This window comes from Lucilia sericata, unplaced genomic scaffold (assembly GCF_015586225.1).
Source record: "Lucilia sericata isolate MDLA Ls3-8-SP2 unplaced genomic scaffold, ASM1558622v1 Contig000474F_arrow, whole genome shotgun sequence".
In the NCBI taxonomy this organism is placed as follows: Eukaryota; Metazoa; Arthropoda; class Insecta; order Diptera; family Calliphoridae; genus Lucilia; species Lucilia sericata.
The window spans coordinates 15-72,103 of record NW_023994489.1 but is presented as its reverse complement, the minus strand read 5'-3'; the positions used below and the strand labels follow the sequence as shown (position 1 = coordinate 72,103).

At 29.7% G+C, this 72,089-nt stretch overlaps 1 protein-coding gene across 1 annotated transcript; it reads left to right on the top strand.

Annotated features, from left to right (window-relative positions):
- Positions 1-17,227: 17,227 nt before the first annotated feature.
- On the top strand, positions 17,228-66,777 carry LOC119605320. The gene is made up of 5 exons (XM_037958347.1): positions 17,228-17,659; positions 34,797-36,000; positions 59,375-60,360; positions 61,673-61,808; positions 66,383-66,777. The coding sequence occupies exons 2-5, from the start codon at positions 35,940-35,942 to the stop codon at positions 66,637-66,639; spliced, it is 1,440 nt and encodes a 479-aa protein (XP_037814275.1). The 5' UTR covers positions 17,228-17,659; positions 34,797-35,939; the 3' UTR covers positions 66,640-66,777.
- Positions 66,778-72,089: the final 5,312 nt, after the last annotated feature.

Genomic DNA, 72,089 nt, shown 5'->3' with positions numbered 1-72,089 from the left:
AGACGAAGACTGTTGAAAATTTTGAAATCGGTCTATTTTTACACCTCGCCCCCATACAAACGGACCCGAAAATATCACTTTTTAGCCCATAATTCTGTTAATTATAATACTATCCCTTCAAAAATCGGCAGATCTAAAATGTTTATAAGCCTAAACCATTATGCCGATTTTCATAACGATTGGACCTCATTTGAGCCTAGTTCCATTCAATGTTTAATTTCAGAAAAACACTTAAACGTTCGTAACTCACCTCTAATCACTAGTATTATGACAGAATTTAGCACAAATAAGTTTTATATGAATTAAAATCACATTTTATGAAGATCGGTCCATATTTGGCCCTAGTCGCCATATAACTCCAGTTTTTTATTTGTATCTTTAAATTGCTTAAACATGTATATAGGTCGGCCATGTCCGACTGCACTTTCCTACTCCTTTTGATTTGTTGAAGTGTGTGCATGCATATATTTCCAAAATATATATTTTATAACCTAAAAAAAAATCGGGGGAAAAATCTGTCACATACGATATTTAAAAATGTTCATTATAAAATTATATTAATTTTTTTTTATTTAAAAATTATGGATTACTAAAGAAAAATATGTCCCATAGTGTAAGAACTTAAAACAAAAAAGATACACCTACAGAATTCGCAGATTTTCGTAAATATTTACATGTACTTTAAAAGCACTTCCGTTTTTTGTCACGTATGTTATCGCCATATTTTAATCCATATTTTGGAAAACAAGGTTTCGAATGGGATGATTCCTTTTGCAAATATAGTATTCTTTAAATGAAACAGAATGACACAATTGTTTTTCAAGTACTCCTAATTTTACAAAATCTATACCACTCTGAAGGCGTACGAATGTCACATACAATCGTATGGAATTGCCCATATGAAAAATATAGAAGAAAAAATAAAAATGATAATTTTGCAAAAGACTGCCAACCCTGGTTTGGATATCAGTTTAATTTGGTTTTTAAATCTGTATCAAACTTTGAAAGTTGTTAATTAACTAAAGGATGTAGTCTTTTTTAAAAAATATGTTTCATTTCATAAGCAAATAAAAATATTTAATTTGTAAACTAGTGTCATGGTCAAACATTTTGCTATAAACACATTAAAAGTGAAATAACTTAATTGTAAATTTTTAAGTATATTCTCTATTTACAATTTGAACTCGTATTACAAAAGAAATAAAATTAAGTCTTAAATGCTTTATAATTCTTTTCAAATAACTAATTTCTCAAGTTGTAGGTCCTGCTGTGGTATACATATTTTGTTTAAATATTTTTCTACTTGAGTTGGTGTTTAAACGCCTTCACACTGGCTTATAATGATTAACTAATTAGTAGCATGCCATACAATTATGGCCCTTATTTATTTAAATTTACCAAGTTAGCCAATTTAGGCAAAACCAGCGACGTAAATAATTGCTAAATACATATTTCTACATACCTCTATTTATTCAGCTTAAAACAGAAGCAATTATTGCTAGTTTCCTGATATAAATTAATGTTAAGATGTTAGCTAAATTTAGTACGAAACTTATTGTTAAAAAAATACAAATTTCTATTACTTTTATTTTTAATAATAAGGAAATTAGAAAGAAAATAAAAAAATATAACAAGTTTGCTTTAAAAAATATTAAGTGATGTACCATAATTAGATTTTGTTCAAGTAAATGCACACGAATTAATTGCTTTTACTGAATAATTATTGTATCCTTTACTATCACGAGAAGTCATTCTGTTTGTTATTCTGTGTGTAATTTACACAATATAAATTTCTTTTAGATAGCGGACTCAATTAAGCCATGTTCGTCTGTCTTTCTGCCCGCTTGTTTGTCTGTTAAAATCAATTTTCAATCTTCCTCAAGAAATTTCATAAAAATGAGTTTTTTTACACTCTTTGACAAAAATACAACAACAACATTGCTTATTGTAAAAAAAACGTATGTTTGGATGTGTATTGGCTTTATTGCTTTGCGTATTTTATGTTTTTGTTTCGATTGATGTAAATTGTTGTTGTTTTGTGTTTGCTAAAGAAACGGTAGATTTGCAAACAATTAAATTGTATAAAAGTAAACTATTTTTAAACACGCTATGGAGAAGGGTATATAAGATTCGGCCAAGGCGAATATATAACTCTTACTTGTTTTTTAATAAAAACTAAAAGTCTGCTAAAATGTGATAATTGTCAGACCGCAGGCTGTGGTTTCGATTCTCACCGGAAGCACTGGTAAAGGAGCGCAAAACTAAAAATCAATTTTCATATTTTCTAAAAAATTAAAAAAAAAAAATTATTTAAAAACAAAATAAAAAAGCTTTAAAAAATTTTTAAAAAATTGTTTTGGAAACATTAAAAAAATACATAGCTATGTAAAGTCCTTTGAACAATTTTTGCTTGGACCAAGGTGAAAAGTTACACTCATTTGAAAAAAATCCTAAAAGTCTACTAAAGTGTGATAATTGTATGCCTCCGTCACAGACTATAATACTAACTACTTATAGTCTGTCATACCGGAGGTCCCATTCCTCCTTAGAGAAAATCAATTTTTATAATATCTAAAAATTAAAAAAAATTTATTAAAAAAATTTTTATATAAAAAAAAATAAAAAAAAAATAGTTTTGGAGACATTCAAGAAAAAGCTTTGGACAATTTTTGCTTAGACCAATAGGTGAAAAGTTATACTCATTTGAAAAAAACCCAAAATTTCTAACTAACTCCGCCAGTTTTTGACCGATTTGTGATTATCTAATAGTACTAACCTTGGTGCAAATTTCATCCAAATCGATTTTTTTTAAGTTGGGTCATTTGACACGAAATTGTCCTTTTATGTATTTGATATTATTATATTTACAACATTTAAAGTTGTAAATCTGCAAAAATTCAAGACCAAGTGTGGCTTTACCTCGAAATTCTATTTCTAACCAGATCTCGATACAAGCTATCAAATTATGCACTAAAATTTAAATGAAAAAAATATTTGTTTGCAGATCAGTTTTATTCGTTATCGCATGCCTTCATTAAAAAGTTTGAAAGTTCGACATTCTCATGTTCGACAAGGACATCGCACTTACGATAATGTGACTATTATCAACAATATCCTTGAAGTTATTCCTTAAAGTCCTAAAATTTGGAGCATTATATTTGGAAATCTATGATCTTGATTAGATTAAATCTCTGATCTAATTCCCAAATAATTAGTTTTGGTTTTCTTTATTTTTGATTTTTTTATAATATTAGATTGCAGGATCGCCAATTGTAGTCGTTATATTTAAATAAATAAATTTTAATGTTTTAAAAATCGTATATTATATTTTATGAAAATTCTTGAATATAATAATTGACAATCTATAATTTTAAAATCAATGAATATAAAATTAAAATTTACAGTTATAAAAAGGGATGTACCCCTACAATTGATATTATGTTTTATTCTTATCCAGTATTTAAAATATTGGCTAAAAATGTTTTCATTTTATACTAATTTAACCACCTATCCAAAGCTTGGCTTCAATATTCAATAAAATGTTTATTCTTTCCCTGTGAAAATTTAATATTTCTTTTAACTACAACCACATCATAATAACAGGTTACATTTAAAGATTAATTAATAACAAAATAACATTTAAACAGTTTCAAGCAATACATTTCTCCATTACAATGGAGCCACAACACTGATGTAAAATTAATATTCAATAATCTCAAAGGCAATATATGTATGTTAACAAGGTCAATATTTAAAACTTTTCCTTATTTGTTAAAAAAATATTGTAAAATTTGTAATATTGTAGTAAAAAAACTCATAGTCGTACTTCCTATCTACTATTTTTGGTTTTCATTTGCCAATACAATTAAGGTACATACATACATTGATATCGAAGACATGAATCTCAAAATCATGGGTCATCAGTGATAAAGTTTTTGACATACATTGACATATGTACATACATACATACATACATACATACATACATACATACATTTACACATACATATATCGCTCATTTACTACAAGATTGGTATAATTCAAAAAGAAAAGAAAAATAATTTACAAAAATCAGAGGTTTAGCTGGGTTTCTGCATATGGAGTATTTCGTGTCAAGTGACCCAACTTTTAAAACCGATGTCTTCCGATTTGGAAGGTTAGTACTATGGAATAGTAGGCCGGATACACATTTTCAGCTGTCCATTTTAAAAAATTGGGGAAAATTAAGTGCCAAATATTGAAAAAGTTAAAAATAATTTTTTTTTTCATAGATATCCCACTCGCATCCCATTATGTGACTATAAAGCTCTTCAAGGAAATTGTATAAGCTTTCTTTTAGGCAAAAAACAAAAATGGGCCCATTTTGAAAAAAACTTAAAAAAAAATTGGAAAGAATAAATAAATAGTTGTTTGAACTCCTTTGGAAGATTTTGGCTAGGACCAATAGGTGAAAAGTTACACTGATTTGAATAAAACCTTGTATGACCAAAATATAAATAATATAAATAACTTTGACCCCCTCTAAGTTCGGCAGTTCTTGACCGATAGAGCTGAAAATTTGTGTCTGACCTACTATCTAATAGTTCTAACCTTAGTGCATATTTCGTCAAAATCGATTTTTTGAGTTGGGTCACTCGCCATGAAATTCTCCATATGTATATCGCGATTGCCACCGTGATAATAAACTGAAACTAATATAAACAAGTAAGAAAGTATAGTCGGGCGTGGCCGACCATATGATACCCTACACCAGTTATGAATATTAAATGTGATTTATTTATCATAATAAAGCATTTATCTTCAATATTCCCTTGTTCCGATACATTTAAGCAATTTATGGATGAAAAACTAATTTTCTGAAAGATGCTTTATATGGGGGCTAGGGGCAAATATGGACCAAGCCCGATAAAATTTTGTGAATATATTTATATTTACATAATATTTTATTGTGCTGAATTTCATCACGATATTTGTGTTTATAAGTTAATTTGGGACATTCAAGTAATTTTCTGAAGAGGACTTTGTATGGGAGCTAGGGTCAAATGGGGCCCGATCTTTATGAAATTTGGCAGGGTCATCAAGACTTCTATAAAACTTAGTTGTGCTGTATTTTATCGATATATCTACATATTTAACATAATTATGAGCTCAGAAGCCCTTTTCGGGGGGTTCTGTTCTATGGGGGCTTGGTGAAATAATGGACCGATTTTAGCCATTTTCAATAGGCTTCGTCCTTGGGTCAAATAAAACGTGCGTGCCAAATTTCATCCAATTATCTTGAAAATTGCGACCTGTACCTTGCGCACAAGGTTTACATGGACAGCCAGCCAGCCAGCCAGCCAGACGGACGGACGGACGGACGGACATAGCTTAATCGACTCAGAAAACGATTCTAAGCCGATTGGTATACTTTAAGGTGGGTCTAGGACGAATATTTTTGTATGTTACAAACATCAGCACAAATCCAATATACCCTCCCCACTAAAGTGGTGTAGGGTATAAACATCGGGGTACGTCGCAGTATCGTTTCAGAATGGCTTTCGTTTCAGTTGGTAGTGGTATGACATAAAACATAAACTGAGAAGAAAATTAGTTTTTTATCGTTTTAGTTCCCTTTAATTTAATTTTGAATTCAAAAAATAAACTTAAGTAATACATCATCGAAAACTACCAATATGAAGTTGTTTTCCTTCCGGCCTTAAATGAAAAAGTATGTATTTCGTTGCTGATTAATATTAATTTTCTTTATGATTTTTAAAAATAGGTAGAACTATGGAACTATATAAAATTTTATTGTAAACCTTGTATTGCTCAGTATAAAAGCACTGAATTTGAGTTATGTTACTCTTGTAGTAAATGAGCAATATCTAAAGATATAGTATGTATTTCAATATAGCTTCGAGAATGTCTTTAGAATATATATTTTTTTTTAAGACGATCGGTAAACTCTAACGATGGAAAATATGGGAATATGGAGGAAAATATGAAAACTGGACAGTTATCATGAACGAATAAAATAAATCTACTAAACTTTACAAAGGGGTTTTCTACGAGTTAAACCCTCGTACTTTTCATTATTATGTGTCGATGTTACTGCAAATATTTAAAACAACATTCATATAAACTTGTTTAAAAAAATGAAGAGTTTTCTAAGTGAATATGAGTACTTGTTAATAGCATGTAGTATGTGTATCTATGTATGTGAGTTGAAAAAAAAACACAAACATACATTATACTCGTGCACATTCATTTGCACATATTTAAAAAAAACATGCATATTTACATACTACAATGGATGCACGTCTATTTATTAGGATGGTGTCTTTTGTAAAATCAAAAAGAAATTGTTGATGTTTCAAAACCAAAATTAAAATCTTAAATCTAAGATATAATTAAAGTTAAGTAGGATCAGAAGATATAACACTTTGGTGTGTTCATCGATTTTTTTTATATAACATAATTTAGTTTTTTAAATATTAAAAAATAAATTCAATTTTGGAACCAACTTAATGTCCATGTTATAGATTACTAGTGTATATGTATCATTTAGCCTCGTTTATATGTATGAGTTTACGAAAGATACAATGTTAACAAAAACAAAAAAATGGTAAAATCATAGAGGTTATACTTGTACATACACAAGTACTTACATAGACATTTTTACGTTTGAATATACCAAAACATTTAAAGATTACAAATCTTGATATAAATTTTTACTAGACAGTTGGCAATTTAAAGAAGTGTCTTTTATTCGTTCTCAACAGCAGTGTTTTTTTATCATTTTGTATAAAAAAAATGTTAAATGTTTGTGTAAAAATAATTTCATTCGCTTAAATGTTTCACACACGGACTTATGTTATATTAGGGTCATTCGAAAAATTTGTGTCAAAAATGTTTGTCCTAATGGTAATATTTAGTGAACTAGAGCAAAGGATAGAAATCAAATTATTAGGAGGTTTTCATGATAATTATACCCTACACTACTCTAGTGGGGAGGGTATATTGGATTTTTGCTGATGTATCATTTAATTTCATGTGCTGATGTATCATTTCATTATTTTCTGAGTCGATTAAGACATATCTGTCTGTCTGTCAGTCTGTCTGTCTGCTTGTCTGTCTGTCCGTCTGTCTGTCTATCTGTCTATCTGTCTATCTTGTAATGAAACTACAGGTCGTAATTTTTAAAATAATTGGATGAAATTTGATACACGCATTACTTTTGACCCAAGGACGAACACTATTGATTTTGGTTGATATCGGTCCATTAGCCCCCATATAACCCGACGACCTAAATTGGGATTTAGGTCGTCAGGTTATACTAAAAAAGTAACCACAACTAGTTTTTACTATTTTTGAAAAAGGAAAAACCTTAAAAATATTTTTTTTCTTTTAATCCAGCACACGAAATAGTTGTTCATGAATCCCACTGACAACATCAGTGCCTCTATACAAACGGGGCCCCCCTAATGTAGATGAAAATATCACGAACACACATAGTATATCTAGTCAGCCAAAAACCTTTAGTTATATTTGTTTTTGCTGTTACTGTATAATTGTCTGCGAGGTCCTCTTTAAATACCCTACATTAAAGTGAATCATTTGTGTGGAATCATCGTGGAGAGGTGTTAACAAACTTTTCCGTTTTTAAAGTAAAATATCAAAATATTTGTTTCGTCTTTTGTATATTTCTACCCTATACAGTGTACGGGTATCCCTCTTTTCACTATTGCTATGTAGTGGGTGGGACTCTTATTAAAATATTTTTACAGTGCATAGTGTTATACTCAGTATTTATAATTTGCAGCTTCTAAATGGATCATAATTCGTAGTATTTTTTATGTTTTTTAATAATTTTCATGAAAAAATAATATTAGAGTAAAATGTAAAATTATTATTGAGAAAAAAGAGTTCAAATGAATTTCAATTTCAATGAAAGCTTTATAAAAATTCTGCAGAAGCTGCAGGAGACTTTGTTTTCATTGATAAGGAATTTTTCGAAAATATTTCATAGTTTTGATTTAAATGTTTTAAGGATTTACGTTGATAAAAAGTAGCACCTTATTCTGTTTACTTTACCTGCAGGCTGTAGCAAATCATTTGTTCCTTATTTTAAATGAAATGATATTTTTCCATGATATTTCCACTTTTTTGTTTTTTGCTTTTAGTTTAAACAGAAAAACAAAACGATGTATATTTTTTCTTCTTGTAAAACAGTCACGATCCCATTGAAATCCATACGCTTGGTTAAATTCTCATAAATATTATCTAAAATTAAATCTAAAACTCATTTTATGTCTACAGCATTTTAAATAAGAAAAATGGCAAAAGACACAAAAGCAATTGACCAGGTTTTAACACAAGTTTAAGCTAAAACACACAGAAAAAAAAACTCAGGGCACAAATAAAATAACAGCCAAACACACACACACATACACACGAAGTAAAACTAAAATGAAATGTAACGAAATGAATACAATTTAAAAGATAATGTTGGATGTTGTGTCTTTCAAAAATAAATAATTTGAAGTATTTTGAAATTATCTAAAATTATCTTTTAATATTAATCATAATAATAAGAAAGAGGAGAGCAACAGTAATAATAATAATAATAATGGTTAAACTATGAAGTTTGTTTCAGGGTCTATTTCATTTTCTATAATATGAGAAAATAATTTTTTTTTCTTTGGTAATTTTATATTAAATAGTTGAGACATGAAATTGATATTTATGTATTTTTGAACATGGTAGTGGAATAAATGTTACATTCATATTACATTGGTTTAAAATTTAACAATTTGTAAATACAAATAAATTAAGTAATATTTGGCTGTGGCGAATCTTATATACCCTTCACTTTATTTTATTCAAAAAATAAATTTTTTAATTGCAATTAAAATTGATTTTTTTGTAATTTTTCCAAAAAATTCGGGCTTTCATTTATAAATTGTGTCCATCCTGATTTGTTTATTATGATGGTTTGTTTAAATTAAAATTAAATTGCATTAAATATAATATCGCTAGTATACAAATTAATACTTTTTGTTTGCTCATAAAAAAAAAACATATATTTTTAAAAAGGGCTTATAGTTTGGTCGTTGGTTAATTAACAAAGAGATAAAGAGGTTTTAATTTTCATTAACTACGCCTATGTTAAATTTTGTCAAAATAATTAAAAACAAGTAAGTGTTCTATATTCGGCTGTGCCGAATCTTATATACCCTTCATCATGATATGTTAAAAAACAGTCAGTACGAATTTTATAACAAAAAATCAAAATATACCAATTGTAAAACGGTAAGGTACCAAAAAGTTTATTTTTATGGGTTCTCACTTAATCCGAGCTCTACATGTATAATTATAGGTTCTCACATAATCCAGGATCTACATGCAATTTTATGTTTCTGGGTTCCATATTATAGAAATTTCAAAAAGTACCTTTTGAAGAACAGAAAAAGTACCAAAAAGTGCTCTTTTATAGGTTTTCACATAATCAGGGCTCTTCATACTTAATTACATGTTTCTAGGTTCAATATTATAGAAAATTCAAAAAGTGCCTTTTAAAGACTGAAAAAGTGCCAAAAAGTCCCATTTTATACGTTCTAACTTAATCTGGGCTCTACATGCTTAATTTCATATTTCTAGGTTCAATATTATAGAAATTTCAAAAAGTACTTTTTGAAGAACGAAAAAGTACCAAAAAGTCCCCTTTTATAGGTTCTCACTTAAACTAGACCATACATACTTAATTTCATGTTTCTAAGTTCAATATTATACAAATTTCAAAAAGTACCTTTTGAAGAACGAAAAAGTGCGAAAAAGTCCCCTTTTATGGATTCTCACTTAATTCTGACTCTACATACTTGATTTAACGTTTCTAGGTTCAATATTATAGAAATTACCTATAGAAGTACCTTTTGTAGAACGAAAAAGTAGCAAAAAGTCCCCTTTTATGTGTTCTCGCCTAATCGGGGCTCTACAAACATAATTTCATGTTTCTAGGTTTAATATTATAGAAAATTCAAAAATTACCTTTTGTAGAACCAAAAAGTACCAAAACGTCCCCTTTTATAGGTTCTTACCTAATCAAGGCCCTTCAAGCTAAATTCCATGTTTCTAGGTTCAATTTTATAGAAAATTCAAAAAGTACCTTCTGTAGAACGAAAAAGTTCCAAAAAGTCCCCATATTTCCGTTATTTATGGTCCGATTGGGCTGATTTTAAATAGCGTTCTATTCGATCGTATTTCCAATAGAATTATTGAAAATTCGGATCTCGCAGATATCTGGGGTCTTCTGAAAACTGATTTCAACATACACACAGACAGACAGACGGACATGGCTAAATCGACTCCGCTATCTATAAGGATCCAGAATATATATATACTTTATAGGGTCGGAAAATTATATTATAGAAATTACAAACGGAATGACAAACTTATATATATTTTAAAAATTTGTTTATGCCCTACTGTGCATAATGAAGAACATTTTATACATAATGCTCTGAGAAACAACATGAAAATGTGATATTATACTTGAGGTTAACATATCAACAGCATAAGATTTTAGTTTGGCATGTCGGAAAGGTTACTTTGTATATTTTTTAGGTTTTATAATGACATACGTAAACACAAATAGGAAAACATTCAATTTATTTTGATACATATCCCACTCGCATAACACTAAGCGACCAAAAAGCTCTTAAAGGAAAAGATGTAAGCTTTCTTTTGAGTCAAAGAGAATGAAAAAACAGAGCCCTAATCGAAAAAATAAACAATAGGTAAAAAGTTACTTAGATAAGATAAAAGGCATGTTTTGCAAAAATGTAAAACTTTGACTCACTATTACTCAGAGGATTCTTGGCCGATTTTGTTGAGAAATTGTGTCTAAACTACTATCCAATAGGACTAATATTTCCGGATCGAAAGTTTCAAAAGTCTGAATCCGCTGTGCCCGTAATCCTGTGTGTATTAGTAACATCGTACTAACCTAAGACTTGCTCATTTTGAATAGACTTCTCGTTCTGCTCTCATTAGGGTCACCCCATATAATCTTTGTGGTTTTACGCACCGTGTCATTATTCCAAGAGGTTTTATAGGATTCTCTCACCCATTTAATTTATGAAAAATTTTAGCTCTAATAGTTTCCCAGATATACAAATTTTTGTAGTTAATTTATATAGTTATTCGTGCAAAATTGAAGCTGTGAAAGTTTCCTACATATACGAATTTCTATATTTAGTTTATATGGCAAGTACGATTCTAGCCCGACAATTGATTACCCATATGTTCACATGGATGTCAAAGATCTTCGTACAAAGTTTGAGGATTTTAGCTTTAATAATTTTTCAGATATGTACGTATTTTTGCATTTAATTCATATGAGAGTTTTAAGCTCCCCTAATGAAAGTACACCCTTCTTGCCTTAAAATGTTCACATGGATGTTAAAGTTCTTCTAGTATCTCAGAAACACGAATTTTTTAATTTAATTCATATGGGAGGTGCTAGTCCGCCAATTTATTTCCCAAAGATGTCAAAGTTGTTTTTCTATTCTGGGCCGAACTTATGTATTTAATTCATATGAAAGGTTCTAAGCCCCCAAATAAAAGTCCGCCCATGTCCTTTATAAATGTTCACAAAATGTTCAGATTTTAGCTCTAATAGTCTCCCAGAAAAATTTTTGAATTTAATTCATATAGGAGGAGCCGCCTATTGCTATTCCGTCAATTCATTACCCAAATATTCACTTGGATGTCAAAGTTGTCCATGAAAAATTTGTGGATTTGTATCTGCGATTGTTTCTCGGATATAAGAATTTTTGTATTTAATTTATTTAATATGGAAGATTCCAAGCCCCCTAATGTTTACTTGAAGATTCTAGCTCTAATAGTTACCCAAATAAACGAATTTTAGTATTTAAACCATATGGAAGGTTTCACGCCCTCTTTTGCTAATCCGCCCATTTTTTGAAATAAATATTCATGTTGATACTAAAGTGGCTTTCTTTACTTAAATCAAAATGGAATCTAATTGTCAGACGTGTAGTAATTGCATTTGTTTTCTAATAATATATTTAAAAATTATTAGAATACACTAAATAACAGCAAATAAACAATAAAGGCAAGATACATACGATAAAACTCAACCCACTAGCTTTTAATTATTATGTTCGAGTATTTTCATATTTTATTTTCTGTTATATTCCAAATAATTTCCGTTTTAAACAGACACAGTAGGAAATATGTACATATGAATACGTAAATATTGCAAACACTGAAAATACAACCAAAAAAGTTTATATAAAACAAGGAAGATAAGTCCGACCATAGAGATACCCTGCTGCAAGTAAACAATACTCTACTGTAATTTTACTTGTAATCATATTTAAAGGTTGCTGCTACTTCTTTGTAATGAAACATAAAGTTTTATGAAATAATAGTGCGCGGAAATCGTTTATTATATTCTAATATATGTAAGTGTGAAATGATAATTTTTATATATTAAATTCCAAATACTTTTACAAATATTTATTGTGGTGTAGAGTAAATAAACGGATTCTTTACTGTTATAACGTTTAATGCAATTGCATTGTATTTATGCAGATATGCTTTGAAAGTATTTGGGCGCAAATAACTAAATAAATAAAACCATCAAAACAATATTCTGTACACAGTTTCTGAATATAAATTTTTTTCCTATAAATTCTGCCCAAAAAAAAATATTTTTTAGATATAACTATTAAATTTTAATAAAAAACTAGCTATACCCAGTGTGCTTTGCTACCCTAAAAGGAATATGTATAAATAAATACCAGATTTATTATATGTTACATATGAAAGATGTCAAGCAAATTATTGCAAGTTCTCCATTTTCTATCTATCGTCAATTTCTATCTATCTATAAAAATTTGAATAATATAAGAGTTTCCAAGTTGCACGAAATTCTGTATTTAATTCATATATGTTGTGCCAAGCCACCCATTGAAAGTCCGCCCGTTATGCTCTAAACGTTCACATGAATTTCAAAGTTCTCCATGTAAAATTTTAAGATTCTAGCTCTAATAGCTTCTCTGATATAGGAATTTTTCCATTTGATTCATGTGGGGGCTTCAAGACCCCCCAGATGAAAGTCCGCTTTTTTTTTTCTCCAAAATGTTCAGATGAATATTTAAGTTCTTCGTGCGAAATTTAAGCATTTAGTTCCATTAGTTTTCCAGATAAACGAATTTTTGTCTTTAATTAATATGGGAGGTGCCGCTCCCCTCATGGGTAGTCCGCCAATTTATAACCCAAAATGTTTAGATGGATGTTAAAGTTTTTCGTGCAAAATTTGAAGATTCTCACTGTAATAGTTTCCAAGATAAACGTATTTTTGTATTTAATTTATATGGGAGGTGCCACGCCCCCTAATGATAGTCCGCCTACTTTTTGTCCTAAACAATTATATTGACACTAAAGTTGCTCCGACAACATTTGAGGACTCTAACTGTTATTTTATCTAAAATATACGGATTTAATATATTCTTAATATAGGCGTGGCTCCTCGCCCACTTGAAATTTCAAAATAAAAAGTAGCCTATTACCTATTCCAGACATACAGGAATACGCTTTGAAAATTTGAATAAAATCGGTTCAGCCGTTTAGTAGTCTATAACGTTCAAACATACAAACATATAAACATACAAACAAACACACATTCATTTTTATATATATAGAAGAAGAAGAAAAAGATAACTAGTTTACGTTTTTAATTTTTTCTATAAAAATTACGTTTTTCCCAAATTTTTGGGCAACAGTGTTACTGAATGATACCAAAAATGTTTAATGGCCCAACAATTATTCAAATTCAAAATACAACCTACAAATTGCATTAAATAAATTATAGAGGCGTAGGCGATTGTTAACCTTTTGTTTCAATATACATAGATATGAATAGGAAATACACTACGCAAATTAGTTGTTTTATGATAAACAGAGTAACAATTGTTTAAACATTTTTATTATACGATATTTAGAGAAAAATCAGTTATTATGACGCAAAATGTATTCAGGCATTACGTGAAACTGAAATATGCAACATTATGTACTTTTAGTGAAAAAAATTTTATTTTCATTTTTTCTGTCAAGTGAATTTTTATATCTAATTTTAATTTTATAACAGTTTTTAAAAGTCTGTTACAAAAGCCAGCAAATTTTTAACTTAAAGCATTGATGAACTCGAATCTTTTCTAATACTATATATTGCTATATGGAAAAGGTTGGCTACATCTCAATATATTCAATATAATTCTAATGATGGTATTATAGTCAAATACTATTGTCCAGTTATAGAAATGCATTGAGGAAAAATTTAGGGCTATAGGACTGGTGGCACCACGGCTCTGAAAGGAAAAACGATTTTTTCAAAAATGTTGACACTAAATTTAACTTTTTTGAGTTTTAACAGCAAATAGTTGGAATATATATTCAATTATGGTTCCAATAAGATACAAAACACAAAAATCGGTTGAAAATTATAAAACTTATTAAAAATTCCTCAGATAATTTAATGTCACAAAACACTTAAATGAGAAATATTCCAAAAAAAATTCACACATTTTGGCAAATATTCCAATAAAATTATAGCAGTACAATAACATATTTGTATTAACTTCTAGCTTATGCTTCAATAATCTGGTGGACTGCTTTGGACAAAAAGTTTAATATCAAACTACTACAGGGAGTTCAGCGTACATGCTGCTTGGGTATAAGTGGTGCCATGTGTGCTACTTCAACCAAAGCTCTGGAAACGTTGCTGGATATTACACCCATTGAAACTGGCCAAAAGCGGTTATAGGACACGTCATCAATGTATACTGGACACATTGGAAGGTTATACACAATCATCGGACGTGCCTGATCGTATACCAGACACAGAATATGTCGGAAACTTTGATACGTTGATCTCAGATAGAATGTCTTGGTCAAGCGGAAAACTGGAGCAAATGCCAGTAGGAATTCGTTGCTATACGAATGGCTCTAAATTGGGGGAAAAGGTGGACCTCTATATTGAAGACCCAGAAACAGAAATATACCACCATTTACATATATACTGACAGCGAGAAGGCAATTAGGGCGATATCAGGTGATAGAATTAAATCTAATAAATAATTGGATTGTAAAAAAGCTTTAACTGAATACTCTCCCAGCAAGGAAGGGAGCTTGAGGTAGTTAACCTGACTAATGCAAAACCATTCGACGCAACAAAAGCTGAATTAAAAATATGGATGAGATAATCCCATAAGGCCTCTTGGAATAATGAAACGGTGGGTAGAACCACAAAGATCCTATGGGGTGACCCTGATGAGAACAAGGTGAGAAATCTCCTCAAAATGAGCAAGTCTGAAGTATGATGGTACGTATTCTGAGTGGACACACAGGATAACGAGTACATCTATACAAAATTGGCCGTGCGGATTCAGACGAATGTAGAGCATGTGGAGGAGACAGTGAAACTCTGTAGCACTTTCTTTGCCACTGTCAGCCATTCGTCGAAGATAGATCCAAGTATCTTGGAAGTGGTGTTATTCCGGAAATAACAGTGATTGGAAAATTCTTAGGAATTACGTCCAGGAAACTGAGTTTCTGAACATTGAAAAATAATGTACCCAATGAACAATTTTTTCATGAAAGAGAGCGCACAACAGGCCCTATGGCCTGGCCTATGTGTATTTCTTCGGATTTAATGTACTATACATCCTCCTATCAACATATCCTAACTTAAAAGACAGTTTTTATCTTCATTAGATGGTGTAAACCATATTTGGGGTATAGTCAAAAATGGAAAATCCTTCAGACGGCAGTTTTAAATCTCTAGTTTTAAACTTTTAACAATTTTGTTAAACAAATTTTAAACTTTTCGGAAAATGTGCATGTATGTTATGAACAATAAAAAAGGGAATAAGATAGTAAAGAAATTAGGTCGATATCTCCCACAGATTAGCGGTATCTGCGATTTGAATTTTGAGTATTTCGGATAAAATAATTTGTTGTTAAAATTTTTGAAAAACAGGCTTTATTCTTTACTGTTATGAATTGTATATAAAACTTTCTCAGAATATATAATTCAAGATAATAGGAAACATACATGCGAAGGTTAAGTAAATTCGAATAATGTTAACCCTTAAAACTTTCAAGGTCAAACTCAAGCTATGCAATATTGGGAAATTTTCTTGAAACCATAGTGAGGTATTATTTTACTTTCCAACGATTTAAATAAAAAAATATATACCGAAGACCCGTTTTTATGATGATCGAAAAAATTTAAATTAACCCTTAAACGGCAATATATTTTTATAATTATATAAAATGTCCGTAATATATGAACAAAATATTCGATGCTATTTTGCGAGAAAATGGTGGGTGATAGAAAAAAACAGATATCAGATTAGGATTCAGCAGCTAGAAATATGTATATTAAAAATATTCAATTGGTTTCAAAAGTTTTCACAAACATATAATTCGTTGGCCTGTGTTATCAACGGGTTATTTTTTGTTTGTTAAACATTTTTTTTCCACACAAAATTTCCATTATAAACCATTAATAACTTTGTTAATCAATCATGAATTTCGGTTTTAAACTTTAAAACATTCTCTGAGAAGTATGCAATGTATGCAGTTTGGGCATGTTGCTACGGAATTTTTCAAAACCCATTATAACTTTTAATGAAATTATTAAATATGTCATAATGAAATATAAAAAGTACGCAAAATTAAACTTGCAATAATATTTAAACACGTACGGTGAAAGAAAAAAAAAACAAAAAAAAAAAAATACCTTTAATTTTTACAAGGTTTAACTCTAACTTTATTGGCCTAATTTGTAAAACATTTAAATTTAAGTTTTTTCATAAAAGGACTAATGTAAACAAATATTTAAGAGAGTGCCAAAACGCAGAGAATGTTTTCGTATTAAGAAAGAGAGAACTTATTTTCCCTAGTCTCTGCTCTCTCAAAAGTTCTCTCTATTATTTCATACGAAAAATGTCCTTTTTGTCGATAATACCGTATCCTTCGTTTATTTATGAAAACACAAACAACGAGCAAAAGCTTTCTGTTGCTCATTTGCCAGGAGCAACGTTATAGACAAAAGAAACACAAACACATGAAATGTTGTCGTAGCTCCAGACAGTCATATACAATTTAAAATAATCAGTATTTGCTTGAAAAGCGTTTAGTTAAAAACGGAATGCGTTACGGAATGGTCGCCGCTTATTAACAAAATCTCAAAACAGAAACGCGCAAGGATACGTTTTAGTTTGAAAGTTAAATAAAAAGAAAAATTTAATATTCGATTTTAATATAAAGATAAAAATAAAGGAAAATTAAAAATTATTATAAATATTTTATAAAGTGAATTTGCAAGATGTGTTTGCTAAGCAAAAACTTTATTGCAAATAATTAATTATTAATACAATACAAAAAGTGAAGATGAAATATTGTGTTTTTATATAATTAAAAGAAAATAATGAAAAAAAAAGTAATAATATGAAACAAAAATTTGGGGCTTTTATCAACTTTATAATTTAAGCCATATTATGTTTGTTGTTGATTTGAGTGGCGCTAATAGGATTTATTACTATGGGAATAATTAAACACATCAAAGTTTATTTGTTTCATCGAAGTAAGTATAAATCCATACACCAACAATCACAGACATTTACATATACATATATATATATATGTATGTTTGTATGTATGTATATGTTTACAAGTGTGTGTAAATAAAGTTAAATATGCAGGCTTCAGCCATTGAGGTTTGAAATTTATTTTGAACATGGAAATGTTTCAAATTCCTGCAAACACGTGAGTTTTATTTCTTGGAATCGCTTTTTTTTAACTTTCATACGAACTTACAAACATTTGTGCGTATGTGTATGTATATAATTCCTATGATTTTGTTTTATACTCCTGAATCCTATGATGTTCATTATTTTGTAAAATGGTTAAATGAAACTATTTTTTTCTTTCTTGATTTCTGTATTTCTAAAGAAAAAGTGTGATTTTTTTTTTAACACTTTCATAGTTAAGTTGATTTTATGTATTTTCGCGTGCTCCAAATAAAATTGGCGATAAAAAAGGAACTTGTAACTGTAGAGCATAAACGAGAAAAAAATCATAATTGGAAAAGTTTTGAAACTTTCAAAGTGTGTTGTGGGTAAAAGGAAAAACTTGGAAAAACATTTGTTAGAGTTTTTGAATTATTCTTGTGTTCTGTTTTTTTTGCACACTTTATTGTTACTATTTTATCATAAGAGTTGCCAGTAGTTTTTTGTATAATTAAGTTGGTACCAACTATGGAATAAATAGATAATTTAAAAAGTTTTTTTATATTATTCTACGAAATTTTATTTTAGACAGGTGTTAGAATTTGTATATAATAATTTATTTTTATCTTAAAAGATGTTTTTGTTTTTGGGCATCTTGTTTTTTATTTTATAAAATTAGCTTACTTCGTAATTTTGAGTTAGTATACCTTTCGCATAATTGCTTAAGTTTTATAAGAAAGAGACACCTCGCATTAAGACTTATGTATGTATGTAAAGTTTGTATCCAAAGGTTTCGATGTTTGGAACGTAAAATATGATGTTTATTGTTGAAATTGTTTTATTAATCAAATGTTCATAAAACATCATTTTTATACCCTATACCACTTTAGTGGGGAGGGTATATTGGATTTGTGCTGATGTTTGTAAGATAGAATCGTTTTCTGAGTCGATATGTCCGCTATGTCCGTCCTTCTGGCTGGCTGTCCATGTAAACCTTGTGCGCAAGGTACAGGTCGCAATTTTCAAGATAATTGGATGAAATTTGGCACGCACGTTTTATTTGACCCATTGAAAATGGTTAAAATCGGTCCATTATTTCACCTAGCCCCCATAGAACAGAACCCCCCGAAAAGGGCTTTTGAGCTCATAATTTGTTAAATATACAGATATATCGATAAAATACGGGACAACTAAGTTTTATAGAAGTCTTGATGACCCTGCCAAATTTCATAAAGATCGGCTCCCATACAAAGTCTCCTTTAGAAAATTACTTGAATGTCCCAAATTAACTTATAAACACAAATATCGTGATGAAATTCAAATTTTTACGCAAGAAAATTATATTATTATGTATTTAGAAATAAATAAAAACATTTTTTTTATATATGAGAAGAAAATTGTGTTTTTTTATTAATTAACAATGTGTCCAAAAAAATCTTTATTATACTCCGATTTTAAGTGATATCAATCTATATAAAAATAACACTATATAACGGCTATAGACGTCATTTGCAACCACGAGCGTTCGTGCTGGACGTCATTTACGTCAATGTGATAATAATGCTCCTTTGAAATCTGTCAAGTTTTATTAGTGATGCTTATCCTTACAATTACACTGGTCTGCAAAAATATTCTTTGTGCTTCTTTAAATTTTAATGGCTGATTGGGATAGATTTAGTAGTCCTGTAAGCATTCCTGACCATTTTATTTTATATTTTATTCTTTTTTGTAATATCCCTTGGTGGAACCTTTCGAAAAATGAAATTGTAATTACATATTACATTTAAAATTTTGATATGCAGAGAAAATTTCTTAAAGTGCTAGAAGTGTATCCATCAAAGTGTATTGAACAAATATCTTATAAGCTTCACAATTATTATCCATAATTTATTTATTATAATTTTTTAAGGTTTTTGAATTTTAAACCAGGGAAACCAAAATATGCAAGCACCGTGTAGATTCATGGAGAAAATATTTGCACGTTTCAGAACAATTTAAGAATTTGGAATCGATTTGTTAGCGTATATTTTTGCAGATTTTACCCATAAGAGCATAACTTTGCATGATTTGATTTTAAAAGCATATTTGAAGCATGTTTCGAACTTTTCGAAAACTTATTATAATTTCAGTGCTTATAAGGTCAAATGAGGTCCGATCATTATGAAAATCGTCAGTATCATATAGGTTTATATAAATTTTATTAACACAATTATGAGATATAAAGCGATATGTGCAAGTCCGGCGACTAGTTGAAGCAACGCAAGATTTTAAAAAAAATCAGCACCAAATTTTGTTGAATTATCTTTAAAAATGCAAAAGTTCTAAAAGTGTTCATTTGGTCTGTCCCGGTATACGGGACCCCAGGCCATAATTTCTTGATGAGAGACCGCATCTTGGTATATTGCAATCCGGGGGAAAAGAGGTTCTACTAATACCTCTAGTCTGCCGGGACTATAAACTGGTTAAGTTACTTTACTCCTCGGCTAATCCTTGGTACTACAGATGGCCAGTTGCCCATAGAACTTGTCCTGGCTGGTCAGTTGGTTGAGGTTCCTTCGGAATCCAAGTAATGGCTGTGGTTTAAACCCAAATTCGCGGGAAGAGATTGTTGGTTTAAGGGCTTGTATTGTGTACAAAGCAGCATATGCTGGATTCCTGAACCCGATCGGTATATGCTGGGGAATTGTCAGGTTAACATTCAGTAGTTGCCTCTTATTCCGTGGAAAGATCTTTATGATAATGGGAATGGAACTGATGCAAAAATTGGTAAAAGATTGGGAAAGTCTCCATATATTAGAAACTAGTACTGATTGTCTCTTTACCCTTCGGGGAAGTTTCTCGGTGCTGTTGCCATCTCAACAGGATATATTGATTTATGCTACTCGACTAATTGTCGGGGCAATTATTGGTTTCAGTTAACTTTGGAAATTCTTACATCCTTTGTTACAGATCGGTTCATGAAAAGGGATCCTGATTTATTATCTTGGGTATTTCGGGCTACCAAATACGCTTGTACACCGGCACAGCCATGTACAAAAATTGCCACCTGATTTATTCATTGAAGATTGAAGGGGCGATGGTCGACTGTTCTCAAGGCCACCCAGTGGATGAAAAGATCACTGTCAGATAGGCCAACACGGCAGGTACTCACGTAAAGCATTTCGGCATTCATTTGTCCCGCTTTACCTTTTCGTGAAATTTCCCATATGTATATATATTAGGGTGTCCCGTGGACAACTTTTTTATATGAATACCTTTTAAACGATGCGTATTAATAGGAGTTAAAATAAATAATATATATTTTTAAAAGGGCCTCAGTTTTCTACCAGCGATTGAAAATCTTGATCTAAGTACAATATGTCAAAAAAAGTATCTCCAATCTTTCGAAATGATAATTCCATAATTTTAAGCTGAAAAATAATTTTTAAAAATTTAAAAAATTATATTTTATTTTTCTCGTGTTCAGTATATTAATACGTATCGATTGAGAGATTTCTCGGAACACCCTAATTTATATGTATTATCACCATCATTGGTTAAAAATATAACATTTTCTTTACGAATAAATTTACTTGGAAATTTAAAGTGTCAACAGTAATATAGTTTTTATTTAAACTCTGTGACATTTGGTAACAATTCAAGGAATTTTTATGACCTTGTTTTATTGTTAACATGTGTTCTTGGTAAAAACTATTATACAATTTTTACTTTATTTAAAACAAAGTTATCAAACAATTTAATCTGTATTGATTTTTCTTCGTTGTCTAATGAGTTTTAAAGTAGAATTAAACAAATATTTAAAAGTTTACACTTACAACCTGGATGAAATGAGTAAGAAGAGAAAGAAAACAAAAAACAAATACTGAAACTTAATAGTATTTTCTCTTTCTGAATCACAAGTGACAGCTTAAAATGCAGGCGGAAATAAGACACCAATTTAATTGATGTTCAGCAGTAACGTCTGCGACGGAAATTAAACTTTACAGTAGAAAACAAGAAAACTTTCAAAAGAAAACGACAGCGATTGGTAGAAATTTTAAAGTGTAACGAATAATGTTAACAAATGGCTTCTTTTAGACATGGTTTTACTTTTTATTTGTAGTAAGTAAAAACATATCAATTGATTTTATTTTTCTAGATATATAAATAAACAAAACTTCATTATATAAGGTTTGAAATAAACTTTTATTTTAGTTTTTTATTTAAGGAAATATGTAGTTAACATGTAGGTTATATTTTTATTAGTAAAAATGTCAATTGATTTTTTTACGTCATACTTAAGATGTTATTAAATGTACTGTATTTTTGTTATGATTAATGTGTGAGTACACTTATTTGTGTATTATTGTTAAAATATACATATGTATGTATTCAATATACATATTTATATAATTTATTTATTGGAATACAAAAACGTATAGCAAAAACCTAGTCCACAAAAAAATGTCTAAGAAAATTTCCCCTGCAAAATATGGGTCTAAATTCTACCGAGACTCGTCCAAATTCACATATAAGGCTTTTTTAAAAACAACATATTTATGAACTTATATGTATGTATTAAAATTTTATATATTCTAACTATTAACAATTGATTTAACCAAAAAACAATCCACCCTAATATACAAGTTTTGATATTCCTATGAATTTTCTGTGTCAATCCAGCAAATATTTTTCTCGTTCAAAACATAAAGTATTTTGTTTCTATTTTATGGCCATGACCATCGTTAGAAAAATAAGGTTAGAATAAAGAAAATATAAAGATAAATGAACAGCTGAAAAAATATAAAATTCATCATCACAATGAGTCTGTTTGTTCTACTATTATTGTTTATTGTAATCTTTCATAAACAGACATTAACATGTAAGAAAATATTTTTATATCTGTAATATACCCTATTTTATATATAATACCCTAAAAAATATCATATACTATATGTAGGTTTTAAAAGAAAAGACATCACAAAATTCAAAAATTGTTCGAATATGCATTAATAATGCCTTAATAATAATTATTAATTAATAATTACCTTATATTTTATTTTATCAGTTAGGTGATGTTGTAAATATTTCCCCATCACAAATATTGTAGTGTATTTGCGAATTCGCCTTATTTCCATGCATAATTCATCTTTAATTTTTTCGCACATGTTTTCTGTTTCTCTTTACCACTAGCAAACACACATTCTGGTAACTTGTTTACTTAACTTTTGACTGGGTTTTTATGATTTTGTTTTTATTTTCTTTGGTTTCTTTATATTTTTGTTTACTTCACAAGGTAATAATTCCTGAATGGTAAAAATAATATAGAGAAAACAAAGGAAAACTGAAACTCATGCTTAGGAAAATTCTAAGAAAATTTATTTATTTTTGGTTAGTTGTTTTTTTTTTTTTTTTTTTTGTCAATTGAGGTGAATGAATAAATGTTTCACATGAGAGTGTATATTTTTTTTATTATAAAAAATAATATTATTTTATGCTGTTTGTTTATGCCAGGCACACACATACATATGTAGAATGCAAATAAAAACCTACAGTAACGTAAAACTTGCTCTTGAGGATACTGTATGAGTTCTTCGTACTTTGGGATTTTTTGAATGATACGGTTTACGAATTATAATGTTACTTGTTATAATATTTGAATGATGGAAGTTTCAGTGAAATCAGATGTAGTAACTACTCTCAGTGTAGGCATTGTGTTTCTAGGTAAAAAATATTTCTTTAAGCTCTTACAAAATATTTAATTATTTAAAGCAAAGTATAACAAGTAGTCCGACTCTCACATATAGGATATTACTCTCTCACATCTACAAGTGCCGTGTGAATTCGACTCTCTTGTGAGAAATTTAAACTTGTCAAAACACTCAAATGTTTAACTTACTTTTTGGCCACTTTCAAGGATCGTACGCGAAATTGCAGTTATCCACAAAAAAACTGCAATTTTTTAAATAGTTTTAACGCACTTTTGATTTGGAATTTTGTTTAATTTTCTTGAACTGGAAAACATTTTTTTGTTTAATTATTGACATTTCATTTTTGTTGTTGTTGAATTTTATTTCACAAACAGAGTTTCAATTTTTGGTATTGAAAATTCAAACAAATTTAAAATTGTAATTTTTTATAAAACTCTGTGTATTTAGAATGCACCAATACAAATACATTTTTGTTACTAACACATATTTAGAGTTAGGTACTTTTTCACTAACACATGCTTAGAGTTAGGTACTGCTGTCAAAGAGTCGGACTACTTGTTATACTTTGATTTAAAGATACATATCATCGTTGCCCCGACAAAAATAGTGCAACTACGGCGATATATTGTTCGAAATTATCTTTGTTAAAACAATATTATAAAGAAATGGATTGATTTACAAAAGTATGAAAATAAATGGTAATTTAAAATAAATTAAAGACTGACTAAAGTTCTGCATATGCGAAAACAGTAACAAAATGTCATTCCCTGTATAACACAGCGAAATAGTGTTCATAGATTCGATTTATTCAGAATCCTTGTAATCCCCCTGGGGCATGTTATCAGGATGATCTTTCTCATCTTGGTGTTATTGCAGTCCAGGGGAAAAGAGGTGCTACCAATACCTCTAGTCTGCTATGACTATAAAATGGTGGTGTCAAATGTATCCTCGGTCTTTCCCTGGACTAATTTGACCTGTGGTCTAACCAGGCAGCCTTATAATCTGGTACCACGGAAACCGGTAGCCCATAGAGCAGCGTATCGGGCTTGTCTTTTTCCGATTATTGTATTAGTCCCTTCGGAGTGCACGTAGTGGCTGTGGTTTAAAACCAACCTCTCGGGGAAAGAATATTGTTTAAAAAATTGATGCACGGTGAAGCCTATAATTCTATATTAGTTCGTTGCTGCTGCAGAGAAATCAGCAGACACTCCGCATGTTTCATTGAGGAAAGACTCTCATCTTGGTGTATTGCAATCCGGGGTAATGAGGTGCTACCAGTACCTCTAGTCTACCGGAACTATAAACTGGTGATGTAATTTCACTCCTCGGCTAGTCCTTGGAACCAGAGAACCACATAATCTGGTATTACGGGTGGCCAGTTGCCCGCAGGACTTGTCCTGGCTGGTCAGTTGGTTGAGTTACCTTCGGGATCCACGTAGTGGCTGTGGTTTAAACCCAAATTCGCGGGTAGAGTAAGTTGCGGTCAAAAGACTGATGCACGGTGAAATATACATATTTCTGGAAAAGTTCGGTGCTGTTGCCGAATGACAACAGATACCCCACAGAGGAGTGACTGTGGGACTAAGCGTTGGAAATGAATTGGTGTTACAGGATGAATGTAGGGGTATACGGGCCTTGCCAACACGTATATCTAGAGTAAGTGTGTTGGATGCTGTTCTTTACTGAGTGTGTCGGATGAATGGGAAGTGTGCTGGCTTGAATGGTGATGGATGAAAGGTATCTTATACAAGTGATACTATTGAATTTTTCTTCCTTGTCTAGGTACGTTCAGAGTAAATTCTGTTCATGCCAGATTTAGCACAGTGTGTTTCGTACGTCTCTAGGTGCTGTTGCCGACTCAACAGAGATCATACCATCAGCGTGGTTGTAAACGGAAGTGATGTTTTTGCATCTCAGAAGTTAAGAATTTTGGCAGTAAGTACTTGACCAAACTGGACCGGAAATCCCATATTCGTAAATTGCCAACTGCGTGTAAGAAGCACAATAGGACGGTGGTGAGACGTCACAGAAGCTCACCCAGTTGTTGAAAAAGACCACTGTGAAATAGGCCAATACTGCAGGTGTTCGCGTAAAGCACTCGACATTTACTCCGCTGAAGAGTGACTGTGGAGCTAAGAACTAGAAATGAGTTGGAATCAATTGTATATGATATAGCATGGATGTAGGGTTATGCGAGCCTCACCTATCCATATACGTAGAGTGAGTGTGTCGAATGTTTTTCTGAACGAGAGTGTTGGATGAATGAGAATTGTGCTGTTTTGAATGGTGATGGATATAAGGTATCTTATACAATAGGGTGTCCCGTGAACCACTTTTTTTGAAAGAATATCTCTCAAACGATGTGCTTTAATGTATTAATTACGAAAAAAATAAAAAATTATTTCTTCTTGAAAAGGTTCTCTCTTTTTGAAAAGGTTCCCTACCTGGGATTGAAAACCTTGATCTCAGTACAATCTTTGCAATCTTTTCGAAATGGGTCTCAAAAATGCCGTAAGTTTGAGCTTATCGCGAGAATAATAATAAAAATCGTTGTTTTGTTATATTTCAAATGGCTATGTCTGTTTGTTATCCTGATTGGTAATAAAATCTGGGAACTAATTTTGTCCGGAATTTATTTTATGGAAAAGTTTATGTCAAAATAACATGATTCGAATATAAGATAAAAGTGTTCATAATATATGTATTATAAAATCTTTGGTGACTATATATATTAAGAAAAATTTTAAAACAAATTATAATATGTCAAAAAATATTACTTAAAATTTTATCCTAATAGATCATTGCTACAATTAAACATAGAATTATGTGTTGTACTCCATTTTAATTTTTGTCATAATAATACATACACCTATTTTTAAAATCAAATATTTTTACACAAATGCAATCTATATTTTTTTTTTTAAATATTTGTCTTTTTCCCTGTTTATTGTGATTTTATGGTATTGCTTTTTCCATATTTTTCTGTTCCATTCCTTAAAAATAAATATATAAATGACACACTTACGGTTTTATATATATGTCCTGCCTTTTTTGTGTAATTTTTTTCACCTGTGTTTGCTTGAATATTTAAATTTTTTTGCTATCCACTTTTGTGATTTTTTTATTGTTGTTAATAAATAATTTCGTCCCAATGTTGTTATTGCCCTTTTTTTGTATTGGCTTTAGGGCATTAAAAGGTGTGTACATTTATTTTAGGGTAAAGTTTTGACTCATATTTTTGTGTGTCAACATATTTATGCCATATATTATATTTTTGTTTATAATTAGCTGCAAAAATTTAATTCAAGCTGAACATATTTTTAAGGTGTGTTTAGAATAAACATAAATATGTATATTTTTAAATATTTTATTGACAGACAGATATTGATTGATTGATAAAATTTAAATTTTGTAATGTAATTTTAAAGGCTATTTTGGTAAAATTATTTTATTGACCATATAAAGTCAGGAATTTATTTATATTTTTTTATAAAACAAAGACATTTATTAAAACCTCATAATAAAAATGTTTAATTGATAATTATTGTTTTCATTATTTTTTTTCATTTAATTACCAATTAAATGCATAATATTTTATCATGTGATGATTATGATTACAAAAAATTTTAAAGAGAATTTGTTTAAGATTTTTTCATAAGATTTTACGAACATCTTATGAAAAAAAAATCTTAAAAAAATCTAATACGAATTCAGATAAGAAACATGTTATTCTGAATTAAATGCATTACACTAATAAACATCAACACATTAAACGAGAGTTAACGAAAAGAGACTTCAAATAATCAAAAAATGTGTGTTTTTTCAGAAAATCAAAAGATTATTCGTCATAGACCCACAAAAGTATATATATTCGTCATAGACCCACAAAAGTATATATATTCTGGGCCCTTATTAAATTTTAAGACGATCTAACCATGTCCGTCTGAAAACACGATATAGTCCGAACGGAACTAGAGGTTTCCAGAAATATTGAAAATGAGCCATCGGTCCACGTTTTCGGATAGCCCCAATACAAGTGGACCACCGAAAAACAGCCTTAACGGCTGTTAAGTGTTATATGAGCCAAAAACTCCCTGCCAATTTTTATGTGGATCGGTGCATAATTGACCCTAGCCCCCATATATGGTCCCCTTCAAAAAATGACTTTAACGCTCTTTACTCGCTTAAAAGAATGGCTATAGCGATGAAATTTGACATAAGGAAGTGTACTACTATCAAAAATCTCTCCGCCACATTTTGTGTGGATCGGTCCATAATTGACCCTACCCCCACATATAAGATCCCCATCAGAAAATGACATTAATGCTCATTACTGTCTTAAAAATACGAGTATAGCGATGAAATTTGACATAAATAAGTTACTTTCAAGCCAAACCCTCTCTACCAAATATTATTTGGATAGGTCCATAATTGACCCTACACGAATTTCATGCGGAAACTGTCGGTAACCTACCCAACCCGCTCACATAAGCCTGCATCTGGAAAATTAGCTCTAATTAATGACATAAAAATGCGAGTACAGCGATTCTATTCGATGTTATCTTGTTTATATGAACCAAAATCGTTATAAAAAATTGTATGAAAAATGGTCAGTTAATTTGATGAGTGATCATGATGTTAGGGAAGCATTCATTTTATGGCATACGGTTTGATGGTGGGTATATGAGATTCGGCACAGCCGAATATAACACTCTTACTCGTTTTTTTTTTTCATTTAATATTCATACAAGTATTAAATTCCCCATTAATCATACGTCACCATGAACTCAAAAACTGAAACAAAAGTTGTTCGTTTAATTTTGATAAATGAAACTACATATTAACTGTATAAATAGAATTGTAATGAACCGTAAGCTGTCATAAATAAAATGTATTTCACTTATACGAATATCACCATTATAATAACACATGTCTTTCAGAAACATATACAATTTTATAAATTTCTATTAAGTAGGTCCTAGATTTTGTAAATATATAAATATTTGTTACTTTACTTACATTTCACTACATATGTAGGTATGTATGTAATAACATGTGTGTGGGCAGTAGATGTAAATATAACTGCATGTTTTTATATATGTATTTATAAATCAAGCAAATGAAAACAATCATGGCCGAAAAGATAGTCACGTGTCTAAAATAAAAATATTTTATTGCCGCAGTATTTTTCTGCGTGTGAGTGTGTTTTTTTTTTTTTTTTCTATTACAATATTAAAAGAAACAATTGAATACACATGTTAATAAACTCATAGAAACTTTAATACCTTTTGGTTGTTATTTTCAATATAAAAAAATCTATAAAAGAAACCATTGTAGTTCATAGAAATTATAATTTATAAAAGGCAGAAAGGCGTCTTTGTAATGTTATACTCGCTCGCACCGCAATGAGTTTCAATATTACACTTTTATATTAATTCTCGACCATTTAGTAAAACCCTACAATTCGAGGTGTCTGGATTAAACATAAAACCTAGGCTAAAAGGCAACTAATTCTAATATGGTCCATTATTCAAGAGTATATTATTTTATAGGAAATTAATTGAGAAAAAAAGTATAAATTGTCTATCTCATATCTAAATTACTAAAATTACAAACCTTTAAAATATATAAATAAAAGTTCTATTAGTTAGACATTTACAAAGAATACTATCTCAAAAAGCTACATATGTATATTGATACCTTTCGAACCTACTGGGAACTAAATGTAGTTACGAAAAGTGTGTCTCTAATAAAATCTGATTACTAAAATGTGTAAATTTACCTTTAAGGCGTCGACTTTATACATATACTTATGCAGTCAGTTAGCTATTAAAATAGTCATAAGTTTGTAATGGTATGTTTCGAAATTGTAAAGGAAAAGACATAAACGTTCACATTTAATGACTATGTGTCTAATAAAATTTGATTTTGTTTTATTAAAAATAGTAATTTTTTCTCTTACATGTTGCTTTCGCGTACATGTTTATTACGTAGGTGTTTAGTAATCATTTTTTTACTAAATTACCTAAATTATTTGTTGTGTTTCAGTAATCATTGTTAGCTGATTAAAATCTTCTAGTGTCCTTGACATTCAGTGTTTATATTGAAACAGTTATGTGAAATAATTCTTTCTATTATTAGGTTACTTATTTTGAGAAAAAGCATAATTAGAAATGTCAAAGGTAGCATTAGTTAGCATATAAGTAAATGGTGTGAATAAAATAAAAAAAAATTTGCGTAAAATCCTATCTATATTTGAACATTTACGATTCTACAGCCTTTTTATACCCTTCACTTTCGTTAGAACCAAATTGCCAAATTTCATCAAATTATCTTGACCTGTAGCGTTCGCACAAGGTTTACATGGACACACAGACAGACAGACAAACGGACGGACGGACAGACGGACATATCTTAATCGACTCAAAAAGTGATTCCGTATCTTAAAGTATAGCTATTGGTATACTTGGGTGTAACAAACTTCAGCACAAACGCATAATTCCCTTCTCACTATAGTGGTGTACGGTATAAAAATTATGACGAAGGTCATTTTGTTAGAAAAACTTTTTAAATCGGAAAAAAAGTCGAAGAAATTCCAGTATACTTTTTTAGAAACAGCTTAATTGGTACATGAATATCAGAGATATGATAAAAATTCTATTTTTATTCTATTCCTACATACATATATCTATTTCTAAGATATTTCGGAGATCTGCCATTTCATATACATATGGTGTGGGAAAAGATTAATGGGCTTTAAAGTTGAAAGTATTCTTTAAAAGTTTTGAGAATTATGCAACTTTGTGCGGAATTGTGTTTCTTAATATTTTAATGGGTTTTTTCAAATTTTCTAAAAAACAATCAAAAAGTCATTACCCTAATGTACATAATTTGATCATTCTGTTTATAATTTCCACAATATAATTTCCCAACCCTTATTGTCTATCTGTCTGTCTATCTGTCCGTCTGTTTTTTTTAATAATTTTTTGAAGACTCCTGATATCCCCGTGTTCCGTATTTTATACAATTCTATCACACATACTTTCGAGAAGTTTCCTATTCCAAATCAGCAAAATCGTTGCATAAATGATCGGTATTATATAAAAAGATCAAAATTTCAAAACCTATAAAATATTGTCTGATTTGGTGGCAATATTACTCACAATAAGTGGATTGCGTTCCCTAATTTCTTTCAAATTCCATTCATAATTTTGACCTGTGACACTATCTGAAATTATGGATAAACAGACCTTGCAATCGATTGATTTTGATACGAAACATATAACAATGTATTAGAATATGTTAACGGCTTATGTGTAACGTAAAAATTATGGCAAATTTTTTATCCGACCAATCTATATTAAGATTTTAAAATATCAGTGGAATTGAAAAATAATGCACTATAGATCGAACATAACTTTTGATATGAAAAACTAGTCTTAAACTAAAATGTAGGAAATTTAATTGTCTACAGAAATGTAGTAGCATTTGAAGTCATAGGAATTACAATAAGGGTGATATTTTTTTGAAAACTGATTTATGTAACCTTTTACCGCCAATATCTCGCTTAGCGTACATGGCATTAATTATTACGTTTAATGCTTTAATTAAGACCCCAAAACGAAGCCCTGTACCAACATTTATTAAACTATTTAAAATTTACCATTTGACTAATTTTCCTGAACTAATTAAATTTTTTAAGTGTTTTATCCAGTATTTGAAAGATTTTCAGGTGAATTGAATCCATTAAGATGTGTTTAGTTATATGTCACAAAACGCTAATGCATAAAATCGAATGATGTTTGTTATTAACTCGGACTAATGACCTCTTCCATGCAAAATTATGTATTCTTGTCCGATGTAATTCTGAAGTTTTCTAAAGTTGTCTGATCATATAAGAAAGCGCTAATCAATGGCATCCGTATGACTTAAATGCTTTAGACTAAATTCTATTTGAGAATAACTAATGTTAAGGTTTTAGCTACATACCACCATACCCCTGAATGCTGCAAGTAAAATTTACTCATTAAATCAATAAAATTTAAGTCTATTACTATTGAAATTCAACAAAGAAATTCATTATAAAATTATTACAATCCAGTTTGACATGCATACATACATTTATACTTTATTTTAAATGACAAAAATTTGAAATGAACCTTTTGAACAGCAAAAATTTTATGCTAAATTAAATTAATTGCATATATAACAGGAAATTTTACAATGTCATATTCATGTACAGATTAACATAAATTCTAAATGTTTAAAAAAGAACTTTTCATCTAGAAAAATATTTCAGTCGCGAATTTTGCGGTATATATGGAATCCAACATTGGCCCACAACGAACATGGAGGAAGTGAGAGAATTTTTTTTATATTGCATTTCCGGTTTAATGGAAAATTTAATAAATCGAAATAAAATACTTTACAAACATACAAATAAAAAAATGAACTTAAATATTCAGTAAAATATTTATAAAGAGAGCTAAATATGTATATTTTTTTATGCACTATGGACCTAATGAATTCAGTTGTTTAACAGATTTGTCAACTCAAAAATAATATAGTTTTATAAAAAAAATAGTTTTTTACAAATGGCATAAAAAACGTGGTAAGGCATATGTATAAGTATGTTGGCATTTACATACATATTATAAATATTTTAGTGTAATGTAGGAGTTTACACAAATAACTACCTCTGAAGCAGTTACTACGTAATACTGTTATTTTGTGTATGCTTTCAAGGAAACGTGTAACCGGATGTTGTGTTTTTATGTTTAACCTGTTTAACTTCCGGGCAAAAGGTAATAAATATTGCATAGAATATTTATAAAGAATGAGTAATAAGTGTAGGTTAAAGTGAAATAAGTTATCAATGCTGTACTAAATGTAATACAAGCCAAACTAAATATTCAACAAATATTTAACATAAACTTTTTTATGCTGTTCACCTTCGATAAAGCATACAACTCTTCAATAATTCTGTCAGACATACTTTTGACAAGTTTCCTATTCAAGAGATTTACCTTCATTATTTATGTAGAATTTCATCGTTATACTGGTATTTTAAACCAGTTATGACCGTTAAAACTGTTTTCCGAGAAGCTATTTGTATAGGGGCTATGCGAAAACGAGGACGAATTCTGTCTATTTTCAATACCAAACAAACCTTAGCAATGAATATTTATGCAAAATTTCAGCTATCTAGCTCCTCCCGTGTGGTCCCAGTCGTGATTTCAACAGACGGACGGACAGAGGGATGGAAGTATAGACTGACGGGCATGGCTGGGTCATCTCAGAATCTAATAAGGACCCAGAATATATAAATAGAATCAATTATGGACTGATACTCCTAAAATTTGGTAGAGAAATTTTTGTCGAATTTTGTCGCTGTACTTTATTTTTAAGGTAGTAAAAAGCGATGAAGTCATTTTCTGAGAGGGACTTTATTTTGGTTAGGTTTGGTTAATTATGGACCGATCCTTATAAAGTTTCAAAAAAGATATTAAGGTTCCTATAAAATATGTTTACGTCGAATTTCATCGTTATAGCTGCTTCTTTTAAATACTTATGAGCGTTAAAGTCTTTTTTGAAGGGGACCTTATATGGTGGTAGGGTAAATTATGGACCGATTCTTATAACATTTTACAAAACGATTTAGGTTCCTATTAAATATGTTCATGTCGAATTTCATCGCTATACACGCTTCTCTTGGACAGTTATAAGCGTTAAAGTCAATTTCTGAAGGGGACCTTATATGGGGGATAGGGACAATTATGAACCGATCATTATAAAGTTTAACAATGATATTAAGGTTCCTATAAAATATGTTCATGTCGAATTTCATCGCTATAGATGCTTCTTTAAGGTAGTTATTAGCGTTAAAGTAATTTTCTGAAGGGGACCTTATATGTGGGATAGGATCAATTATGGACCGATCCTTATAAAATTTTCCAAGGCGATTTAGGTTTCTATAGAATATGTTCATGTCGTATTTCATCGCTATAGCTGCTTCTTTTAGTCAGTTATGAGCGTTAAAGTCATTTTCTGAAGGGGACCTTATATGGGGGCTAGGCGAAATCGTGGACCGATATTGCCCTTTTCAATACCAAACAAACTGCATCAACAAAAAGTACCTATGCAAAATTTCAGCTCTCTAGCTACTTCCGTTTAGACTCTATCGTGTTTTCAACAGACAGAAAGACAAACAGACAAACAGACGGACGGACATGGCTAGATCGTCTTAGAATCTAATAAGGACCCATAATATATATACTTTTATGGATCTTAGACGAATATTTCAATGTGTTACAAACGGAATGACAAAAACAATATATGGGGGGTATAAAAATAAATCTAAATTTTATAAAAAAAAAATTCACCCGTTTTTCGTTGAACTATAACACTGTCCGACAATAAAAATTAGACACGAACCGTATGATATAAGTCTGAAACGATAAATTTAATGGAGAAAAACAGCGTTTTTCATTTTGTGAGCCTGTGTCTATTTCAACCCTTTCACGCACAAAACTAAACCGCTAAATTTTTGACAGCTTTTTGTCCTGACAGTATAAAATAAAACTAATACAAAATATTTCCCAACTCTTTTTGTTTGCATGAAATCAAATTTGACATTGTTTGATCAGCAGAAGTGTCCTTTAAAATGGACACAGTATCACGAAATAAAAAACTCAAAACGTAGTTTTTCCTTAGTAAATTTATAGTTTCAGACGTACATATATTATCCGGTTCGTATCTAACGATTTTTTCTCTTTTTGTTGGACGGTGTAATATATAAAATAAAACTATGGTAAGTTTTTCGCGGACAAGCATTGTTTTTAAAATAAGGACGTCCTTGAATCCATGATATCTCAAGAAAGGTATTTTCCATTTAATTTATTCCACTAGGTGACCGCAGGTAGTTCAATGTAATATACTCTTGCAGTCGCATCTATTAATAATGTTAACATTCTTAAAAATGTTAAAAAGATTACGTCTTACATGTTGATAATAAATCATATTCGATATTTACATTATATAACTTTTTGATAAAACATTTTATGGACCATGCACAATTTTATTAAAAAAAAAATGATTTTAAAACACCCTCTTTTAAGCTATATATTATTTTTTATATTTATTAAAGACTTTCATCTTTAACTTCAATTAGCGTGTAATTCTATTTAGTTTAATATTTACAATTCTATTTCTGTATAAAAAATAATTTGTTTCTATTTAAACATCAATATTTATTTAAATGTTCTAACTAAATTTAAGATTTTTCATTTTAATTTATTTGCAGATTAACTACAAAGAAAAAACGAATATAAAAAAATAAATATAATAAAAATCTTGCTTTAAATGACACCTGGTCACTGGCAGACAGGCGAAGTTGCACAATAATAGCAATTTCCTTTGAAAAAATAAATAGAAATTTGCCAAGGAAAATTGTTATTTAGACCAGAAATATTTGAGCTAGAAGGCGTTTACAATGAATAATATTTCGAGCAAATAAATTGACTAAACGTAACGAAAAGACTACAAGAGTAAAGAAATAAATAAGAAAATGAAGCTATGGAATAGATAAAGTGAAATTAACAAGAGAATAAATTACTAAACAAAAGAAAAAAAATATAAATATAAAGGTTAAATGAAAAATTTAAAAAATACCTTAATATAATGCTAAAACAAACTTAATAGAAGAGCTTAAAATATAACTAAGTCAGCTTTAAAATTGCAAAAATATAAAAATATTATTATTTCAAGTTAAACGAAAAAAAAAATGTTGAGTTTGCAAAGAACAGTTTGATATTATTGTTTGTCATAAAAGTAAAAGTTGGCAATATCCTGTATACAAAAGAAACAAAACATTTAAACTTTTAACATATCAATTTGTAAATTTTACGCACAATAGCTTAAAATATCTGATTGCGGCTGTTGTAATAAAGAAACACACGCACGCAGTGACAAAAACACCATACAAAAGAAATTTATTACAAAAAAATAAAAAAGTGAAACTGATAAAGTATCTATACATTTCAATTGGCATATCAAATGAAGGCAACAAAAGAAACATAACAGAAGAAAAATATACATATAACCAGCACTGACATATACACAGCCTCTGATACATGCATATGATTAAAAGAAAATAAAGAAAAAAAAAATTCAAAAAAATATATAACACCTACAAGCTGATGTAAAAAAATACAAGCATTCAGATAAACATACATAAATACATACATATCTACAAACATTACCAGCAACAAATTACATATGTATGTAAAAACAAACACCTGCAAATCAACTTTACATACATACATTGATAAAAATTTGTTAAAAAAAGAAAGCACACAACTACAATAAAAATATACACACAAATCCAGCAGGAACCAACAAGATACTGTAGAAAAACAAACAGAACAAAAGGAAAAAGGATTATGCTATGAAAATGAATCTCGCATTTGATACACGCATTTTCATACTTATTTGTTGTTTGCTTCAAGGTAAGTTTGAAAAGAATCTTACACACATGAAAATATAATAAAAAATACCTTTACTCATCACTTTTAGCAATAAAATTATTTACAGTGGAGAACAAAATTTTCTTAAAAAAATATAAATTTAACGAATAACATTTTACTAGCGTACTTGAAACCGAAATTTTATAGTTAAAATTACAAACGAAATGACAAACTTATGTATATTTACTCGTTTCACTAGAGTAAAGGGCTAAAAAGTATGACTTGGAGAACGAACAATTACACAGTGCAACACGAAAAAATATAACCACAAACGGAAACCACTACGTGATAAAAGACCAAAAAAGACCCATGTCTCTCAGTTTTGCCCAAAAGTCATGCTCTATTTGTATGGGTCCCCAAAAATTTCGGGCTTCGGTGTCATTTTTGCAAAAAAGTGACAATTTTCTCAGGCTCATTTATATCTTACAAACCGTTCGGAATTTTGATTTTGAGGCAAAGTTCCAGCTATTGTCATAAAGACACAAATTGTGAACATATAAAATCAAAGAACATCATCTTCAAGATCTAAATCGCAAAAAACTTAAAAAAATCGAATTTTTACGTGTTACAAAAATATTTCATGTGCTTCTCTAAATAAGGCGTATACTTAATATTTGTAATATCAATAAATAATTAACACGTATACGTACAGGTGTCGTTAGTAAAAGCATGAAAATGAAGCTTTTTTGGATTTAAAATGTTCATATTTTTTTGTTCTTTTAAGGCGCCAAATTCTTTCACAAGGTTTTTATATTCCTCTTGAAATGAAAAACAAGTAAGAAATTATAGTCGGGGGAGGCCGACCATATAATACCCTACGCCTGTTACAAAAAAAATGTGATTTAGTTTTCATAATAAGGCATTTAAGTTGAATTGTACCTTGCCTCAGATATTAAGTATATCTGAGGCAAGGTACAAGCCATTTATTGTTGAATAAAATTGTGGACATTTAAGTCGAATTTTGAAGGGGGCTTTGAATAGGAGCTATGGTCAAATGAGACCCTATAATTAAAAAAATCATGAGGGTCATCAAGGCTAGTATAGAACTTGGTTTTGCAGTTCAGTTATATGGGGGCTATGTGAAATAATTGTCCGATGTTAACCATTTTCAACAGGCTTCGTTTCCGGTACCCTAGAAGATTGTGTGCCAAATTTCATTGAATTATCTTCAAAATTGCGACCTGTACTTTGATTACAAGGTTTACAAGCCCTATTCGGGGGTTCAGTTTTATGGGGGCTAGGTGAGATAATGGACCGATTTTAACCATTTTCAATAGACTCCGTCTCCGGTACCATAGAAGATCGTGTGCCAAATTTCATTGAATTATCTTCAAAATTGCAAAAAATGGCATAATTACTTATCCAAGGTTTTTACATAGAACATATTTTGTTTGTAAAACCCCAAGAAAACCTGTACAATGCCGGTTACAAACAGTTACACTGTAATATACCTTTATCCTATTACGGATGTAGTTGAGGATTTACCTGATTTTTTTTTAATATTATATATTATTTGTATGCAGCATTTAAATGTTTACCTTTAGCCCAGAGATAATCATCATCATTTTCTTATACTTCAAAACATCATCATCATCATCATATTGTAATAACCATCAATACAATTGTAATTTACTTACACACATTATCTTGCAAGAGGTTACCCAGCAATTTTTAAATATATCAATGTATCATGAAAAATAAAAATCTAAATGACTAACCAAATGACTCAAATTTTTATTTCTTGTAGTCTATTGCCAAGAACTACGAACTATTTGCAATACATACAGAGAGCCAACCATCACTTCAGAACACTCAAGTGATTAGTAATTAGTTTTTTAATAGCCCTTAGGAATATAGAAAGAAATTACCTTTACGTTCTTTTTCTGTTTACTTCTGAGTAAAAATGCGAAAATTCATTAGTAATCGAATGGCGCTATGTAGGATCACTTAACAGATTCTGATATCAGGAGTAATCCTAAAACGTTGAACAGCAGGGTAATATACGTAAATACATATATGTACATTAGAGTGGCCACGTTTGTATGGAGGAAAAATTAGGTGTCGATGTTTCCAACTAAAATTAAAGTTTTATTGATTATAAGATAGCGTTTCTCAAAATTTTTCCTGGGGACAATATTTGGCGAGCTGGATCAAAGGATAAAAAGGTCCTTTTTTGAGGTTTTTATGATTTTTTCATATTTCCAAAGGAAAGATATACAATTTTGGTATCATAAGAAAGGTCCTTGAGAGACGCTTTCAATGGCATATCAGAAATTTTTGTGTAACAGTAATTTTAATCGAAATTTTCAAATTTTTCGTAAAATTTTCAGATTTTTTACATTTTAACATAGATTAATTTAATATAATTCGTTGAAATTTATACAAAATAATCCTCAATAAAATCTACCGAAATGGTTTTTTCCGTTTTTCAAAATTCAATCTAGATCAAATTTTATTTAAATTAATCGAAACCTATGTACGCTACCAAAACATTGCGAAATAATGTAAACAATAACATAGAAACCGTTATTTACAAAGCATGCGTAACAAACAAGTAGATGTTTGGGATAAATTGTGTTAATATTTTAGTTAAACTTTTAGTTATAAAGCTAGTGAAATTACGCGTATGTTGATGTACATATTATTAGTACATTGAATAAACATAGCTAGCAGAAACCCTGGGACAAAATAGAGTTTAAAATATTAAAATAAAATACAAAATATAACGAATTTCGAAAAACAGAAAAAAACATTTCGGTGAAATTGTATGAGGTTTATAATGTAATAATTATGTTTAAAAATTCTATGTAAAAATTTGAAAAACTTAAAAAATTTCCGAAAAATTACGACATTTGTAATACTTTTGGAGTTGTATACAAGTCTGTGTTATGTCATTGAAGTCGTCTCTCAGAGACCTTTCATATGATACTAAATTTAAATCTTAACATGAACTAAATTTTCAATTTCGGTAGTAACATTAGCAACTTCCACTTTGGGGCCACCCTAATGTACATATATTAATGTTATAGCTTTTATAAAATTTTTGGAAATTTCAAATTTTCACTATTCATTTCACATGGAGTTTTTTCACTCCACTATATTACTTTTTCCCGAGCTTAAAAAATGCAAATTCTTTAATGTTTACGATATTCATTATAAAAAAAATTTTTAATAATATCAGAAATTATTGATTTAAAAAAGTGTTATTATTTGGCTCTCGACATTTTTATGAAAGAAAAGGAAAAAAGTATCCAAACATGTAGATCATGTAAATTTCTTTGTGAATGGTTTTAGAAAATCGATTAACACGGAAGGTGTTTGCACATACGGTCTACTTTTGGTTATAACCCTAATACTTATATACTATCAATGAAAGATACTTTCTCTTGTTTATTAAATTTGAATCTTTTTCATGTTTTGCTCTTATTCTTTGTATATGTGTTTTCGTTAGTACCCTAACAGTTTTATTAGGAGTCAATGTATCCCTTTTAAAAATTACACAGGCTAACAAAATTTAAAAAGAAAGAATTATTACATAACATCAGGTTTTTGAGATGTCGTGTCCTAAAAACTGAAAAATCTAAGTTTTACTAATATTTGAGACCGCATAAGAGAGGAAAGACCTTCATTTAAAAATCAATTATATCGTCTGAAATTTTAATATATTGACTTTAAAATAAACGTTTAACATTTGTGATATCTTTATCATTCTTCGAGATATTTTTACTTAAAGCTTGAAAATTTTTAAATTCCAAAAATTTTATATTGCTTTTATTTTACGGAAAAAAATCATCGAAACATAACTTTGTAAGTACAGGAGATTTATTTTTATCGACTCAGTTAAAGCCACGATATCTCAAAAATCTGATGTGATCGAGTAATAATTACCGAAATGATCGTTCTATAATGGAATAAGGCCACATATAAAGACACCTTCCGAAAGAAATTAGTTATTTATCACGAAGTTGCATTTGTAGTGGAAACGAAGCTTGATTTTATACACTGAACGATCAATTGACTTCTATAACACACTAACACACACGTAGGGTTACATTAGAACAACTTAAACTGCAGGGTTATATTTAAACGCAACCTTCATACAAGTACTTTGTATCGTTATTTTGTATTGAAAAGATGGGGATGTAGAAACATACTAATGTAGAATAGGATGGCTCCGATGTTAGCACCTGAAATGAATATATGGTTTATTCTAAGACTTTTGTCCTGTAGTCAATATTTGGTGCGATATCCTATTTCTCGTAAAGGAATGTTTTGAAATTATTATATCGTATGAAAGGTCTTTGAGAGGTCTTTTGATGTGACATCGAAATCAAATTTAGTTTTTAAAATTTTACGGATTTTTTTTAAGTTTTGCGTAAAACTGAGGTATTTGAAATAATTAAACGTTAAATTTTCATGATACCAAATATGCATTTGAGCTAAAAAATTGTCTTTGTTATATTATTTCATAAAAAATATTTTAAAGCATTAGTATTTGGTAAGAAGGATTAAAAAAAAGTGATATTAAAAGTATCACTCAGAATTCTTTCTACTAGTGTTTAGATTGAGAACGTGAGTCAACCTAATATACATGTGTAGCATTTAAAATACACATTTTACAGCAGGAAATTACAGTTTGTGATTGTTATTGTGACATTTGCTAAATGGATATTTGAGTTTGAATGTTTGTTGGTATAATGTTATGAAATTCTTATTATAATGCACTGACTGTGAAATTTAAATTTCTTTTCAACTTTATAAAAATATATATTTACATACATCTTAGTATTATTTCTCCTAAGAATTTGTTATTCATGTTGAGTTAATGTTTAAGATGTTTTTTTTTACAATGGAGGCGTACAGTGATTATGGTTTCATAAGTATTACAATTTTAATGATTGTGATTTTAAGAATTATGCATATTTTTCTGAAAAAATAATAATTATTTCAAAGTTTACATTAAGATTCAAACATTAAAAAGCTATTGAAGTTTTGGTTTTGCAACGAACTGTAATTAAATTAGTATTAATCGTTTTGATAATGAGCAATTTTTTTCCCACTGTATGTACATTAGGGTTGTGATTTTTTTTTTTTTTTTGGCTTATAGCCAATACTGTCCTGATAATATAAGGCTATTTTTTAAGTCATATCGGTCAAAAAACTTCCCGCACCTAAAGAAATTATTTTAATAATTTTCATATAAAAGTATACTATTTTCTATAACATGCAATATTATCGCGATTTTTTTAAATTTCCATAACAAGGATTTAAGATAATGTAATACAAATGCAAAAATGTTTGCAAAAATATTTATTTTTCTCATATAGAAAAAGTAAAATTTATACAAAACTTCATCGCCTTTGGTGCGGGAACATTTTTCACGATCGCGAAAAAATAATATCATATTCCGTAACATCTGTTCACGCCCTACAAGCTCTCGCTGTGGTATTTGCAAAAATTGCAAAAAGTCATAACCCTAATGTACATGTTTCACAATAATTTATAATATTCCCATTGAAATATCTACATACATATGTAGTATACTTATACATATATACATATGTATATGTTAGTATGTAAATTTTTTAGTCTACATGTAGTTTTCCTTATTCGACATAAAAAATCTGACAAATTTGTTAAGTATTTTAAAAGCTAAACATGTTAACTGTTTCCTTATTTCTTTTTTTATGTAAGTTTTCGTTACTTTTATTTTTGCCACATGAAAATGTTATATTGTTTTGCAACAAGTTTATAAAGCATCACTAATGTAAATTGTATAAATACAATGTGAACGGCAGGGATTTATACCAGTAAGTTTATACATTTATTTGTATTTTCCTTATACTGCTTTAAATAATACATACAAATCATTATTTATAACAGTTTTTATACCCTACACCACTTTAGTGGGGAGGGTATATTGGATTTGTGCTGATGTTTGTAACGCACAATAATATTGGTCCTATACCCACCTTAAAGTATACCAATCGGCTTAGAATCATTTTTTGAGTCGATTTAGCTATGTCCGTCCGTCTGTCCGTCCGTCCGTCTGTCCGTCCATGTAAACCTTGTAATCAAACTACAGGTCGCAATTTTGAATATAATTCAATGAAATTTGGCACATGATCTTCTATTGGCCCAGGGACGAAGCCTATTGAAAATGGTTAATATTGGTCCATTATTTCACCTAGTCCCCATACAACTGAGCCCCCGAATAGGGCTTGTAAACCTTGTAATCAAACTACAGGTCTCAATTTTGAAGATAATTCAATGAAATTTGGCACATGATCTTCTATTGTCCCAGAGACGAAGCCTATTGAAAATGGTTAACATCGGTCCATTTTCTCATCTAGCCCCCATACAACTGAACCCCCGAATAGGGCTTGTAAACCTTGTAATCAAACTACAGGTCGCAATTTTGAAGATAATTCAATGAAATTTGGCACATGATCTTCTATGGTACCGGAGACGAAGCTTATTGAAAATGGTTAACATCGGTCCATTATTTCACCTAGACCCCATACAACTGAAAACGACGAATAGGGATTTTAAGTTTATAATTATGTTTAATATACTCGTATCTCGACAAAAAGCTGCAAAACCAAGTTCTATACTAGCCTTGATGACTCGCATGAATTTTATAATTATAGGGTCTCATTTGACCATAGCCCATATACAATTCCCCCTTCAAAATTTGACTTAAATGTCAACAATTTTATTCAACAATAAATGGCTTAAGTATATGTATCTGACACAAGTCAACTTAAATGCTTTATTATGAAAACTAAATCACATTTTATTTTTGTAACAGGTGTAGGGTATTATATGGTCGGCCTCGCCCGACTATAATTTCTTACTTGTTTTTTTTTTTTTTTTTTTGGCTTTATTTATAATTTAAACATATTCATGTTAAGTAAAACATTCTGTTTAAACAGAAAAGTGTGCTTATAATTATTAAAGCATGAAATTAATTTTGAAAATGTTGACTAAGTCAACATTTACCTTTTAAAAAGGTAAATGTTGAGTTAAGCAAAAAAATGCGTGAAATCAAATTTAAGATCTGCCTTAACGAAATGTTAATTTGGTTTTCTTTAAATCACTGAAAATAATGTTTACAAACAAAGTACAATAATTAAATAATTGTTTAAAAAAATTTTTGCTCGTGAAATATGTTGAATGTATACATTTATATGTATACATTGTATCTCATATGGGCAATTCCATGAAAAGGTAAACCACGATTGAAAAAGTAAACCCCTTATAACTTTGGTATATGATCTTTTGTAGCACCAAAGACGAAGACTGTTGAAAATTTTTGAAATTGGTCTATTTTTACACCTCGCCGCCATACATACGGACCCGAAAATATTGCTTTTTAGCTCATAATTCTGTTAATTATAATTAACAGATTTTCGTAAATATTTACATGTACTTTAAAAACACTTCCGTTTTTTGTCACATATGATATCGCCATATTTTAATCCATATTTTGGAAAACAAGGTTCCGAATGGGATGATTCCTTTTGCAAATATAGTATTCTTTAAATGGAACAGAATGACAAAACTGTTTTCCAAGTAGTCCTAATTTTACAAAATCTATACCACTCTGAAGGCGTGCGAATGTCACATACAAGCGTATGGAATTGCCCATATGGTAAAAACAAAATGTGTGAATTTTTTGGGGACACCCTCCTAAAATGTTTCTTTCTGACAGATTTTAGGGTTGCTAAAGTTTGAGCACAATTGGAAGATGTAACCCGTGCCAGTAGGGCCTCTAAGTTTTGAAAATCTCGATTTTTTGGCAGTTTGGCGACCCATATCTCCGTAACTGCTAAAGCTATTTGCCCGTGTCATACGTCAAATTAAAGACCATACTGTTTATAATATTTTATGTTTTACGCAATATATCGGCTACTAGTACTGAAACCGAGAAAAGATCTAATGTCACTAAAACGTGACTAGGTACCCCTGAGAGCGAAAATGCGTTATTTGTATTATTATTGCTTATTAAGAACAAATACTTTTACTTTGTAATCTCATTTCATTTAAATATGTTTGCTATGTAATTGTAATTGAAGAATTTCCAATTACAATTACTTGCAATTGTGAATTTTGTTCCTTATAATTACATGTAATTTGTAATTGGTAATACCTTAATTACAATTACAAGCAATTTTAATTGGAAAATTTCAATTTCAATTACAAGTAATTGTAATTGTCAAAACTTCAATTACAATTACAAGTAATTGTAATTAGTTATTGGTCAATTACACATTACAAGCAATAGTAATTGGAAAAATGTCCATTTCAATTACAAGTAATTGTAATTGGTTATTGGTCAATTACAATTACTTGTAATGTGTAATGAATTACTTTGTGTAATCATTACCCCCATGCCTGCTCCTGGAGCAGAAGTTAGGTCAAGAGCTTGTCGACACCACGTTTTAAAAGTCTTGTGTTAGAACTGCTGCCCAAAGAAGAAGTAGAGTATATCAAAGAAGAGCTGCAAAGAAAACTAATGTAATGCCAGCCAAGAGACGACTACAAAGAGCTGTCACAATTGGCATTGATATATCTTCAGATCTCCAGGTCCAGTACACCATGCCCGGTGGATGGCAAAACCCATTTACTGTCTGAAAATACAACTCTTCTGTGACCAGTTTAAGCTGACTTCCCAAGGACAAGAGGCTGTTTTCCTCGTCCACATCCCCAGAGCGTGTTTAGCGGCAAAACAAGACGTAGACCTCATTGAAAATCTATTAAAATACGAAAAGGGTGTATAGGCTTCATTATCTCAATTTTGGTACTACTTACATATTTTTTATTGCATATTTGATGTATTACACGGGTAAATATGTCAAACCGTTCTATAGATATGGGTCGGCAAAGTCGCCAAACTACCAAAAAAATCGAGATTTTCAAAACTTTGAGGCCCCAGTGGTACGTGTTAACATCTTTCAATCGTGCTTAAAATTTTATTTAATAAGTTTTCACCATGTGATCCGATTTTTCAGATTTGCCAGAAAATAGTGCATATTTTGCTGAATTTCATTATTATATATCTGTTTCCACAGATAGATCGACTCAGAATTTCATAAGGACAAATATTATATTTTGTTTGGTCTCAGAGGAATATATATGTATATACTTTTTAGGGTCTCAGAGGAAAGAATATCTGATCATCACTGGTGGTAACGTCGAAAGACATTCTGAAGTCATAATTTCAAATAAGTATATCATACATTTGTGTAAAATTTCAGATCTCTAACTGCTTCCAATTGGAAAGACAGATGAACATATCTGGATCGTCTTAGAATCTTCGATGAACACTTTTTTGGGACCTGGACCAATAATTCGGTGTGTTACAAACCCTTTTTGGTGGTGGGTATACAAATTTTGCTTTTTTAGGGGTGACGTCATATTAAGATTAAATAGGCCATAACCGTGTAATTAAACTAGAACACAAGGTGAAGCTTTATTGATTTTTCAATATAATTAATGAGGGTTAGTCTACATTTGGCGCATAGAAAGCTCACAAGTTTCGTAATTAAATAAATGTAGTAAATTTTATGATCATCATATAACTGATATAATCAACTATAATTTCTTACTAGATTTTGATAATAGTTTATTAGTTTACTACACAAAACCTTATAGTTATTCAATTTTACGAATAGTTTTTCTCTTTTTTTCTAATATCTGGTCTTGGAAAAATACACAATATTAATCATACGCTGACATTTTTTTCTCTTCATCTAGTTGGTGTCTTTTTATTAATGTTATTAACTAAAGTAGATGACAAATTTAACAAATGTTGTAATAAATTTAACCATGCTATTTTCATTCATTTTTTCCATTTACTGTATTCTTCAAATAATATAAACTCAGTCGCATTTATGAAATTGTACACGTTTGAAATGTACTTAACCGCACACTTGGTATATTTATGAGAACAAGAACGAGAAGACGAATATGTAGTCGAAAGTGTATCGATGCCTCCAAACTAAAACAATCTAAGTCGAAAAAGTGAGTTATGAGTTTTAAGTTTTCAAAATTTAGGATTTTCATTTGTATGTCTATACTATGTACAGTTTTGGAGATCTGAACCATATTTTTAGATTGTATAATAACATTTCAAAACGTAAAAATAAGCTCTCCAAGTTTGAGCAATGTACAATTGTAAATTCTGAACTTATGGATGTGAATCAAATTCTAATACAGAATTAAAAAATTGAATAACTTTGAAAACGTTCTTAGTACATTTAGAACGTTTTAGTTTGGAGGTATCGATATGTTGTGATGCTACCACTATGGAATTAATACACACAACTATTCTTCATCCTTACTGGTAGTTAAATAAAGTTATATGTAATATGAATGAGTGTGTATATAAGTTCTGTTTGTGCGTGCGTAACTGGGTTAGAAAGTGGTTTTAGAAAGTACATACTATTGTTGCAATTACTTCAAGAATGTCACAACTCAAAATTATGGTTTTTCTATGTGTGTTCCACGTGTTCATGACAGTAGGATAGTTTAAGAGCTTTTTTCAAAAGCCTATTTATTATTTTCAATGAAAATAAATAACCTCTTTTTACAATCTAATAATAATTATTTGAGTTAAACATATATGTAATAGTAAAATTACTTAAAGCAATCAAGTTCATTTTTATTTTTTCATTTAAACTTTTTGAGTTACTACAGTCATTAAGTAAATCAACATTATATATCTACACATACATAAATATGTACATATATTTGTGAGTGCAATTGTTGTAGTGAATGCATTCTATATGAGTCTGTTCTCCAAGTACTGAATGCAAGATTTGGAACGTAGTAATAGATAAACTCGAAACTTTAAGTTTTTTTCTTTCCCATTATGTGTGTTGTTGTTATTTTTTTTTTTTTCGTTATACATATATAGATGAGAGAGTATGTGTATTATTTTTTCTCGATTCGATGCAGTTCAGTAAACTTGTTATCTGCTGCAGTTGTTATAATGAAAATGGTTTCAAATGAAGAGAATAAATGCGGGCGTTTGAAATATTGAACAAAATTATTTATAAACATTTGTGCACTGCCATGCTCTTAGACACACACACACACATACATACAGACACTCGTAATGGGCAAATGTATTGAATAAAATTTACTTGCAGTATTTAAAGGAATTGATTGTTTAGTTATTAAAGAATTATTTTTTTTTTTTTTGATATATTATAGAGATTATTGGATCTTAAGTTATAGAAATTAGAATTAGTTTCAGTCTGTCTATCGTCAGAAAATGTTTTAAATTAATTGAAATAGTTGTGAAGTTTATTTGTAATGATTTTTTTAACTATTTAGCAGTGATACGAGATTTATGAGCATAACAATGTTTTTCTCACAATTGAGAACTTAAGTCGAATTTATGCTGAATATTGATTCAATCTGAGTCGTTTTAGCGATGTCCTTTCGCCCGTTTATACACAGAGGGAAAAAGAAATATACACGCCTGGTACCAAATTGACGCCAAAGAGTTTTTAATTTTTTAATAACATCCGTTGTCAAAGTATATACATACGTACGACAACACTATGTAATGTTGACAACGCAACGTTGTCAACATTGCAACAATTCGTTGTCGAAATCTAAATTTTATACACATTCGTTTTCTAAATGTTAACAAACGTGGTAAGTTCACTATAGAAAGGGATTGATTGTCAATAGTGAGTTTACCACGTTATAAAATTAAGACTTCGGAAACGAATTGTTGCAATGTTATCAACATTACATAGTGTTGTATGTATGTATATACTTTGACAAGGGATAGTATTGAAAAATTATAAACAGTTTGGTGTCAGTTTGGTACCAGGCGTGTATATTTCGTTTTTTCCTCTATGTATTACTTACTTATGAGTTGTAATTTTGAACGATATTGTTTTTGATTTAAATGTTCATATATATCCGGGAAAGGTGTAGGTGCTAAATTTTTTATGACTCTTTTTTATATTTTGTATTAAAAAAATTTAATTTTTGTTTAGAGTAAATATCGGAAACTTTAAATCATTTGCCGCGGTAACTTTAATAACGCTCGGGAGAAGTGATATACTATTTCGACACACTTTTATGTACTCGATGTGATATAGATAAGTACGATTTAAAATTTTCAATAATTTTATAAAATTATAACTCTACTCTACATTAACTAGTTATAAGGCTTATAAAGCCTTTGTCGTGAAGACAATACAGGGTTGCTAGCTAGAATCGAATACTAATTAGCAACAATAGACTAAGTTCAACTAAGATTTTTATAATGCAACAATTTATATCTCTTCAACTCTGTATGGGGCATATACACATGCTTCTATTATTTTCTAAACCACTACTGATGTTTCCCCCAGTCGTTATCATTTTTTTTCTTTCATTCATTCATACTTTCATTTTTGCTAAAATGCAGTTGAACCATTATTAAAAGTCCACAGTATGTGCTCAGCATGGAATATGAATTGCAATTCTATTTCTATTTCTGTAATGTCATATTTGTTCATAAAAAATGGCAAATAAAAAAAAAAGTTGTAAAAATAAAACTGGAATGAATTGAGAAAAAACCCGCAGCAACAACAAATTTATATGTTGCGGAGTATAGGATATAAACTAAAGCCCGTTAATACTACTGATGTGTATTCATCTGTATCTGAGTATTGTACGTGTTTTGTAGGTGTTCGTAATACTGCAGTATTTATTTAGATACATGCAACCACTTGATCAAAAAAGGAATATATATGTATGTACTACATACTTATGTGTGTGTATTTATCTATAAAGAAAAATATTTTTTTGTTTAAACCCTACACCAATATAGTGGTCTTACTTTTTCGCTCAGGGTTTGCCAATCCATTTCGATTTAATGATATCCTTGCAGTGCCTCCATGTAACTTTGTGGTCAAAATAAATATATATGACTGCTTTAGGCCAGCGACAAAGTATTTTTCACATACATGTTTTTCCATAAAAATATTTTTCCATAAAAACAATTAATAGTCCAGCATATTCTGGAAAGATCCCCAAGTACAGTACATAGACTTCATAAGTATAAAGTCATCCTACTTGACTTTCGGAAAATCATTGATATAGGGTATCATACGGTAGTTCATGTTACATACTATTTTCATTCTCGTTTTGTAATGCAGTTGACATAAATGCTATTTCATTTGACAAATTTTAAATTGCTCCTAAAGTGTACACGACAAAACATGATCTCATAAATATACAAAAAGGAATAAGGTGATCTATGGTGCTTTGATATGGTAGCTAATTTAAATTAAATAAAAATTACGAAATAAAACTACATTACTAATTTGTGTGCATAATTTCAAATGTTCACCTGCTTTTAATTTTCTATGCAATTTATTTTCTACAAATTTTTTTGTATGATAAAAAATATATATTTTTTTACTACAACTGTCAACGTCTGCCCCGATAACGAAATGTGCTAAAAATGTTAAAAATATCCTTCACATTTTTTAATTCATTTATTGTGCTGACAAATACTAAAACTGAATTATGCATTTAAGTTCATTTATCTACTCTAAGCTACATAGCTATAAAATTCATTCATTCAACCCTACCATTTGTACTCAATGTCCTTTGGAATACTGCAACTGGTGTATGTAATACAGCAATTTTGTCTTTTTAATTTCTATTGTTGACATTTCTATAAATGCTTACTTAAACTGGCTGCAAAACTTCTTTAAGCTTTAACATTATTTTCATCTAGTTTATAGAGAGTAATTTTTTATGTAAGCACGTACGATTTGTTATGAAAAAAAATGTATATATACTATATAAGTAAAGCTATTGTAAATCGAACAAATTTACAGTAAAATTTAAAGAAGTACTTATGTTTTAGTTTTAGAAGCTAAATAGCAAAATTTTATATTTATTTGTTATTGAGGAAAAATTTTCAGAATAAAATAAAATCACTCAAGCAAATTATTGCGTATCTAATGCCAAATTACGACATCAAACTAACTAATAAAACTTAACTTCATTTTGCAGATGACAATTCCACCATGACAACATGAAACTTGCTTTAAGACTATATTATATTTTATATATTTCACTTAAATACATATCAATATGATATTATGCACAAATCTTAATAAAATGTAACATAAATCAATGACTTATAAACCTATTAGTAATTAATTGACTTTAGATATTATAATTACGCAGAAATTCAGTATTCAAATACATTGTTTACTTACTTTCTACATAATTTTTTGAGAATCGATCCATAATTGATAAGCTGTAATTTCGTAACTTCTATACGGGTTTCTCGATTCTAATCTAAATTTCACATGCAAAATGTAGAAGTGTTATCAAGTTTCGGTTTTGATTTCACTATCGCTCACTCTAAAAACCTCCTACTCCAAACACAATACTCCAGTTTTCTGACCATCTTCTAAGCTATTACAGATAATTAGTAGTGCTTGATAAGGAGATTCTACATATATATATGTATTTTTTTTTGAGATAGGAAAACAAAAAGAAAAATAGGATCGTTTTAAAAATTTAACTTACTCGTGTCCTACTTTGCGGACCCTTGGTGAGCCTATAAGGTCCAAATTCAAAACCTAAGCTCGATAAATTCCTTTTTATATCTTACACCACTATAGTGGGGAGGGTATTATGCGATTGTTCTGATGTTTGTAATACCCAAAAATATTGTTCCTACATCTCCCTTAGAGTATACCAATCGGCGCAGAATCACTTTCCAAGTCGATTTAGCTATGTCCGTCCGTCAACCTTGTGCGCACACTACAGGTTTTTTTCAAGATAATTAGATGAAGAGTATGTGTATACTCTTCGTTTGACCTGAGGATGAAGCCCCCATACAAACGTACCTCTTGAATTGGTATTTGGGCTCATAAATATGTTAAATGATCCGGAATCTCTCCAAAAATCGGCAAAACTTAGTTTTATATAAGTCTAAATGATACCGTAAATTTTTGTAATGCTCGGAATTAATTTGACCCTAGCCCCCATACAAAGTAGCCCTCAGAAAATTACTAGAAGGTCAAAATTTACTTATATCACGGTGAAATTCTGCATAAATAACTTTAATTTAGACCTAAATCCCTCTACTAAAGCGTGTAAGAATAGTCCCATATAAAACCCCTATCTCCATATTTATACCCTACACCACCATAGTGGGAAGGGTATTATACGTTTGTACTGATGTTTATCACGCACAAAAATATTGGTCCTACACCCACCTTAAAGTATACCGATCGACTTAGAATTACTTTCTGAGTCGATTAAGCCATGTCCGTCCGTCTGTCTGACTGTCCGGTTGGCTGTCCATGTAAACCTTGTGCGCAAGGTACAGTTCGCAATTTTTTCGGCCGAACGACGAAGCCTATTGAAAATGGTTGAAATCGGTCCATTATTTCACCTAGCCCCCATACAACCCTACCCCCCGAAAAGGGCTTTTGAGTTTATAATTATGTTAAATATTGTAGTATCTCTACAAAAATCTGGAAAACTTAGTTCTATTTGACCCATACAAAGTCCCCTTCAGAAAATCACTTGAAAGTCAATAATTCACTAATAAACACCAGTATTAGTCCAGCATACATAACTCTAATGTAAACGTAAACCTATGGACCAAAAGTTATAAGAATAGGCCCATATTTCGGAATTAAGGTAAATAACTTAAATGCTTTGTTATTAAAAATAATCCACAATTTTAGCATACTCAGTGGTGTAGGGTATCATATGGTCGGCCATGCCCGACTATACTTTCCTACTTGTTTTATTTCTATATCACTGTCCATAACCCTCTCTTAAAGAGAGTTAATTTGTAATAAATTGTATAAATATGCAAGTATAAAGATAATATCAGACAAAAATTATTATTTTTGGGTAGGAATGGACCTCCATAAGGTCGGGCGACTTTACTTATTTAATCAAAAATTAAGTATATTCAAACTTGTGATCTAAAGTTTGCAAGAATTTCGGACAGACATATGCACGTACACAGATGATATTAAAATACAGGGTTGTACACTATAGTTTCCCGTGGATTACTAAATGTACTAAATACTAGAAAAATAAAAATATTTTTTGAAGGGGCTCTCAGTTCCCTACCAGCATTTGAAAATCTCGATCTCAATACAATATGTACAAAAATAAATTTGAAATCTTTTCGAAATGGGACTTAAAAGTTTTATTTATTTTTATCGTGTTCAGTACGTATCATTAGATACTTGATTCCATATAAAATTTCATGCCACTGTTTTTGAGACAAATAATTCGAAAATATTAACTTTTTCATAAACAATTAGTCAGATTCCGGTTTCGGTTTTTGAATACTCTAGTACTAACATAAACAACTAACACCGATTTAAGCGTGCTTTATTTTAACCTTGAACAATTAAAATCATTTTCTACTATTCAACTAAATTTCAATTTTACTAGAAAATAAAAATTTCATTTAATAAAATAATACGAAAATTAAATACAAATAAAATGTACGGAAAACATTACCATCCTGCATATAAAGACGTACTAAGAGTCTATTGTAAAAATTAGTAGAAAGCCATGCTTAAAGAAAATCTAAAAAAATTTTCTATTTAAACAACAAAAGTAAATAAATGAAAAATAAAGTAAAACCCATCAAAAGATAAACACTGCAGAAATAAAATAGGAAAAATTTAAATCTAAAAAATATATATAAGAAACAGCAATTGTAAGTAAGAAAAATATACTCCAGCTGTGAAATATTTATGTGTGTTGGTTTATATGGTTTCGTATGTGCCCAGTAGTTCACATATCCTTATTGAACCCACTAAAAATCGTTTGACATGACTGTATTATTTGTAATGCAGAGAGGAAGTCAATTGACATTCAAATCTCATCCATTAGTATAAAGAGAAAGTAATTATTAATATACATATTATCAAATTGCAACCGAAGTGAAGTATAAAATCAACTTACTTCTTTAACCAGAGAACAGTCATCCAGACTTACATGGTATAAATATGTATGAAGTAGTTGCTGGCATATTAGCTACCCATTCGTCCATTCATTTATGCAGTCAGTCAGCCAGTGAGCCAACAAGCAACCAACCATCCGGCTACTTGCGACTAAAAACTTATTAAATATTTATGAAAAATATTGAAAGACAAACCATGTGTAAAATATGATGAAATAGATGAAAAAAATGTTTAAATAATTGTTGCTGTATGTTTAGGGGAATAAAGTTTTTTTGTTTATTTATTATTATTATTATTTTTTTTTTGCAAAGGACATTATATACATATAAAACATGCAGAGAAATTTAAGACCATAATGAAATATAAAATAAAAATATTTACTTAAAATTAGAATTTTAAATTATTATTATGAGGCTGATTTAAAAAAATAATTAATATTTTCAAAGAATAGAAAAAAAGGTTTCGAATAAAAACAATAATTCTAAATATTTTAATTCAAATTGCTATCATTTACTTTTTGTTGTTTCGAATTTAGGAAAAAAAATGTAGTTTGGTATAGTTAATACTATAGCCTAATACTTAAACCACTTTCGTTATCGAAGAAAAACCTATAATTAACAAATTTATTGCAATTATAAAAACATCAATTAGAATTGACATATTTCGTTTTATAAATGAAGGTCACAGTGTAAGCGTTACAAACAATTTTCCAATAATACACTCTCTCATCATTATTTAAATATTTACATTGTTTTAAAAAAAAGTTCTTTATATCATTAATTATTTGTTTTTCTTTTCCCTTCAAGAGTTTTTTTTTTAAAGTCCAACAAACGTTGTTTTCTTCTCATAATAACAAAAAGATAAAGCAATGGAAAACAAGAAATAGCGTATTATTCGGTTGTTACGAATCTTATAGCTCGTAAATTTTCTGATTACTACATATAGCTTTATATATTCTGATAGGAATTATTGATGATAGATATATTTTTTGTAGGGATTACAGGAAGAACCGATTATTATGTCTTTAAACAGAAGTCTGAATAAATGTCTATCTACTAGTAGTATTTCGATATGTTACACACTTAATAACAAAATCAAAATACTACCCCATCTTAGCTAATGAAAGTGATGCTTTTTTTATCGCCATTTCAGTATTATAAGCTTCTTAGCGGCAATTATCACTAAAGTCATTAGGGCATTTTATAAAACAAAGAATTGAGGTGGCTTAGGAGGAGAAATCAAATTAGTAATGTAGATAGGAAGAGGGAATGATAGCAGAAAAATAACCTTGTTTTTTTAACATTCTTTTCGAATGTCAAAACTTAAGGCTTAAAGACTTTTGTTTGGAATTTGTTTTTAGGTTATTTCTGGTTATATTGTTCTCCAAGTGTAATAAAATGGTTGTGAGAATATTAAATAATAAAGTTTAAGTTAATTAAAGGAAAAGGTATTTGCTATAATTAAAAGAATAAATAGATGGTAAATTTGAACCTAAAAATACATCATAGACATCAATGATTATAACTAAGACAGCAATTATTTCTTGTTTAAACAAGTAACAAATTATAATCAAACACACTCGAATCTGCATCGATAATTTAATGAATTTGATTTTGATTTATATTTTTCATTCAACATTATTTTGGGGAATTTTGACTATTTAATTTAATTTCTAAATAAGACCTACTACAGGTTCGTCTGTTTTTATACCCTACATTACTTTAGTAGGAAGGGTATATTGGGTTTGTGCTGATGTTTGTAACGCACAATAATATTGGTCCTATACCCACCTTAAAGTATACTAGTCGGCTTAGAATCACTTTCTGAGTCGATTTAGTTATGTCCTTCCGCCCGTCTGTCCGTCCGTCTGTCTATCTGTCCGTCTGTCTATCTGTCCGTCTATCTATCTGTCCGTCTGTCTATCTGTCTGTCTGTCTGTCTGTCCGTCCATGGAAACCTTGTAATCAAACTACAGGTCGCAATTTTGAAGAGTCTGTTAGCTATGTCCCTCCGTCCGTCCATGTAAACCTTGTAATCAAACTACAGGTCACAATTCAATGAAATTTGGTACATGATCTTCTATTGTCTCAGGGACGAAGCTTATTGATAATGGTTAAGATTGGTCCATTATTTCACCTAGCCCCCATACAACAGAACCCCCGAAAAGGGCTTGTAAACCTTGTAATCAAACTTCAGGTCGCAGTTTTGAAGATAATTCAATGAAATTCGGCACACGATCTTCTATGGTACCGAAGACGAAGCCAATTGAAAATGGTTAACATCGGTCCATTATATCACCTAGCCCCAATACAACTGAACTCCCGAAAAGGGCTTGTAAACCTTGTAATCAAACTACAGGTCGCAGTTTTGAAGATAATTCAATGAAATTTGGCACATGATCTTCTATGGTACCGGAGACAAAGCCACTTGAAAATGGTTAACATCGGTCCATTATTTCACCTAGCCCCCATACAACTGAACACCCGATAAGGGCTTGAATTATTTTCAAAATTGCGAAATGTAGTTTGATTACAAAGTTTACATGGACAGACGGACATAGCTAAATCGACTCAGAAAATGATTCTAAGCCGATTGGTATACTTTAAGGTGGGTATAGGACCAATATTATTGTGCGTTACAAACATCAGCACAAAACCTATATACCCTTCCCACTAATGTGGTGTAGGGTATAATTATAAACGGAATTACAAACTTATAAATATGTACCATTCTCATGAAGTTGAAGGGTATAAAAATAAGAAATATTTAAGCTCTTGGGCTATTAAGGGTTAAATAATTGTTTTTTTTTTTTTTAATATACCTTGACTTAAAATATTTTTATAGTTCAGAGTAAGCATAATAAATTTACTTAAATTTTCATACAGATTTCAAATTCAAACGTAATTTTTTCCCTGTAAACTCCATTTGTAGAATAACATCCCTGCGGGATATGTCATTAGTGAAACTGTATTGATTTACTATTGACACAGTTACCAGTACTAGTGACTTATTATATGGCATACAATGCTTTCTACTATAGACATTTAACATGTGCGTGAAAATCAACTACTGACTTTAGTACTGTTGACTAGGTTCTTCTTTTGCGACCATATGTAGACTTTGGAGCTTAGAATCGTTTTCTGAGTCGATTAAGCTATGTCCGTCCGTCTGGCTGACTGGCTGTCCATGTAAACTTTGTGCGCAAGGTACAGGTCGCAATTTTCAAGATAATTGGATGAAATTTGGCACGCACGTTTTATTTGACCCAAGGACGAAGCCTATTGAAAATGGTTAAAATCCATTATTCCATTATTTCACCTAGCCCCCATAGAACAGAACCCCCCGAAAAGGGCTTCTGAGCTCATAATTATGTTAAATATACAGATATATCGATAAAATACGGCACAACTAAGTTTGAAAGAAGTCTTGATGACCCTGCCAAATTTCATAAAGATCGGGCACCATTTGACCCTAGCTCCCATACAAAGTCCCCCTCAGAGAATTACTTGAATGTCCCAAATTAACTTATAAACACAAATATCGCGATGAAATTCAGCACAATAAAATATTATGCGAATATAAATATATTCACAAAATTTTATCGGGCTTGGTCCATATTTGCCCCTAGCCCCCATATAAAGCCTCTTTTAGAAAATTAGTTTTTCCTCAATAAATTGCTTAAATGTATCGGAACAAGGGAATATTGAAGATAAATGCTTTATTATGAAAAATAAATCACATTTAATATTCATAACTGGTGTAGGGTATCATATGGTCGGCCATGCACGACTATACTTTCTTACTTGTTTTTGATAGTAAATAGCTAATAAAAATGCTAATTTTGTTAAAATTTCATATATTTTATTAAAAAAAAATAAAAAGGTTCGAACTCATTTAGAAACATGCATTTTTTAAATAACTATTTTATAGCAATCGAAAATGTCGAAAAATGTTTAAAATATTTTAAAGTTAATAAATATTTTGCAAATTATTTTCAAGTTTATAAAAACAAAGTTGAAAGAGAAAGTGTTATATGTAAAGAAATTCACTTTCGGTATATATTTGCTCATAAAATGGACCACTTCCGAATATCATAAGTTAAGCGTAAATTTGCGGAATTCTTATAAAAATAAAAATTATCATTCATATGTGTATAATACAGAAAATAGTATGGTATAACTACAGTTTATTTGTTGTAGAATATCGAAAAGTTTTATCTATGTATTTACTTCTTTTAAATCTTACAAATAAAAGCATGAAAAGATAACTACTGAAACCTTTGACAGTAAAACAATATGCAGATCTGCTTTTCTTCTTTAGATGGCAGTTCAAAAAAAATTGTTTGCATTGAATATACCCATAAACTAATAGACTTACAAACCAACAATTGGTCGTTCAAAAAATTCCAGAGTCATTTTTAGTATTATTTCATAAAAGTCTAAAAAAAGTTAAAAACCCCAAAGATTGAAAAACGACAAAGATTGCTGGAAAAAAAACATATTTTTCCGAAAGAAATTGAAAAGTTTTTTTCTCAGTTTGTTGTTGCTACCATAAAGGCAATTGTTCAACAGGAGCAACAAAACTGAATAATATCACAATGGTGTATAAGTGTTGGTTTAAACGTGAATGGTGTAATTGTGTATGTGTATTGAAATTGCTTTTTGGATGAATTTTTTGTCCTTTTTTTTTGAGTTTTTGTACGTGATTCTGTAGGGACCAACATGTATACTTACATATATATTATTGTTGTTGTTGCTTTACTTATATTTTGTTTTTGTAAAATATTCCTACGCGACTTTATTAAATTTACGTGTTTTTGTGTATTGTGTGGTTGTTTATTTGTTGTTGCTTTCTCTTGTTTGTTGCCTTAATGTCGTTTTGTTTTTAAGGCCGGAAGTGAGGTTTTTCCTTCTGCCCTTTTTTGCTTTATTCCTATTTTTTTTAGCGACAACGACAGCATTTTTAATATTATGTTGTTGTTTTTACATTTAATTTTACGCTTTTTTTTTGTTTTCTTCTGCATGTTTATTTTAGTTCCGTTCGTTTTTTGTCTATATATTTGTTGGATGCTAATTAAATTTTTATAGCAATTTAGACCAAACTAATTATGAGTTTATTAAATTACATTTGTTTTTTCTTTCGATGGTGTGTTAATTGAAAATTATTAAGTTCTTTTTCTTTTGCATTTAGGTTTGTTTCTTTTTTAATAAATTTTCTTTTAAGGGCCAAATTATTTTGTTAAATATTTTTATAATTTACGTTTATAAAATTTGTAATTTAAATTTTTTTTGTTTAGTTTAATTTCATTCAAAATTTAACCCCATTGTATTTTATCAAAAGTTTATGAAATCGGAATATAATATATTGTATATGACGGAATGTTTGTTAGATTTCTTCTAAATACATATCTTGTTATTTTAAATTCATAATTCATCATTTTATTTCAAAATCCCTTAAGCGTAATTAGTTTTATTTGTCGCTAATTAAAAAAATCAAATATTTATTAAATAATATAAAATTTTACGTCATAATAAACAAATAAAAGAAAATCTCAAAATTTCTCTTCGGTCATGCAAAATAATAAAAACAAAATTAGTTTTTTTTTAATAATAAGTAAAAATAAGGACAAAAATTTAAATTTAATTTTCCACCCTAACTGGTAGACATACACATACCTGAGGGAAATTTAATTCTTTGAAAATTTAATAAAAATAAAACTTCAAGTACTCAGACATTGTTACTGAAAAAAAAAAAAACACAAAAGATAAAAGCTCCAACAAACAGAAACATGAGTAATAGTACCAGAAACTGACTTGTTACGAATAGAACATGACTAAATGACTTTCACAAGGAAAATGAGACGAGAATCATAAACAATGTTGTACAAAGTGCCTGACTACTTAAATTATAAACTGGCAAGGGATTATGATCTGGAAGATGTGGGTAATGTTGGCCATAATCACTTATTTAGGGGGCGGTAGCTGCGAGATTAAATATTCCTTGTAGTTGATTTTGTACATTTCCTACTACAAATGGTGCTAAAATATTGATTTTCACTGAAATATTTGAGAATGTAAAACATTTTATATATTAAATATTGATGACGATGATATTAAATTCCTGGTAAAGGAAGGAAAAGTTTTAATAATCAAAAAGTTGTTGTGGTTATTTTTAATATACTTTAGCTTAATGAAGTTACCATAAAAGTTCCGTAGGGAATTTGGTAGAAAAAAAATATAAGTTAATAAAAATGTAAATTTAATTGAAGGTTATTTATAGAATATTTAGTATTTTATAGAAAAAAATTAAACTTTACATCTAGTTTAAAAAAATTCTAGCTAGAAACTAATTTTTACTATTCTCTTCATTTTTTTCAGGTTTAGCAGGCTTACGCCTTATCAAAGTTTCAATACCCGCCTACAAACTAAGAGGAGAGTCAGCATTTCTCGAGTGTCAGTATGAGCTAAACAAGTCGAGGGGGACGATCGGTGGAACACAAAGCAGAAGTAGACACAATTACAACAATCACCATCACTATCAGCGTGGCGGTGGAGCAACAAATATGAATTATGTGGATAATAATGACTCACAGGGTGAAGATGAGGTGACAGCTTATAGGCGTATGCGTACACAGCAACAACAAATGCAGCAACAGCCTTATCGAAGACAGCCCTATTATCAACCTTTAGTGCAAGCCTATCAAGGACAATGGCAGGGCGGAAGTGGCAGCAGTAGTAGTGGTAGTAGTAGCAGCATAGGTAGTGCAAGTGGGAGCATAACAACACATACAGGCACTTATTATCAGCAACAATATCCTTATCACTCACAACAACAGCAGCAATCTTATTATACGCAACAATATGAACAACCTGAATATCAACAGCACACACCACCGCCCTCACCTTACGGTCATAGCATCTATCGGGGAAGAACACAAACATCATCATCTTCCTCCTCCTCCTCTCTGTCTTCCTCTTCTATTTATCACAATAAATATGGTGGTAGTGTTGGAGGTGTTGGTGGCGGTCATGTTGGTGCCAGCACACATACTGGCAAAACTTATATAAGTTCTAGTGGTGTCATTGGTGGCACCAGTAGTTTTGCCCATCATCCTGAACGTGGCGATGATAGTAACGCCGACAGCCATGAAAAAGACCATGCGGATGATGTAGACGATAATACGAATGAAGATGAAGACGAGGAGTCTGACAACGAGGGCGTATTCGATAGGGAACATGACGAAGAAGAAGGCGAAGATTTATATGCCATTAAATGGTACAAGGATAATGAGGAATTCTATCGTTATGTGCCAAAAGCAAATCCACCAAAAACCAGTTACAGAGTCGATGGTGTAAGAGTTATTGTAAGTATGAGATATTATTTTAGAAACAAAGTAAAATCCTGGTTGAAAAAGGAAATTATATTTTATGCCAAAGATAAAGCACACATTCTAAAAACAAACACAGACATTGTGTTGGAGACATACATACATACATACATACTGAACATATATTCATGCTCACAGACACATTGTAGAAAATACTATAAACAGACAGGCAAATAAACGACCATTATGGTAAAGGGAAACTGTAAGTGTAAAAGGTTTAATACACTCAAGAAAAAATATTGCAATAAATTAGCTTTAGAAAGAAATCTAGTCTTGAACATAAGATAAACAATTAGGTCGATTGTACATGCCCCTTGCCCTATAGACAATACGTACGAGAGCCTATTACAACCAAATTTCTAAGGACTCCCTATTCGATTTTTTAACACAAGTTTGATTAAATTCATCCTGTTGCTCTCTAGGGTTCTTCATAGCATTTTTAACAACTGATTCATTTACAATTACTGAATCGTTTATAAATTATATAGCGAAATTCCAAATGTATGTTCCAAATTTCAGCAATTACTTAAGCACTTTCAAATATGGTACATGGAACACAGTAGTCGTTAAAAAGTGTGTAACAGCGATACTATTATTTTTTGTTACTTTAACAGGATTTCTTAAGGTGTACAATAAGTATTAAAATTAAATGAATTTCCTGAATCCACAGCTATGCTTAAAGTTGTTTTTAAATGTTGCATATTTTAGGGGTGGAAGTAACTGATAATTATGTTTGTCTTTAAATAAAACCAAGAATAAGAAGATTTATGAGTAATAAACAATTTCTATTAATATTAAATTTACCTGAGTTAGTTTATGCAAAAAATAAACTATAAATAGAAAACATGGTTGTTTGTTTTTCAAAGAGTAAAGGAAGTTAAATAACAAGTAAAAATCGTCTTAATAAATTTAGGTTACTAAATAAATAATTTTAGGAATTTAAATAAAACAAATTCAAAGAAATATTTTATATGTACGCATGTTTTACTTGTTAAACAGGATTTTATTTACGTTTCAGAATAATCATTAAAAATAATAATTAAAGCTAAAAGGATACATACAAAAATATACTAATATAATTTCCACAGTTAAAATAGAATATTTATTTTAATTTTTACAAAAAATATTACACAATTTGAAAGTAAACTGCTGAAGTTCAGATCAATTGCGGCTTAGATTCTTAATATTATTATTAAAATTTGTATATTCTCAGTTCTACTAGTAACTGTTACAAATATTAGGAATATATCCTTTTTTGATATATCTACGTGTATTTTTTTCTTTACAGGAGGAACACTCTGACAGTACAAGAGTTTTATTACGTGGTCTAACCATAAATTCAACAGGCTTATATCGTTGTGAAGTATCTGCTGAAGCACCAAACTTTTCATCCGTTCAAGGTGAAGGTCGAATGGATATTGTGTGTAAGTAGCAATTAAGATAGGATTCTTAAAAATAATTGTTAAGCTTAAGATATTTAAGGTCTTGTTCATAAACAAATCTATATTTTATAAACGGTTTATAAATCAAATTTGGGATTTTTTAACACGTGGCTCAAAGTTTAAAATTTGATTAAAAAATATGCACAGGAGCGACATATTCATAAAATGTGACATCTTTTTCATACCAAAATGATTTATCCAAGCGCTTTCCCAAAATATTAAAATCTTTGATGTCGCATGAGAAAGACCTCTAGTCTACCGGAACTATAAACTGGTGATGTAATTTCACTCCCTGGCTAGTCCTTGGATGATTTGAAAAGGGGTCTAACCAGAGCACCACATAATCTGGTACTACGGGTGGCCAGGTTCCTTCGGGATCCACGTATTGTCTGTGGTTCAAACCTAAATCGCAGGAAGACGGTGCTTGGTTAATAGATTGATACACGGTGAAATATAATTTTCATAACGAAATTCTGTTATCGTTCCTAGATTCTAGGAGCGTTACAAACAACATAGCATGACTGTGGATTAATAAAATGTTGGATTTGAGCTGATAATGCAAGGATTGGGTATACGAGGTGGTGCTTTTGATGATTATTCGATGGATTTGACGGACGGAGGTGATGTGCTGAACTAAGGATTGACAAAACGGAGTGTGGTGCATGGTCGTCACTGCCCTTTCTTTAATTTATCAGCAATTTTCCTTCATGGTTGCGTGTATTGGACTTTACTCTAAAACATGCTCAACTTATTACAGTGGGTCTTTGTGGCCACTGAAATAAGTATTGTCAATTAAAATGATCCGTGTTTCGCACTACCAATTACGCCCCCTAGGTGCTACTGCCGAATCATCAGAGCCATTTCAGTAGTGTGCTTGGGCGACATATAAGGTTTTCCTTTGTCGGGGTTAGATTAAACTTGCTCATGACACCTGTCCTTCCCTAACGGGCCTACTATGGGAAGAGATTAGATAGCTCGAGTACTTGAGCAAAGTGCACGTATACTGGAACGGACATCCATAAACGTAATTTGCCACCGGCGTGTAAGAAGCACAATGGGGCGGTGGGGAGTCGTTACTTTTAGCTCACCCAGTGGTTGAAAAATACCACCGTGTGTGCTTTTAACTCAACTTAATGATATAATTACTTAATCTAGAGAGAACACTTGAAATTTTTTCTATACTGTTCTGTAGCAGTAGTTTCAACTCTATACTTATAAGTACCACATTACACATTAAATTGTCCATTTACAATCGATGTGATATATGTTTATTTTCTGGATAATATCAATTGGACTTTCAGCCAGAACTATTTTAGGACAGCCTGCTCCTACATACATACATATATACATTAGGTTGTCCCCAATATAAAAGTTGCTGATAATTCGAACTAAAATTAATGTTTAAAAAAGTCGAAAAATTGGTGCAAATATTTTCGGTAGAATTTGAAATAATTTAAATATTTTTTGTAAAACTTTAAACCATTTTTCGAAAATTTATAAAATTTCAAATATTTTTGACACACAAAATATTTCACATAAGTACCTGTTTAAAAGCGTTTCCAAAAATATTTATCCCTTAATCCAGTTCACAAATATTGACGTTAGGACAAACATTTTTAGAAACATACTCTTAAATTCATTTAAGCTTTCATTTGAGTAGAAAACATTGGCAATGATTATTTTTGGGGCCACCCTAATGTACATGTGTCTACGTAGTAAACAAACATTTCTATTTAACGAAAAGTTCAAACAGCGTAATCAAGTGATTTTAGGGCTTCATTTAAACCACTTGTTTATGCGTGTGTGTGCCTGGTGTATTGAGCGCTATATTTGTAACTTCTATCTTCATAAGATACACTTTGTCTATTTTTGTGTATTTCAACATGATTTTCGTATGGCAAACTAATCACTTTTAATAATGTTTATGGATTACTGAGTTTTCGACAGCAAAGCAACGAAAAAAACGACTCAAATTCAAATCACGTTCTAAAGTTTGTTGTTTTTTAGTTTCAATCTCTGTTGATTTTGGTTTAGATTAAATTTAAAGTATAGAAAAATGTATACTATAAAAAAATGTTGACCATTTAATGCCTTTAATAAGGAAGATCAAAAAAGTACTGTTGATGGTGTGGTTTGTAATCGATGTTATTTTGGTATGGAATTTATGGATGGACATGTCCATTGGATTAGAAAGTATTCGGGCATGCCCAGAAAATAAACACTTCTAGTGAAAAGTTTTCTTAATAAAATTTTTAGTGAAATTATTTTAAAAGTTAGAGGCAAATTTACATAAATTTGGTTAAAAATATTTAGTGGTATAAAGAAAATTATTTCGAATAATATAAAAAAACAAGCTGTTATTTTTAAGGATTATAAATATTAAATTTGATGAATATAAATGATTTTTATAAAACCATTAAAAGTTTAAGAAATTATTATCTTTAGTTTTGTTGTAATATTATGTCAAAAACTTTGAAGTCAGTGATAATTCTAAACAAAATACTTTAACAAGTAGAAAATTATAACCCAACATGATTGACAATATATGCATTACTAGCATACCCTGGGTACTTCGCTACCCTAACCACAATTAAATACATACAAAATTTTGTTTACTTTTATAGAAAATTAAAATTGATTAAAAATTATTTAATGTTTCAGTTTTTTACGTTCAATATCACGTGAATAAATTCGCATTCAGGAAGAAGCTTGTATTTTTAGTTTCATTCGTTTAGCTTTAACATTATAGAAAACCTCTTCCTCTTATAGATTCTCATTTAATTAAAAATTGTATGTTTCTGTGTTCAATATTATATACAAGTACCAAAAGTCCCTTTCAGTAGATTCTCATTTACTAAGGTCCCTATATTTTAGATTTTATATTTCTATGTTCAATATCGTAAAAATATTTGATATACCATCGGCAAAACGAAAAAGTACAAAAATCTCTCTCAATAAATTTTCATTTAATAAGGACCGTGTGTCATGTGTTCCGGTTAACCATTATAGAGAATCAAAAAAATATCATTTGAAGAATGAAAAAGTACCAAAGAGTTCCCACTTACAGAAAATTATTCAGTCCAAGACCATGTATGTTAAAATTTATGTTCCTAGGTTGAATATTTTAGAAAATTCAAAAAGTACCTTTTATGCGATAAAAATTACTAAAAAGTTCTCTCTTAAAGAAGTTTATTCAATAAGGATCGTGTATGTTTAATAATCATGTGTTTTGAATTCATATTATAGAACATACAAAGAGTATCATTTGAAGAAAGAAAAAGTACCAAAAGTGTAATAAATTCTGCCTTAGTGGAAAGTTCTAATAAAAATAGTACAATTTTTCCCTTTTCGCTTAGAAATATACTTTTTTAAGAAATTAGTTTACAAAATGTTGCGTATTTATATCTATATCACAGATAAAACTCAAACGATTCAAATCTGCATTTGTTCCAAAAAAAATGTGACTTCAAAAAGTACCAAACAATTTACTCGAATTTGATCTTTTATAGGTCTTAGTACTCGAATTCCAAAATAATATACCAATAGCTTATTTTGTGTGAGTAACTAAACTACTTTTTCAAATTTTATAAATGTTGGCTCAATAAGTTTTAATAAAATTAAATTTCCCGTTTTTTCCCCTTTTTGGTACTTTTTTCCTCAGTGAAATAGCAAAAATTTTGTTTCAACAAATATTACAGATTTAGTTTGTTATTTGATAGGAATACTTCAATAAATCGAAAAAATTTTCTAATGTGATAAAAAAAAGTACCAAAAATACAGTTTTCTCCATTTTATACCCAAAAAGGACTGAGTTTTTAAAAAGTACGAAACAGGTGTCTCATAATTTTGGGTGATATATTCAAAATATTTACAAAAATGTTATTTTGTTTATTAGTTAAAAAGTTATAAAGGGCCAAAAAGGTACCAAAATCACCTTTGTTACACGTTTTCATTCCTTAAAAGTACGAATTTCAAAATAGTACCAGACACCCGTCTGCTTATTTTAAGAGTAGATACATGTGCATTTAAAATTTTTCATGCATCAATAATATTAGGTAATATAATTAAGAAAACCTGTTTTACCCGTTTTTTTTTCCTTTTTTACCCCTAAATGTACAAATCTACATAAGCAAAAACACATCTACTGTCAAAATTCTACGTTCAGCCGTTTTGGCTGTGCGATGATGAATCAATCAGTCAGTAACGCTACTCTCTTATATATATAGATAGTACACTCAAAGGCTTAGAATGGTAGTCATATATAAATGTATGTATTCTTTGAGATCGATATATCTAGAACCAATGTTTTTGGTTATACATATACTTATCAGATATTTCAACAATATTTTGTTTTGTCCCACAGTGGGCTGTCTAAGTTCTCTTACTCGGTAACAATCATGATTCAAATGTGTTTTAAAATATCTTCTTGTATTCTTTAAATTCCCTGATAAGTATTATTTTTAAAAAAGCACATAAAAATTTTCATACTTTTCCATCTGTTGATAGTCATTTTATTTATAATTCACTTCTTTTTTGTGTATCTTTTTATCGTATAGATCTACCACGTGATGGTCCACATATCAAAGGACAACAATTTCAATATCAAATTGGTGAAACATTAAATTTAAATTGTTCTTCAGGGAAATCTCATCCAGCATCACATTTACAATGGTTTATCAACGACCAAGCGGTAAGTAATTGCAACTATTTAACTATAGATATACACACGTTCAGAGATGAGGATATGGATTTTAGACATGTATTTTATTTAAAAAATATACTAAGTATGCAAATAACTTCTTATAGTTTTTAAAGGGGCCAATGTATCCCTTTAAGATAGTTTTAATTAATTCAAAATTTAAATCAAAAAGGACTTCAATTGTTACTCTAGTGAGCTTTAAAATTTGTAATCAAAGTTACGTATGGTTGTAAATAGATAAAGTTTAATTGTGTTCCCACTCAAACTACAGGGTTATGTTCAACATTTTTTCATAAATATCTAATACAAATATAATATATTTATTTATATTTTGGAACGTGTTAGTAAATAATTTTAGTACTGGTATTGCGAAAGTAGTTTTATTTTCAGTACTGTTAGCACCAATGCTACAAAAAACTGAATTTTTCAACATAAGAAAATGTTTACTGTATCCAGGTAAATATATATGTATATGTAAATTGGCTATTATTTTTTAGTTCTCTTATTTCTATCTCTTCTTTATAATATTCAGTATAGAATACAAGTAAAAATAAGTGGAAAAATAACAAAAATTAGAGCTGTGTTGTTAAGGGAAACCAAATCAGTTGGGAAACTACAAAATTTTCTATAAGAAATGGGAAAATATAAAAAATATATGTATATGTATATGTGTGTATAAGTATCGCTTCTTATAAAATATTAAACTGAGATGTAATAAGATAGCTTCGTAAAATTCACTTGAAAAATAACCATGAGTAGCTTTTTATTCTGAATACATTTAAGTATTAAATTGTCTAAAAGTTTTATTTAAAATAACATATTTGTACATTTATGTTTGTTTAGAGGGCTCAATTAAAGAAATATTTGAAGCATGAAAATATATATATAATTTTTTTTTTTAACTATAGATTATATATTTTATAACACAAAGAAACGTTAAGCCTCCATTATGATAATATTAATCGATTTAGAATTGAATACATATGTGTTATTAATAGGCAAAATTGTTGCTGACTGAAATTCTATAAGCCTCCTACAAAACGTAACGATCTGTTCACAATTGTTCATCTCTTTTAATTTTCAAAAATCATAATATATAAAAAATGTTTAAAAATGCAAGAAAAAACTTCCTTTTTTCAAATGCTTTAACAACATTTTTGAACTGTATCAAAGGACAAATGTGTTATTTTTTAAAGTTTTCCCAAATTTCATACCTCACGCAGAGAAATATAAAATTTTAATTTCATGCGATACATACATACGTATGATTAATATATGTATATGTAAACACATATTATTAATCATACGTACCGTTGATCTTATAGATGACAGACTAAGCCTATATTTTGCACAATATTAACAAATTATTTAAAAATAATACAAAAATCCTTTAGTTGTTAATTTCATTTGCTTTATTCAAAATGCATTTTTGTTTTTGTTTAAATTTTCAAGAATTACCTAAAAATTTTACCAGAAAATCAATAAAAATACATATAATAAAGTCAATGTTCATAATATTACATAGAAAACCAAACAATTCAACCATAATGAATTTGAATTACAAATTGAATTTATATCGAAATACTGGACATAAAAAATCAAACAATAATCATTATTAAGCAAAGTTTTGTCAAAAAAAAAAAAAAAAGTTCTAAAGTAAAACAATTTGTAAATGTGAGTGTTTTTTATGGGATAGTAGCAAATCCCTTAGACGTTATAGTAACAAACAATACATAAGCAACAAAGCAAAACGTACAAGACAACCAGAACCAGCACTCTCTTGCTGCTATTGTGATAACTGCTCCAGAGATTTTACAATTATCATAAGCCAAAAGGCAGCAATACAAATTAGAGAAAAAAAAAAAAATAAAGAAATGAAGAAAATATACCAAGTAATAAAGAAATACACTAATCGAATGTGCAATGATTTGAAAAACAAATTAAAGCCAAACAAGGTAAAACTTCTCTCATTCATTTATTATGTTTAGTATTTTTACTTTTCCACTTCTTCATCTCCATCACCAATGTAAATGGTAATGGAAAAAATCAATCAAGCATAATATAAATTAAAACAACTAAAAACTAAATTTCTATACATGTTAATAGCTTTTACAAGTATATTTGTTCAACTTATTACTTTAAGAAATAATCTGTGGTACAATACAGACAACAATATTTTGCTTACAATATACAATAATGGCAACTTGTTAAACAAAAACAAGTAAGAGTGCTATATTCGGCCGTGCCGTATCTTATATACCCTCCATCAGTCATGTGTCTTAAATTTCAAGAGAATTTCGGAAAATTGACCTACCTATACTGTATAGTACGATGTTTTTGCTACCACAATGTAAACATCTATTGGATTTTTTCAGAACTGGTTTATCATATATAAATACATAGTAATATGATGGTATTTTATCATATTTAATAAATTTTTTTTTAATATTTTAGTTTCCTGTAAATTTACTTATGGTCAATTTTGAACCGATCCTTCGAAGATTTTACAAAGATTTTGGTTTAAGTAAAACTTATTATGTGGAATATCAATGCTTTCTAAGCCTTATATGAAGGCTTTGATACAATATGGCCCGATGCTCATAATATTTGACAGATAGCTTTTAGATCCTATAATACTATGTAGTTCATGACGAATTTTATCGATATACTGGTACTTTTGAGCCAGTTATGGCCGTTAATGTCATTCTATGAGAAAGGCCGTTTATAGATGATAAGAACGATGTTCCTATAAAACCTGTTTATGTCGAAATTCATTGCTTTACTATAATTTTGAAGAAGTTGTTTATGTCGAATTTCGTTACTGAATTTCGTGGTTTCCATAAAATTTGAAAGCAAATTATGAACTGGGCGGTAGATTAATTATGGGTCGACCTCCATAAAATTTGGCAGAGTGGTTTTAGTTCTCCGAAAACTTGTTTACGTCGAATTTAGTTGCTTTACTATAATTTTACAGCAAGTGATGAGCGTTATTGTTATTTTATGAGGGAACCTTTTATAGGGGGTAGGTTAATTATGAACCAATCTTTATATAATTTGGCAGATAGATTTTAGTTCCTCTAAAAGTTATTTATGTCGACTTTCGTTGATTTACTGGGATTTTTAACAAAATTATGAGATTTAAAGTAATTTTCTGAGGGGAACCTTATATGTAGGGTAGGATCCATAAAATATGGGGGAGATATTTTAGTTCCCCAAAAACATGTTTATCTTGAATTTCGTTGCTTAACTATCATTTTGAAGCAAGTTATAAGAGTTAAAGTCATTTACTGAAGGGGAGCTTATATGGGGGGTATTTACGTTTCCCTAAAGCTTGTATATGTTGAAATTTGAAAGCAAATTATGAACTGGGTGGTAGATTAATTATGGGTCGACCTCCACAAAATTTGGCTGAGAGGTTTTAGTTCTCCGAAAACTTGTTTACGTCGAATTTCGTTGCTTTACTATAATTTTACAGCAAGTGATGAGCGTTATTGTTATTTTATGCGGGAACCTTTTATCGGGGGTAGGTTAATTATGAACCAATCTTTATATAATTTGGCAGATAGATTTTAGTTCCTCTAAAAGTTATTTATGTCGACTTTCGTTAATTTACTGGAATTTTTAACAAATTTATGAGATTTAAAGTAATTTTCTGAGGGGAACCTTATATGGGGGTAGGATCCATAAAATATGGGTGAGATATTTTAGTTCCCCAAAAACATGTTTGCCTTGAATTTTGTTGCTTAACTATCATTTTGAAGCAAGTTATAAGAGTTAAAGTCATTTACTGAAGGGGAGCTTATATGGGGGGTATTTACGTTTCCCTAAAGCTTGTATATGTTGAATTTCGTTACATTGCTATCATTTTGTAGCAAGTTATGACAGCTATAGTCGTTTTCTGAGAGGGACCTTATATGGGGGGTAGGGTCAAATATGGGCCGACCCTCATAAAATATGGGGGAGATATTTTAGTTCCCCAAAAGCTTGTTTACGTTTATTTATAAGAGTTAAAGTAATTTTATGACGGGGAGCTTATATGGGGGGTAGAGTCAATTGTGGGCCGGTTTAGCGAAGATATCTCTGTTCCCCTAAAACTTGTATATGTCGAATTTCGTTGCATTGCTATCATTTTGAAGCAAGTTATGACCGCTATAGTCGTTTTCTGAGAGGGACCTTATATGGAGGGAAGGGTCAATTATGGACCGATTCTCGTAATATTTGGTATGAAGATTTGGCTCATATAAAAATTGATAATGTAGAATTTCATTGACATACTTATGTTTTTAAACCGTCTGTGACTGTTTACACAGTTTTTTCGGGTGGCCACATGTATGGGCCTAGCTAGGCTCATATTTCCCTTTAAAAGTCGATTTTTTGGTCAAAAAAAATTTAGAAAACTAAAACTAACTTCGTTTAAACACATTTAAAAGGAAAAATAGGTTAAAAATTTATCTTTTTTTAGCAAAAATCTTAAGAAAACTAAAATCGCTAATAACTTCGTTTAAACACATTTAAATGGAGAAATAAGCTTATTTTGTGATCACTCACGTTTTCCTTTAAAAGTCGATTTCTTGGTAAAAAAAAAAAACCTAAAATCGCTAATAACTTCGTTTAAACACATTTAAATGGAAAAATAAGCTTATTTTTAAGCAAAAATCTTAAGAAAACTAAAAACGCTAATAAGCTTATTTTGTGATCACTTATATTTTCCTTCAAAAATCGATTTTTTAGCATAAATCTTAAGAAAACGAAAATCGCATAAGTCGATTTTTTTTATCAAAAAACTTTAGATAACTAAAATCGCTTATAACTTCGTTAAAACACGTTTAAATGGAAAAATAAACTTATTTTGTGATCACTCATATCTTCTTTCAAAAATCGATTTTTTGGCCAAAAATCTTACGAAAACTAAAATCGCTTATAACTTCGATAAAACACGTTTAAATGCTGATTTTGTGATCACTCATACTTTCCTTCAAAAATCGATTTTTTAGCATAAATCTTAAGAAAACGAAATAAGCTTATTTTGTGATCACTCATATTTTCTTTCAAAAATCGATTTTTTGGTCAAAAAACTTAAGAAAATTAAATCGCTTATAACTTCGTTAAAACACGTTTAAATGGAAAAATAACCTTATTTTGCGATCACTCATATTTCCCTTAAAAAATCTATTTTTTTTTAGCAAAAATCTAAAGAAAACTAAAATCGCTTATAACTTCGTTAAAATACGTTTAAAAGTTGATTTTTTTTTTTCAAAAAACTAAAATCTCTTATAACTTCGTTTAAACACATTTAAATGGAAAAATAACCTTATTTTGTGATCACTCATATTTTCCTTCAGAAATCGAAATCACGTTTAAATTGAAAAATAAGCTTATTTTGTGATCACTCATTTTTTTCTTTAAAAGTCGGTTTCTTGGTCAAAAAACTAAAATCGCTTATAATTTTGTTAAAACACGTTTTTTTTCACTCATGTTTTTTTTTTCGATTTTTTTTTTGGTCAAAAAACTTTAGAAAACTAAAATTGCTAATAACTTCGTTTAAACACATTTAAATGGAAAAA

Coding starts and splice junctions, on each gene's coding strand:
- LOC119605320 (XM_037958347.1), top strand. CDS start 35,940: ATGAAAATGAATCTCGCATTTGATACACGCATTTTCATACTTATTTGT. Junction 36,001..59,374: donor TATTTGTTGTTTGCTTCAAG/GTAAGTTTGAAA, acceptor CATTTTTTTCAG/GTTTAGCAGGCTTACGCCTT. Junction 60,361..61,672: donor TCGATGGTGTAAGAGTTATT/GTAAGTATGAGA, acceptor TTTTCTTTACAG/GAGGAACACTCTGACAGTAC.